The 72,089-nt window shown below is 43.8% G+C and overlaps 1 pseudogene; it reads left to right on the top strand.

Annotated features, from left to right (window-relative positions):
• Nucleotides 1-16,200: 16,200 nt before the first annotated feature.
• On the top strand, nucleotides 16,201-57,667 carry LOC109681452 (cilia- and flagella-associated protein 337-like; annotated as a pseudogene).
• Nucleotides 57,668-72,089: the final 14,422 nt, after the last annotated feature.

Below are 72,089 nucleotides of genomic sequence, written 5' to 3'. Positions count from 1 at the left end.
TATTCTGACAACTTTCCCCTTGTTTCTCAACAGTTTCCTCCTGAAGATATCCATTGACCAGTCACTCTGGTGTGACTTTAATTGTCCCTTGTTGTGGGGGTGAGGGGCCCTGGATATTCTGGAAGTGATCCCCTGTTGGGGGACAAGCATCAGACAGGTTTGAGAGTCAGTGCCAATGAAACCCTTTTTTGTGGCCAATTTTAGCAAACTGAGAGATTTAGAAGAAGTGGCCCTTAGGCTGGACTTATAAGGCACCCCTTTTTAAGTAAGCTTAATTTCTGTAGGTAATGGGGGCATTTTTAAAAATGTTATTTATGTTGCACTTTTGTAAAATATCAACAGAGAAGAGCTAAAGATTTTACAAGGAAAATGCAAAACAAAACCAATGATAACAAATATTTAAATAGACAACTTTGGGGAATAGATACTTGCTAAAGACGTTTTCTGGGAACTTGATTGTAAATGCCTTAGAGAAGTATCCAAACTGTAAATGACAAAACACACAACAGATAGTTATTGTATATAACATTTTAGGATATTAATTATGATGGACAGAATTATTTAAAACTCCTACTTTAGTGTTAGAATGACATAATGTACACCTTACTAATTAAGTTCCCCTTTTAATTTTAGAGTAAATGAATTTTAAATAAATTCCAAAGTGGTTTTTACTACAGATGTACCTTATGAGTGACCAATGTCCACTCCTAATGGCACTGATTTTAATTCTAGAAAACCTATAGAGATGAAACAGACCAAGGTTCTGTCCATAAATAATGCCTGTATTTTAGTTAGACCTGGTTGACATAAATACTTGAAAAACTGGTCTTGCTGAAAAAGGAGTAGCAGAAGAGGTGGGGGAGAAGAGAACAAAAGCAGCAATTCCTTTACATTAACTCTATAAATGTGCATAGATTTAAGAGCTCAAGAACATGCAAAACTTAACTGAGTGGCCACACATATATTGGTCAGTTGTTTCTGGAATTCCAGAAGCAAAAGAAGTTTTTTTGCCCAATGCTTGATAGACTAATGTGCATTTACGTAGACATAGAGTACTCTTAGCTTGTTTACTGGATTACAGTCCTCCTAGGGTGTACCAAGATAGTGCAGCCTATACAACTCTGCAGGAATAGATAACAAGTTTCCCATCTGGAAGAAATGAAGAGAGAGCCAACTGTCATCCAGGCAGGATGTCCCCTCCCAGAGTGACAGCCTTGTGCCTAGGTCAAAGCCTTGAGAATTCCCAGTTTTTTTCATTTGGAGTGTAGACTAGGAAAAGACAAAGTATCTGAGTGCCATTTTCCTGCCACCTGGCTTCCAAATACTTAGATTCTGGAAATGATGCTCATATCTGACTCAGGTCTGCAGGTGAAAGCACCTGCATGTGGCCTCCAGCCTTGTCAGTTCCACTGGGCTCTTTCTTGATCTGTCCCAAGGAATAGTCCTGCTTGACCTATTTCTCATAGCCATGCCATTCTGGATAGCACAAAAGATTGGGGAATACCCTAACAATAAGGAAATGCCTTCATAACGGTTAGAAAAACCATTCTTGGGCCAAAAACACATGAAAAAAATGCTAACCATCTCTAGCAATAAAGGAAATGCAAATTAAAATCACGCTAAGATTCCACCTCACCCGTTAGAATAACCATCATTAGCAACACCACGAACAACAGGTGTTGGCGAGGATGCGGGGAAAAAGGAACCCTCATACACTGTTGGTAGGAATGTAAACTAGTACAACCACTCTGGAAAAAAATTTGGAGGCTACTTAAAACGCTAAACATTGATCTACCATTTGATCCAGCAATACCACTCTTGAGGATATACCCAAAAGACTGTGACACAGGTTACTCCAGAGGCACCTGCACACCCATGTTTATTGCAGCTGTATTTACAATAGCCAAGTTATGGAAACAGCTAAGATGCCCCGCTACTGACGAATGGATCAAGAAAATGTGGTATTTATACACAATGGAATTTTATGCAGCCATGAAGAAGAATGAAATGTTATCATTCGCAGGTAAATGGATGGAATTGGAGAACATCATTCTGAGTGAGGTTAGCCTGGCCCAAAAGACCAAAAATCATATGTTCTCTCTCATATATGGACATTAGATCAAGGGCAAATACAACAATGGGATTGGACTTTGAGCACATGATAAAAGCAAGAGCACACAAGGGAGGGGTGAGGATAGGTAAGACACCTAGAAAATTAGCTAGCATTTGTTGCCCTTAACGCAGAGAAACTAAAGCAGATACCTTAAAAGCACTGAGGCCAATAGGAAAAGGGGACCAGGAACTAGAGAAAAGGTTAGATCAAAAAGAATTAACCTAGAAGGTAACACACACGCACAGGAAATCAATGTGAGTCAATGCCCTGTATAGCTATCCTTATCTCAAGCAGGAACACTTGTTCCTTCGTATTATTGCCTATACTCTCTCTTCAACAAAATTAGAAATAAGGGCAAAATAGTTTCTGCCAGGTATTGAGGGGGTGGGGGGGGAGACGGAGGGGGCGGAGTGGGTGGTAAGGGAGGGGGTGGGGGCAGGGGGGAGAAATGACTCAAGCCTTGTATGCACATATGATAATAAAACAATAAAAAAAAAGAAAATTAAAAAAAAAGAAAAACCATTCTTGGAAAAAGCTTCTCTCAGGTGCTGGGCTAAAAGGAAGAAACCCAGTGCCAAAGAAGGGAAGGGAAAATAAAGCCTGAAGCTCAGGAAAAGTCGGCTAGAGATCAGAGTGAGGACCCAGCAGGAAAAGGAAGCGGCTGGTGTTAGAAAAACGCTCACAAAGAAAGGTCACGAGAAAAGTCTCACGTCCAAGAGCAAGATTTAATGACAGACTGCCAGGCTGGCCAGGGAAAGATGGCGCAGAGCTAAGGCTGGGCCAGCCATGGCTTTTATAGAAGGGGGCGCTTGAGGAAGTTAGCGCATGCGCGGGAGTCTCTGGTAGGGGTGGGGCTGCCATTGGGGAAGGAGCTGCCTGGAGGAGGCTCTATTTCTCAAGAAGTGAAGCCTAAGGATAAAATGGCCACCGGTTCACAAAATGGCGGCATTGTTGCTCTATCAGCCGGCACTTAGTACCCAGGTAGGAAGGCAGAGGCAACACAGAGAGCATGGTCATGTCCTCGACCTGGAGAGCGGGAGGGACAGTTCTTACCTCTTGGCCAGACTGATCTGGTATCTCAGTCACGGCACCAAGTTTGTTACCAGAAAAAATGGTCCTGCAAATTACCCCAGTTCTTGCATCCAGCAAAATTCAAGCAGTACTCAAAGATTTAGTAAAAGTATTAGGAGAGGAACAGCGGGGAGAAAAGAGAGAGAAGCAGTTCCTGTTCCTCACGCAGGAAAGGGGAGCAAAGACTCCGGAGTCAAGATTCTTAAGCTTGTACAGCTATTTGTCTTTTTAAGCAAGTGTATTGAACTTCAATATAAATAAAAGTAATTTTTAAAAAGAAAAGGAAAAAGAAAACAAAGCACAATTTCCTCAAAAGCTTTAGTTTTTGAGTGTTTGAAAATGACTACTAAATATTCTTTTTTCCCAGGTGACAAACATTTCTAGCTTTCTACCATAGCTCATTCAAGCTATGCGTTCCTAATCAATCCAGGGCTCAATCCAGGGCTTTCATTCTTGTGAGATTTCATTTTATTGATTTTTTTTTTGCATCCTTCTCTTATTTGGCTAAAATAACTTAAAATGCTGCTGATGACATCCAGCAGATTAGCTATCTCTCTCAGCATTGTGTCATCAATAAATTATCTGTAGCTGGATAGTGGTGGCTCACACCTGTAATCCCAGCTACTCAGATGGCAGAGATCAGAAGGATCACAGTTTGAAGCCAGCCACACAAATAGTTCAAGAGACCCTATCTCAAAAATACCCAACACAAAAAATGGCTGGTGGAGTGGGTCAAGTGGTAGAGCACCTGCCTAGCAAGCATGAGGCCCTGAGTTCAAACCCCAGTACCATCAATAAATAAATAATCAATCAGTGCTTGCATGTGTTCATCCAAGTCTAGATAAGAATATTGAACAAGGCCCAGCTGAGAACAGAATCCTGTGGCATGTCACTAACCACCACTCTGCATACACCCCTTAGGTTGGGACTCACCTGTTAGCAGTCATTCATTTACTTAAACTATATAATACAAATATATCTGTGAAAAGAAAAGGTACTGGTAATAACAGTTCTGGGAATTGTTGCTCCCTGAAGAGTCACATAAGGGCAATTTACAGTATCTTCAGTTGCATCTGGGTGGAAAAGATGTTAGAGCTTTGCCCTAAAATGACCAGCCCTTTCCCCCAACACACACACACACACACACACACACACACAGAAATAATTGCTCTGTGCATCTACCAGGAGCAGGGTTCTCAAATGGCAGAGACCTTCTCACAGAGCTGGCACACAGAGCACACAGGGTAACTGTGAATGCTCTTCTCACGGGGTTCTGAGCAGGGCCAGGGTCTTAGGCCCAAGTTGCATTAATGGCCTCCTCCAATCTGATTCCTCGGGGATTCATCCTGGTGCTTGGAATATGTTAGATGACAAGCTGAATGGTGAAGTTCAAAGCAAATGATTGGCTGATGACACAAATGTACTCAAATTTACCAGGCTGCATCATGGAGCATGGTTGTCCAGGTCTTACCAAATCAATATCACAGAACTTGAAACACTGGGAGAGGAGAGACTTCTAGTTTTCTCCTGCAGATGCCCTCAAAAGAGAGCAGCTTTTATTCTAAGTGTGGGAGGTCCAGCTGCTTCGTCCTTGCTAGAGGTTAAAAAACAGATGTGGATTATAGACCCAAAACAATGCAGTAATATTATTGGACATGGGTCACACACTAAGGGAAGAAAGCACACGGGAGAAATAGGGAAAGGGAAGGAAACCTAAAACTTGAATGTGGTTGATGTGCTCACTGTAGAGGAGGGAATATTGTAATCTTAAACTGACTGAGGCCACTATGGGAAGGGGACTAAGGAAGTAGTGAAGAGGTCTGGTAGAGATGAACCAATGTGGGTTGCAATACACAAGTGCATGGAAGCAACACTAGGAATCTCTCTATATAGCTATTTTTATCTCAAAGTAGCAAAAACACTATGTCTTTCTCATTATCTCTTATGTTTTCTCTCCAACAAAATTGGAAAACAAGGGGGCAAAACAGGTTCTGCCGGGGAGGAGGACAGTGAAGGGAAAAGAGGAGGTGGCCCAAACAATGTATACACATGTTAGTAAATGTAAAAAACAATAAAATAAACAGATGGTGAAGGGTTGGGGGTGTTGCTGAATGGCACAGCGCGTGCCTAGTATGCCCTCCATGGAGGGAAGGAAGGATGGAGAGAGAGAGAGAGAGAGAGAGAGAGAGAGAGACCAAGACTAGGAAAACAGAGAGATTATGGGTCTTGTCTAAAATTAAGAAAATATTAGTGGATAATGCAGAAACAATGGTTAGAATGAAAAGTTAAAATCAAGTCCTTATTTTAGAGACTTTGTCCCCATCTATTAATTCATGTATAAGAAGGTGAATTTTTGTTTCCAAGAAGTAATTTCAAGGAGGCTAAAGGTGTTTCCTAGAGTTTTCTCTCTTGAAATTTGAACACATTTTTCAAATCAGTTTCTTTTGATTTCACCATCTCCTATGTCCCACTAAAGAGGTAAACTTGGCTGGTTTTTCTCTTCTGCCCTATTGTTTCAGAAGTCTCTTTCCTAGACCTTAAGTGTGTCCAGAGAGAGGCAGCATAGATAGTGAATGGTACTGATGGAGAGGTTAGTTGAAGAGGGCCAGAAAAGTTTTAACTTGCGGGAAATTTAAACAGGAGGAGATCAGTTCATCAAGAAAAGTGATCTGAAAGATTCCCAAAGTACCACCAAACTTCCAACACACTACGTCCAAATCATGGCACCTGGCTTTGTGGGCAGGGAAAGAATGGGAAACGTGTTGGTGGAACCGCAGTGTCCTCCACGCTTAGTCACCCTCATGGTACCCACTGCCTCAGCTGGGGCAGCCTGCCTTAGAGCACTCATGTGGATTACCTGATAATCCCAGGGCTTCTCAGGTTGTGTACTCACCAGGACCACCAGCCACCTCCATGCACGATGCTTGAGTACGCGCCAGTTCTTTGTGGAATGCCTTTCAAGCCCGTATCTTATACAAGGTTGCTCAAGCCTGGCTGGAACACAGCAGGGTGACCCTTGGAGCCCACACCCAGGCTGGATTTGTTGAGTCCTTACTTAACTATGGAGGCTTTTGGGCTCTAAAAGCAGCACCTTGGCCTTCAGGCTGTACACATGAGAGTGTAAGAGCAGCTACATCACCAGGGCAGTTCCACACTTGGTTTTTATGGAGTGCAGAACAGGGGGAGTTCAAATGATCTGACATACTCAGAGAGGTCCCCATGCACCACTTAGTGAGGCCTTGGAGAATGGGGAGGATTTGACAATCGAGGAGAGATGAGGGGTGGGGAATCCTGACGGTAAGATCGACTGAGAAAAGTCTCCTGACTGGAAGGGGCAAGATGCAGGAGGGCCAGTTGTTTTTACCTTTTTTGAGGTTTTTATGTTTTTCTCCTTAGAACTTGGAAGAAGATGCCCAAAGTTGAGAACATGCCAACCATTGCCATTCATAACATTATGACCTCTCCAAATGTAAACTATATCCGTAAGAAAGTATATGGAGACTGGGTTACTCAGATAAAAAAAAATCATAGTAAAAGTAAATTAGAATTTGCTGTCCTCTCTCTTTCCAGGTGTTTTACCTGAGTAACCAAATAAGAATAGTAACAATGGTATATATTCTTTAGTAAGTCATCACAGATTTTTGAGGTAACTTAATTAATCTAGTTGAAAACAAATAAAAATAAATGTTGCACAAAATAAACAGGACAGTACAAAGAATGATAAGTAACTGGCTTCTAGAAGCTAGTGAAACTAATCAGTGTGAACTTCCTGGGGAGACTGGTCCAGGGGTCATCACTCCAGGTTCTCCTTGAGTCTGAAGGTAATAGGTAGGTTTCCCCTCCTTTTATAGGAGTAATGAGATTCAATCCCTGAGATTTCTACTGGTTCTGAGACGCTAAACAGGAATTTCTCAAGTACACAAGAAAGCAAGACATTGTCCTTAATGGTAAGAGAGCCCAGAAACCAGAGGGGACATGCCAGCCCCAGGGACAGGGTGGAAAGCAGAAGTCCTCAGGCTTAACATGATGAATGCATCAGCTCTTCTCTCCTTCTGGACACACCTGGCTTACACCAGACGGCATCTAAATTAAGAAGCTGTATGCAAGAAAAGTTGGTAAGAAATATTATTGAGCGAAAGGGGAAAAAAGCAGGAAAATCATTTGACAAATGAAAAGGAAAATGAACAGAGAAGAAAAATTGGACCAAGAAAGTAGCATTTGTCTAAAAAATAGTTCAACAAAGCTTCAAACTTCAAGTTTCAAATTGAGGAAACAAAATAGCAATCCTGCAGTAGAAGGGAAAAGTAAATTATGAAAACTGAACACAAGCCAGGTATGGTGACACATGCCTGTAATCTTAGCACTCCAGAGGAGGAACGGGAGGATCTCAATTTCAAGACCAGTCTGAGGTACATAGCAAGACCCTATTTAAAAAGCAAAACAAGAAGGGGGGAGAAATGACCCAAACATTGTATGCACATATGAATAAAATAAAAATCTAAAAAACCAAATCAAAACAAAAAAAACAGAGGCTGAGGATGCAGTAGAGTGCTTACCTAGCATGCCCAAGGCCCTGAATTTGAGCTCCATCCCTGAAAAAAATAAAGCAGTTCAACACAAAAAGAAAGCAGTAATAGAACTGAACAAGCATACACAGCACTATGACGTGTTTCTCCAGGGTAGTTGAAATAAAATTCTCTTCTTCTTCACCTTTACTAAGTACAGTTTACATATCCTAAATTCAGTTATCTTAAGTGCACAGTTTATTAATGGTATGCTCACTGAGTGGTGCAGTTATCAACACCATCAAATCTTGGAATACTTCTCTCATCCCATAAGATCCTCCTAGCCCATTCCTACCCCCTAGTTGCAGACCACCACTAATCTACTTTTTAACGAAGAAAGTTGCCTTTGGTGGCCCATTTCATGTAAATGAGACCGGGTAATGTGTGTTCTTTGTGCCTGGCTTCTTCCTCTTAGAATAATGGAGCCATACTTACTAAGGGAGGGGATTTTGATTCCCTAGCCCCAGGATTCCACTCTTGGACAACCTACCACTGACTGGCCACTCTTCAGACCTCTGTGCTCCAGAAGATGGAAGGAACAATTCTGAGGTACAGAACCAGTGCTGTTAAAGGAGTGACTTCCTGTAGAGGGCTGAGGTCGGGGAGTCATGTGGAGAAAGCAAGGCCAAGCAGGCATTGGAGTTGGGGTCCACAGTGTAAAAATAGAGCCTAACAGCAAAGAGCAGCAGGAAAGTTCTCCAGGCCCTGACATTCTTCTGTTCTGTCTCATGTCTCCGTGGGGGGAGGGGTATCAGGTTCGTGACCTTACACTGAGAAGAATGCCTTGGAGTCAAGACAGTTCCAGGGGCTACAGTGCTCTGCTCTGTGGCCTCAAACCACTCAGTCCTATTGTCCTGTGCCCCAAACCACTCAGTCCTATTGTCCTGTGCCCCAGCGTCCAGATACCCTCCTTCCCCTGCACATTTTCCTGCCCTCCTTCAGACCCTTTGGGCCTCTGGCATCTAAACTGGGGTTAGAAGCAAAGGTTATCTTCCTTGCTTTCACTTCTGTGCTTGGCATCCATTGTGCCTGCAATGACGACATGGCATGGCAACCTGAGAGCTCACACATTGCTGTTTCAATACCATTGTGTCTTGGTCCAATTTATGTGCTCAGGTTCCTTTTTATTGTTGTTTTCAAGTGCTGGGGATAGAACCCAGGGCTTTGCACATGCTAGGCAAGTTCTACCCCTGAACTACATCCTCAGCTCATATTCTTAATAAGGCTTCCGCTGGGGAAGAAGGTGGTCTGAGAGAACTCAAATCCCACCAAATCTGCTTTCTGTCTCCATCGGGGCCCTGTCCAAAAAGCTCTGGTTCCCCAAGTCCCCATGTAACTGTTCATGACTCTCCATTTTCAAAAGCAGGAAATCCAGTCTGATACCCAGCATTGCTTTGGATTTCCAGATGATTTCCAGGGAAGCAGAATTGTTTTCTCCAAAAACTGCTCTGCAGGCAGCATTCAGATTTTTCTCAGAATATCTAAATGAGGCAGTAAGAAGCCGCAGCACAGTCTGTCAGACAGGATGCCCAGGAATTGTTCGTTCTGGTGTCAGCCTCTAGCAGTATAAAGGGAAGAGACTGTCACACACTCCACCCTCCACAGGCCACCTACACACGTCTGCCCACAAAGATGGGTGCTCTTAAAAATGTTCCTAACCTCTGAACAAGTGTTTCCCTTCATCCTTATGAAATCTGTTTCAAAAGATTGCTTTAAACATTGTTACAAACTCTTACTTGACCTAGTGGGTGATCTTCATATTAACTAGTGTCTTCTCTCTGTTTTTTTTTTATTTCTAGCTGAACTCTGAAAGCTGTCATTTCCAGCTCCAGCCATGAGCACACAGCCCTGGTACTAGGCACTGTTTCCACGCCTGTTGTGTGGGCGATATTCCCTTTCTGGGTGCAGGATTCTTGGAGGTCTCTCACCTTTACAGTTTCTGCATTGGATCGGCATCCCACATCTTGCTAATAATTACCCAAGCAACTCAAAACGGACCTCCTCCACTGCTAGGTTCGTCTTGAATCTCATAAACTCACACCATGAGGCTGCTGGAGACGCAGAGTGAGAGAAAGAATGCCTAGTCCTGGTTTTGCACATGCTGACAGCTTGATCAGTATGTGTTGAGTTGAAATATGACCAAAATCCACTTAAAGCGATGTCAGGCTCCAGCATTTGAGCACCTCAAGTATACTATATGATTTTTAATTTATAGGAATGTTGATATGAAACCATCAATATAGAAGTGGGATGTGGCGATTTTTAAGAATTCAAAAGACGTGAAGATCCAGCACCTGGAGAAACAGGTGTTTTTGGGATCTGGACTTAGAGCAGGTGAATTCCAAGAAAAGCCAAGGGACAACACAGACCCCAGTTCATCCCTAATCTTCAGGATAGCTGTCAATGTCTTAGCTCATTTTTGTTGGTATAACGGAATACCACAGGTCAGATAACTTAGAAAGACAAGAAGTTTATTTGGTTCATGACTGTGGAAGCTAAAATGCAAGGGCATGGTGACAGCATCTGGAGAGGTGCTGCGTTATCACCTGGTGAAAAAGTGGAAGGGCAGGTAGTGCATTCAGTTCACTTTCATCACAAAGCCACTCCTGTGAGAGCTAGCCTGCTTCCAAGAAAACAGCTTTAATTCATTCAGGAGGGTGACACCTCATGATCCAAATACTTGCCCTTAGTCCCCACCTCCCAACACTGCTATTTTGGGTTAAGGGTTTATTTGGCGGGGGTGTTGTTTGTTTGGCTAGTACTTGGTTGGTTGAACTCAGAGCCTCACACTTGCTAGACAAGTGCTCTACTGCTTAAGCCACACCCCCAGCCCTTTTTCCTTTTGTTATTTTTTGAGTATGGGCTTGTGTTTTTGCCTGGGAGTGGCCTCAGTCCACCATCCTCTTACCTCTCACCACCTGAGAAGCTGGGATTATAGCATGAGCCATCACACCTGGCCTGAGGTTCTAACACGTGAACTTCAGGGAGATACTTTTAAACCGTAGCCCCCAGGGAACAGCTAAGGCTGGGGATGTGTGACTGTGCTATGTATGGGGGAACCGTTTTTGTGTCAACTACACTAAGGACATACATCCTGGTGTTGGATGAACTTTAAGAGGTCAAACTGGTCCAAATTTGAACCAGGAATCAACTCTCTGTATCATAAACCATTTCCTAGGTTCCAGCTCTTAGATTCAGTCCTCTGCCTGGCCCTAGAGCTTCTTAACTGAAATACTTCCTTAAGGTCAGGCTCCATCCTAAGTACCTTACACATATTACCTTATTTAATGTCTATAAAAACTTCATGGCTCACATCCCACTAATCCCACTATTTTCCCATCTTACAGATGAGTCATCTAAAGCACAGAATAATTAGACTCTTTCTTTATTGCTTTGAAAGAAAATCCAACTGAAACTGAGTTAAGCCAAAAGGAAAAGTTGGGGTGGTGATAGTTACCCAGGAAGGGCAGGAAAGCAAAGCAGCTCCACATTGGGAAGTCTTGGGAACAAGGACCCAAATGCTGCTCGGTCTCCAAGTGTCTCACCAGAATTCTCTCTGCTTCCCAGCTCTCTCCTCCCTTCCTCCCTCCCTCCCTTTCTTCCATCCTTTTTCATTTTAGCATAGCTGGGTCTAAGCATTTCTAAGCTTTTGGGGAGCTGAAATCCTAGTTTTCTCTTTCTTTTATCCTTTTAAGTCTAGTTCCATTTGCCACCAAACATCATGGAAAAGCAATAATGACTAGTGCCAACGGCTCATCCTCCTCCGAAATACCATCTTGATTCTTTCTTAATAGAAATCTTCCTGGAGGCCCTTTCCAGCTCCCTGATTCATAGCCTGAGTGCTCACATCATCTTTCAATGAAAGCTTCCTTTATAAATTTTTGATTCACTGACATTTAAATCATCAAAGTGTTAAAAAGAGATGTGTAGTGGTTAAATTGTTTGAGAACTCATTAGACTTTCTTGGAATTAGGAAATTTGGTTTTCTAGAATGCTAATGGATAAAAATTCTAAGAAACTAAAATTTAGCTTTTGGAGGCTGATGCTGCTCAAAATTCAGTATTTTTTAGGTAGAGCAAGAGCAATACTTCCAGAATAAGGAACAGTGAGTCAGTGAGTCTAGCCCTGGCTTAGTTACTAACAAAACTGTGATGTTGGGCCTCAGTTTCCCCTACTGTTCAATAAGTGCTATGGTTTGGGTGTGATTTGACTGTGTCCCCCAAAGGTTCACATGCTAATGAGTCAGTCTCCAATATGGTGGTATTAAAAGATCATGGATCCTTTGAGGTGGGGCCTAATGGAAGATGGTTAGATGATTTGGGGGCATTACCTTTGGAATGGATTAATGCAGTTCTCATGGGAACCTGCTTTGTTCCTGAGAGATTGAGTTATAAAATGAGCAAGATTGGCCTATCACCATTCTCTGGATTCCTGTCTCTCCTTGTGATCTCTCTCTCATATGTGCTCCTGCTGTGATGTCATCCACCATGTTGTAATGCAGCCAAGAGAGCGTCACCGAAGGCCAAGCAGCTGGGTCACCTGATCTTGAACTTTCTGTCTCCAAAACTGTGATCTATATAAACACCTTTACTTTCTAAGTACCCAGACTCAAGTATTTTTCTATAGTAACAGAAAATAGACTAATGCAATAAGAAAGTTGGATACAGGCTCTTAGATCCTCCAACTCAGATTCGTAAAGTCCTCATTCTGCTGAAAGGAGGCCTGTCCATTTTTCTTCCTTCACAGAATAGGAGACCACTAAAATTTCCTACAGCTCTAAACTACTATAATTTCATCAAATAAATATATCTTGAGAGCTAGATACCCCTATTATAGGAAGAATTAGCCTCAATTTCAACATCATTCTTGTGACCCTTTATTAGGTATTTCAGTGTTCCAGGCATGACATTAAGATGAGACTGCTGTAGTTCAGAGAGGCTGGAGTGAAACTTCTAGAAAGAGTTGCCAATATTTGTCCTTTCCAATTCCTCTCTTCCCATTACCTTCAAGAACCACTCCAAGCCAGGTGCTGGTGGCTCATGCCTGTAATCCTAGCTACTTGGGAGGCTGAGATCAGGAGGATTGAGGTTTGAGGCCAGCTCTGGAAAATAGTTTGCAAGATTCCACTTCCAAAATAATCAGAGCAAAATGGACTGAAGACATGACTCAAGCCGTAGAGTGCCTGCTTTGCAAATATGAAGCCCTAAATTCAAATCCCAGTCCCACAAAAAAGAAAAGCACCACTCTAATCTGGCCTTGGTTCCCATCATGACACCAAAGCCACTCTTGTAAGGTCACCAATTCCCCTCATATTGCTAATTCCACTGACCAATCTTCATCTCATTTTTTCACTCTGTATTTGAAGCGACTACTCTGGCTTCTTTGGTATATTTCTATCACAGCTTCAAAATCTCAACCTCTTTTCCTTTGACGTCTGTCCCACGGTTAGGCCTTGTCTGTCTCCTTTGCTTGTTCCTCCACGTCTCTCTAACTTAATGTTGGGGCTCCTGGAGCTTAGTCCTTGGTCATCTTCTCTTCCATATTCAAATCATACCATTGGTCATGCCCTCTAATACCACTGATATGCTGTCCACTCTGAATTTATATCTCTAGCCCAGCCTCTCTGATATTCCCAACTGACTTGGTTTGCCAGTCAACATGTCCATTTAGAATGATAATGGACATCAAAATTAAGCCATGCCTAAATCCAGATCACCATCACACCTCTTCCACAATCTACCCCATCTCAATTGGTGCTAAGTCCATCTTCTAGTTGCTCAGGCCAAAAACCTAGTAGACACCCTTGGTTCTTCTCTCTCACAATCCACATCCAACTTATTGGTTCTATGCTCATAATACACTTAGAATCTGAATGCTTCTCACCAGCCCCACTTCTGTTTGCTGTTATATCTCAAGTACTTAGAATAGTGCATAGCACTGCACAGGCACTCAATATTTGTTGAATGAATGCATTTGTGAAGTCAGAATTCAGACCCACATCCCTCTCTCTCCCACACAGGGCTCTGAAGCATTACACCACATCCAGCAGAACCAGATGACGTAGTAACAAGTATTCCAAATATTTTCCTTCTCTACCCTTCTCCTATGACTCCCTACCTCCCCATCCCCAGCATGCCCTCACAGCTCCCTCTATCTGAATGGCTACTACAGTCAGGTGTGTGTGTCCACTGTGTGTCCCCACCTCAGCCCTCACCCCTAGCAGTTATCAAAGTCATAACTGCACATGAAATGCCGATTCTCCTCATTCCACTTTGGGCAAGATCCTTCCACAGCACCCTAGGGATCCTCCACTGTATACTCCTGGACTTCAAAACTTGGCTTATGGCCAGCCACTGATTCCCAAATAGTCGTTTCTCATTGCAGGGGAAAACTGTAACAGAAGAAATGAATTGCCTACAGAACTCTGCAGTTCAAAGTGTTTTGCAGTGCTTTTGCTCATTTAAGTCAGGAATTTCTGGTTTCATTCTTGTCATAAATGACTATGCAAGGGAGGCATATCTTGGTCAAGGCCACATGGAAAGCAGGGCTGAGCCTTGAATGTGTGCTCCTGTAAACAGGAGCATGGTTTTGTTTTGTAACCACAGATCCATGGGTTATTGCCATCCTGAGGAAACTGATGGAAAAAATGGTAAAATGTAGGAAAGAATGGGCAAAAGAGGCCCCCCTAGTCCAGGTTGAATCAGGGAGAGAGAAGGTCTGGTCTTCAGAGGAACACACTTACCTTGCTGCCCACCCCATGGGATGTTGCGAGCCCAGGACTGTGGAAGTAGTGTTTGGGGCAGCCTGATGCTAAAGGCTCAGTGGATGGTCAGAATTAGCCTTCCCCCAGGACTCCAGACCCTGAAGACTTACCTGCTAGTTAGTGTGCTGGAGATCTGAACCTGCTTTGAATCTGCTCTAGGTTTCCATGGCAATTACTTAAACTTTTCATCATCCTTTCTTCAGACCTTGGAGAAGAGCTATGCTCTCTGGTTTCCATGACAACCACTTAAACGTGTATCTCTGTCTGGTTCTATTGGAAAAGAACCGCTAGAGATCATGTAAATGAACTGGCTGCTCTCCCTTGCTTGAAAGAAGTAAAATAAAAATAAACTAGCACACCTGCTTAGGAGTTTCAGATCTCTGTTCATAATAAGAAGGGTGAACGTGTCAAACTGCTGTTTGAGACGGGAGTGCTGTATCTCTTTGTCACTTAAAAAACTCACCTAGATCCTCTGGTTCACCCTGCCATGTTATGTAATTATCGATGCTTTCTGCTTATTCTCCCTCCTCTGTGCTGGCAGCAGAAGAGCTGCAAGTTCAAAGCTGTTTACCTTCCTACTGCATGTTATAAGGGGAGGGGAAGGACAAGGCCAGAGTGACTAGACAGCTACCCTACCCAATGTAACCTTTCCCCTGGTGGAAAAATGAGCAGGATTGTCACCTAAATTCACTGTCAATACTAGAGGTGGCCCAGACTTGATTGCTACTCCAAATCCTATGGAAATTCAGTCCCCAGTCATTCAAAAATGACTGCAGGCTGTGTAGTGGAACTCATTGGACAGACAGAGGCTGCCCTTCGTTTCAGGCTGTTTGGGAGTCTTACATTTGTAATCCTAGCTACATGGGAGACAGATTGGGAGGATTGTGGTTCCAGTCCAGCCTGGGCAAAAAAGTTTGCAAGACTCCATCTCAAACAAAAAAAGGTAGGTATGGTGGCATGTACCTATCATCCCAGCTACAGGAGGAAGCTTAAAATAGGAGGGTCAAAGTCTAGGCCAGCCTGAACAAAAAGAGAGATCCTGTCACCAAAATAACCTGAGCAAAAAGGGCTTGAAGGCATGGCTCAAGCAGTAGAGTCCCTGCCTTGAAAGCGTGAAGCCCTGAGTTCAAACTCCAGTACCACCAAAATCAAAAACAAAAAATGAAAGAGATCAGAAGTCAAAAGATGAGATTGCCCCTCTCCCTTTCTATTCTCTTAAGTTCCACATAAGTATGTGCCCTTAAACCAGAGACCTCAACAGGCAGCAGTGGGCTAAGGCAGCCACAGACAAGCAGGACATTTAAAACATGTTTGGCAACTGGTACCAACTTGTAAAATTCTGGAAGTTTCCAGTGAAAATAGAGACTGCCTGCTTCTCTTGAAAAATTAGAAGTCTGTAGTAGAGTTGTTCCTGACAGGGGTTTACTGGATGGAGAAGTACCTGTCCTTGCAGAGGAAACATCCACTTACCTTGGTGGAAACTGTCCTGCATTGCAAATTCTTCTCCCTGAGTTTTGGAAGCTAGTTGGAATTTTAACTTATGGTAACAGGCCAACACTCAAACAAAACCTACTACCCTTCAGCTAACAGCTTAAGTCACAAGCAATGAAAGAGAGCACTTATTTGGAGAGTGGGAAGGGGAAGCCAAAGATTATTCTGGTTTCCAAGCCCTTTCAGCCACCTTGGACATGGCTGAGGTCAGTGGTCCTCATAAGCCATGTTTTGGGGATGGAGGAGACTCCAGTGAATGTATCGAGGATTTCCTTCATTGATCTTCTGATGAGACCCATGACTGAAACCTAACAGAGGTTGATTACTTCTCTGTGATCAACCATTTTGATTCTCTTGTTCAGTGGATTGATAAGTCATCAGGCTGAAAATATCTGTCAAAATACTCATAGAACAAGCAACTAACAGGGTAGCTCAAAATACTCAAACAAAACTATCGGTTGTTTGATTGAACTAGTTGATAGGTCAACTCAATGAACTCAATATAGGAATTTGATGCTTGGTTTCACCATTTTCTTGATGACAAATTGATCTGGGGGTGGGCTTCAATAGGATGGGGGCGGAGGAAAAGATATTGAGGGTGAGGAGGATTGAAGTAACATATATACATATACATAAATGAAGAGAGCAGAATGAAACCCCACCAAACACTTTGAAAAAGGGAGAAAGAAGGGGTACTGGGAATATATAACGGAGGTTCTGAATGTAGCTTTTTTTTGGAGAATAAATTTAAATATATTTTATTTAAAGACACAAGCTATCCTCTTTGATGTATAAACAATAGCACAGAGTAGCAGTAATGATGTCAACAGTCAATTGATTTTGGTTTCTTATCCTCTCTCCATAAGTTTTCTCACCTGTAAAATGAAGGTGAATGTGCTTGAATCATTCAGCTTCTGTGAGTCTCGTATGAGAGTGTTGTTGGAGGGGCTGTAGCACTAGGGAGAGATTTAATAAAGGTTAGCTTCCTCCAAATGATCTGGCCTTCTTCACAATACCTCTGTTCCCCGGGCGACTTTTCTTGTGTCTTAGAAAAGGAGGGGGATATCTTACTCTTTTTACCTGGATCGTTTTTATTCTTCAGACTATCTGTAATTTAACCCCTGGAGTGAAAGAAGAAGAAAATACTCGTCATTACTGAAAATAAGTCTTAGATCTTTAAAAACCAGCAACGTGTGGGGAAATTGACTGATCATATTTTTTTTAAAATCATGTTTCTGTGAATATTTTTAGGGTGCACGCTGGGAACAACAAACGTCAAGCAAGAGATGAAAGAGATAAAGAATGTTAGAAAAGATGTTAGGACAAGGAAAGGCCAAGCACTCTATGCTTTGCCCCAAAGGCAAGCAGAATGGGATCAAATAGTGTTTCACATCTATAAAGGAGTCAAGGCATTTTCATTCTGCAAGAGAAAGAACTTGCTGCTGACTGGTGGAATGGATCAAATAATTAGAGTCTGGAATCTTTACCTTCCTGGGTAAGCTGCCCTCCCACCAAGAGTGCCATTGATATAGTAAGGTGATTCAAAGGAGAACTAAGGATTCCCTATTAGAATTTAAGAATCTCTATCCAAAGTTAGTCTCCCATACACACAGCCTGAGAAATTTCTGTTTGTGGACTTTGAAGATTCATTATTTGGGCTTAATTACAACTCATTGAAAAGGCAAATGCCTTTCAAGGACAAAGAGACTATACGGAGCCATCGTTCTGATTTGATTAAATTCCTTTAATCAGATTGCTATTCTCCTTACAATAAACCATGGTCAGCTGCAGAGAGCAGAGAAGGATTTTGATGTGCAGTCAAAATCCAGTCAATGTATATTTAGTGTACCTTTCTCAGGTGGCCCCAAGTGTACACGCAGGGATATTTAGCCCCATAGAAATAATGACACTGTCATTGCTAAAGTATAGCAGAATTGACCTAAAAGGGTGGGTGTAATTAACATAAGAAATTAGGGACTGTTCTGGAAAGCCTGGGATTGGGGTAGCAAGGTAGCAAATAGGTACATTTCCATTGTCCTTGCAATGGGGGATCATCATACTCTTTAGAATCAAGCACGTACCTCTCATGGTGGGTCCACCTGAGCAAATGCACAGGGACCCTTTCTTGATAATAACAATGACTACCATTTATTGCCTGCCTGCCTTATTCACAGCACTGTGCAGTGCATTTATCATCTCTGACCCTGTTCATGTCAAGCCCATTTACAAATGAAGCAGCTAGAGCTCTGGGAAGATTTCTTGGAGGTCAGGGTAGAATCAGGGTTCGAAGACAGGTTTGTTGTTTCCAATGGAACAGGAAGATAGGAGAAAAGTGGGAAATGGGAGTTGATACTCCTGAGTTGATGGTAGGAATTCTGGGAGAAGCACAAGTCACGTAGGATATATCCACCTTCCTGGCTGAGCTGTTCTCTCTGGCACCTGTAGGTTTGCAAAGGTGACCTGGTGCTGCTCAGAAAGCAGGTGGTAGCTGACACAGTGCAGGCCACAGGACAGCACATTGGATCTGAGCACACCTCTGCCACTTCCTGGCCAGGGGATCCTGACCCAGTGCTGCCTCCTCGGTTTTCTCATCTGTAATGGTGACAAGAGAACCCACCTTTTTGAGTAGCAGTGAAGATTAAAAATGAAATAATCCACATAAAACACTTAGCACAATGTCAGGTACATAATAAGAAAGAAAAATTATTTCCTACCCACTTCTATCATCTCAGATTCCCATTTGTCTAGTTACTGAGAAGAATTTGCTTACTTTCTTGGTTATATAAAGGCTGTGCCCTCCTCACTTAACCTCAGCTCTGCCTCTCTTCTTCCTACCTCCTCACCCTCCTGGGGCACCCAGCCCTGAGATCCTGCAAGGACACTGGGATCCTTTAGAAGATCCTTAAAATAAACTTATGTAATAAAACCCAGATTTTTATTGCTGCTCCCTCTGTACAAAGAGACAAATGTGCCACGGACTCCATCCCAGCCCCGCCTAGGTCTCTTCTTCTTATACTGCTATTGTAAGAAACAAAGAAAAACCTGGAGAAACAAAACCCAAGGCTTCATCTCATCCTGAGTTCTGTTGCTATTACTGGGTGTTATTTGCTTCAGTACTTTTATCACACAAGAGATCTACTTGTGTGATTTCAGAGGGAGACATAACCCTCCTCCAGGCTGAATAGAACTGCTAGATCTGGGCCAAGTTTAGTTTTGCATTTTTATTTAGAAATAGCAGACAGACCTGCTTTATGCTCATCTGTTCTTTTATCATTCCAGAAAGCCAACAGGTATGCTGAGGAACCACACGGCTCCAGCGATCTACATCCACATATCTCCTGAGGATGACAAAATGTTTTCCATGTCTGCCGACAGCACTGTCAAGACCTTTTTCCCTTTCTACGTTTGACGCATGCATTCTCTAAGCCGGTTTGGACAGAGAGGTACCCCTTCATGTACGCTTCTCCCCACACACGTCCCTAACAGCGTGAAGGCTCCCTGCTTTAGCAGATCCTCACGTGGTGTTTACATGTGTGCATTTGCTTTGCAAAGGTGGTCTGTAGACCATGCTTCCTAAGCCCTCTGTGGCTGGTGCTTTGTGTGGGAGTGAGCAGACCTTCCGGCATTCAGACCCCTGCTTGTGCAATGTCCAAATGTTCTTTGTGTGTTTGGAGGGTAGAGAAGGGGACCTGGGGGCAGAATGGGAACCTCAGGGAGCCAACAGCTCTTTGTCACCTATGGTCATTATCTCTTACTTTGCCCTACGTGTAGGGTAGGTCAGCCCTCTTTGAGATGTCACCTATAAGACTTAGAATTTAAATATTTCTGACCCTGGTGGGGAAGTAACATCACTGTTTTCATTTTTTTTCCTTCACACCCTTCCTTACACCAAAGGTGCTGTCTACCTTTAAAATTTATAATGTACTATTCTTTGCACAAAAAGAAGTCTCCCTGATTTCCTTGGTTTTTCAGTGACTATGATAACTTTCACCATCTATCTTCTTTGCTGGACCATCTAGGCTCCAGAGGAAGGAGTTCAGAGGAAATCCGTAGGATGCAAGAACCTTAGACCTTAGCCCTTAGACCAGTGTCACTGCTTTGCTGGCTTGCTGACCAATTACAGCATAAATGACCAAGACATGTTATGGGCTGAATTGCACCCCCTCCCCAGATTCATTTGTTGTTGAGGTTCCTAACCCTCAGTGCCTGGAATATAGCTATATTTTAATAGAGAACCTTTGAGGAAATCATAACTCTTAAGTGAGGTCATCAGGGTTGCCCTAACCCAAGAACCTAGGGGTGACTGTGTGAGGTCACAGTAAGAAGAATTGCAAGACAAACATTTTGCTACCTTTAAGCCAAGGAGAGAGGCCTCATAAGAAACCAGTCACACTGACACCTGGATATTAGATTTCCAGCCTTTAGGTCTGTGAGAAAATACATGTCTGTTGGTTAAGCCACCCAATAGAAGTGTTGTTAACAGCAGTTCCAGAAACTAACACAGAGAATTGCCTACTCTATGATCACAAGGAGCAAACCTGGTTCATTTGTTCACTCAACAAATCTACCAAGTGCTTACCATGTGCCAAGCAGTGTTCCAGGTACAGGAGAGACAGTGAAGAGATAGTTGAAATTCCCAGCTCTCATGGAGGTTATGATCTTGATTTAGAAAGCAAGCAGAATATAAAAAATAAAGGAAATATAAGATATGTAAGTGGTGGTAGCTGTTGTGGAGAATGGCAAAGCCAACAGTGGGGAAAGAGAGCCAGGAGAATTTAGTTCCTGCTTCCTACAGGATAGTTTAGGAATGACCACCATAAGGTGACCTTCAAGGAAATATCTGGAAGAAATCAAGGGACAAGCTATGTGTTTACCTGCAAAAAGAGCATTGCGGCAGAGAAAACAAGTGGAAAGGACCTGAGACGGGAGCCAAGTAGGAGATGACAGGGGAGTGGGAAAGGAAAGTATAAGGGAGTTGGAATGCAGAGGGCCATACAAGCCTTGGTAAGGGAATTGGTTTGTTGTCATTTGTTTTTGTTTCTTGGAGTTGTGAGCCATAGGAGCAATACAATAGGACTTCCGTTTTAATAGGGATTTCATGTTGCTGTGTTGTTAATATATCTTAGAGGTTCAGGGAAGAAGCAGGGAGTTAGTCTGGAAGTTTCCGCAATAGTCTGAATAAAGAGGTGACTTGCACAGGATGGCCACCATGAAGCTAAAGAGAAGTGATTTAGATCTGGACACGAAGAGCAACAATCTCTTGTTCACAATTCCAAACTCAAAGAGTCCTGACACCCAGATTTCTTTAAATAAGGCTGGGCCAGATTCAGCTGGCAGCAGAACACAACCTGAACTGACTTGAGTTTATTTAGCAGTGTTTATCCCACTTGGAGTTCATATTCAAATGTTTGCTACAGAAATATAAAATGTGTCTGATTAGGGGGATCTGCCGCAGAGTCCACTGGAGCTGTTCTGTCTTATATGACCCCTTATATGGGTTCACAAGGGACTCAGAATAGCCAAAACAATCTTGAAAAAAGATCACAATTGAAAGACTCATACTTCCCACCTTCAAAACTTATTACAAAGCTACTGTGAATAGTATAGTGTGGTTCTCGCATGATGATAAATACATGGAGTGATGAGAAATAATTTAGAATAAAAAATAAACAGTCACATTTGCAGTCATTTGATTTTTGACAATTCAATGAGGAAACATATTTCTGTCAATAAATTTTGCTGGATCATTTGGCTATCACATGAAAAACAATGAGGACGAGCCCTCTCTCATGCTGCACTCAAGAATTAACTCAAACAGATCATGGGCCTAAGTATAAGTGCTACACTGTAAAACTCTTAGAAGAAGATGTGGGAGTAAATATTCATAACCTTTGATTAGGCAATGGTTCCTTAGACATGACACCAAAAGCACAAGAAATGAAAGAAAAAAAAAGCCAGCTGAGTTAGACTTCATTAAAACTAGACACATCTGTTATTCAAAGGCCCCGTTAATAAAAATTAATAAAGTACTAATGGGAGAAAATATTGCAAATCATCTGATAAAGAACTTAGATCCAAATATAAAGAGCTCTTAATGCTCAGCAATAAAAGTACAAATTGCCAATTTAAAAATGGTCAAAAATAGTAAGCCTATGACATGATGGTCAACACCATTATCCATTGAGAAATGCAACCAAAACCACAGTGATACCACCTTGAACCCATTAGAATGACTAAAATCAAAAGATAAGCAGTAACAAATGTTGACATGGATGAAAAGAAATTCAAACCCTGTACCTTGCTACTAGGAAGTTAAAATGATTCAGTTACTTTGGAAAATACTTTAACAGTTCTCAAAGGTGAAACAGAGTTACCATATAACCCAGTGACTCCATTCCCAGAGATATACCCACGAGAACTGAAAACATGCCTTCCCTCAAAAATACGTATATAAATGCTCATAGCAGCATCATTCATAATGACTAAAAAGTGAAATAACTCAAATGTCCATCAACTGATTAATGGGTAAACAAAATATGGTGCATTGTACAATAGACTGGCATTCAGTAACAAAAAGAAATAAAGTACCAATACATGCTACAACATGGATGAACCTGGAAACATGGTAAATGAAAGCCAATGAGAAAATCACATATCATTTCATTTATAGGAAATATCCAGAAGAGGCCAAGCCATAGAGACAGAGTTTAGTAGTTTCCAGGGGCTAGAACAAGGTAGGAATAGACAGTGAGTATAATGGGTATGGGTTTCCTTTGAGGGAGGATAATGAAAATGCTTTGAAATTAGGTAGTGGAAATGGTACACAACCCTGTGGATATACTCAAGATCATTGAATTGTACATATTAAAATATGAATTTTGTTATATATTAATTGTATCTCAATAAAGCCATTTTTAAGTGATAGTGCAAGAAAAGAATCAAGGATCACACCAAGGTTTGGAATGTGAGGCAGAAAATGAGATAGAGACTATGGCAGGTAAGAGGGGCTTAAGATCAGGATCTCAGTTGCTGATGTATTGGATAGAATCATCCTGCATTTAGGGGAGATGTCAGGGCTAGAGATATAAATTTAGGAGTCATTAGCATTTAAATGGAATATTAAGCCATAGACTTAATACTCTCATGGATGAGATGGCAAAGGGAGACAGGGTGAGCAGAAGAGGAAAAATTCCTTCAAAGACGGAGTGCTGGGGCCCTGTGATATGCTGGGATTGTTTTTTATGTGGGTCCAATATGGCTCCTGTATAGGAGCTTGGAAACCATCTCATGGTGAGGATAGGATACTTTATATAAAACTAGGTGTTGAGATCATAGTCAGTGATACAGCCAGGGCTCAAACTCAATTCAGTCCTCTGAGCAAACTTGATTAAAATGGTGAGATTTATGAATTTTGTGTTTGATTTATTTTGAAAATCAGATTCATCCAAAGGCATCATCCAGAGTCACAAAGCTGGAGAGTTAGTGTGTTTAATGAGCTTGCTTTCCCCCAAATCTTGCAGCCCTGAGATGGTAATCATTCTATGTATGGGGACATATCTTCTCTCCTATTTTCTTTTCTCATTGCCTCTCCATTTTCTTCCAATCTAAACTCATGATTACAAGATTAGTGTCTTGTCTATGATGATTCAGGCATATTGAATAGCTTCCCACTGTGTATTTAAAATATATTGAAATCCTATCTTGGAAATATGGTGTTGTAAGTTATTTCAGAATGTATTATTCCTATCAAATAAAAACTAATCAACTAGGAGCCAAACAGCTAGATTGCTAGCATGCCTGATCAGATAGTCTTCATTCTTTGAATTGATTTTTTTCAGACCAAATATTTTACTCCTTTAAATCATGGGGACACACCAAACAACCACAGGAGTCTGCTGCTTCCTGGCTTTCTCTAGTAGAGAGTGAAGTGACAGTCAGATTTCCTTTTTTACTTGTCATTTTCTGTAAATTTCACATTGCAAGCCACAAAGAAGTTTGCTCTTTGTGAATTAGGATGCAAAGAAAATTGTTTCTTGTAAAGAAGATAGCTTGGTGTAGTAGTTAGCATAAGGCTTGAAAATGTAATATATAAACCCCATATTTTCCATAGGTTAAAACAATAAAAGTTTATTTCTACTATAACAATCCAGTGGCAGTGACCCTGAGAGTGTCATTTTCTTATCCCATTGGGGTCGGGTTCTGTCCAGCAGGGGGTCCCAACCTGCCTTAGGTTCTCAGAATCCTCTTTATCTAAATGCTAGGGGTACAAAAATAGAGAAGTCCTGCTGCCTCTTTAAAATCCCAGCTAGAAATGATAAACTTCACTTTGTCTCCCAGTCTACTGCTGAGTTCAGGACTACCCTGGGTGAATGGAAATCTGGAAAATGCCTTAGTTTGGTGGCCACTTCCCAGCAACAGCTCTGCATATGGACAAAAAAAAAAAAAAGTGGACAGGGAGGGGGTGGGAAGCTTTGGAAACATACAATTGTGAGTGTAAATTCTGAAGCCACCACAAGCTAGGTGGTGAATCTTAGGTGGATTATTCAATCCTTCTGAACTAATTCTTTTGGACATTGGTAGACTCTTCTAACTGAGAGAAAGATCCACCTTGTAAGATAGCTGGGCTCACTAAAGGAAATATATAAAGTGCTTACTACAGAGTGGTTTTATCAGTGAGACCGTATTGAACCTAAGAGACACAAATCTAACTGGAAAGGCTGTTATAAAGGGAGGGCTTGATGGGCATTGAAATCAGACCATCGGACAGATGTCATGCACAGCTGGGTTCAGAGAAAGGACTCTCTGCCTGTGCCTCTCTCTCTGCTCTCAGGTACACATGGGCCTCATCATCTCCTACTGAAGGAAGCTCTTCTCCCTCCAAATGGTAGGGGACATAGATGCCAAAGGGCCAAACTCATATCCCAACTCTGATTTCACTACCAGTGCTAGCCAAAAAAAAAAAAACATCAGAGAAGGAAACAAATTGGCCAGATGTTGAGTTCCATGTCTCTTGCTTACAGTCACAGAGGCAAATTTCTAGACAGAAGAAAAGATTCAGGCAGACAGCAGAGAAGTCAGTTATGCTCAATTTGAAGGATTTGGTGTCAAGTTGATGAATCAACCTCAACTGCAGTATGAAGAGTGTCTCCCTACTTTTCCCTTCTTAAACCTTGGTAGGCATTCCTGTATGGTATCCCACCTGAGGTGCCTCTTCCCAGACTCCAGAATTAGCTGTGAGCTCCTGCCCCTCATCAAAATACTCTCTCTCTCTGTAACCTTATCTGTTAGTCCATTCCTGTTTCTATAACAAAATACATGAGACCAGATAATTTATAAAGAATGGAGGTTTATTTTGCTTATGGTTGTGAGGCTGGGAAGCCCAAGAGCATGGCATTGGCATCTGGTGAGGGCATTCTTGTTGTATCATAATATAGTGAAAGGGTACCACATGGCAAGTGTGCCAACTCAGGTCTCTCTTCCTCTTTTTATAAAGCCACTGGAGTCATCCTGAGGGCTCCATCTCATCATAATCACCTTCTGAAGGCCATACCTTCAAAAGTCATTAAAAAATGAATTTGGGGATTAAGTTTGCAACATGAACTTTGAGGGAACACTTAAACCACAGCACCTATGTCATGAAGTGAGAAGAAATCATATCTGGGGGGAGGGAAGATGCCCTTGAACAAGCTACCCCCAGGGTTGCCTTTTCCATGGGATCATTTTACTTTGCTCACTACTATGACCCGGTGCTGACCTCCCAGGAGGAACAGCTCCACACAGATAAAACCACCAGCTGCAATTCCATAATCAATTTGCTAACTGCTTTAGAGAAATAATAGGAAATAAACACAGAGTATTAAATTCCTTCTTAAGAGGAGAAGGCCTCAAATCTCATCCTAGCTAATTCTCTTCCTGGAGACTCCAGGGAGGAGAAGAGGCCTGTTCAAGCCTGTCCTGCTCACTCTCAGGAGACAGGCCCGAGGTTGACTCCTGGCCTAGCTGTTTACTGGTCTGTAAACTTGAGTGAGTTATTTAACCTTGCTGGGACTCCATGGATAATCCCTGCCTCCCAAAGTTGGTTTAAGACAGCATTAATTTATAGGGCTATGTTATAATGTGATTTATGTGCTGAAGGCTTGGTCCCCAGCATGGTGCTACTGAGAGATGGTAGAACCTTTAAGAGGTGGGGCCTGGGCTTCAGGGTGCATAGCCTTAAAGGTGATAGTGAGATCCTGGCCCCCTCCTTGTTTTCTTTCCCCCTTTGCCACGAGATGAGTAGTTTTCTTTCCTTGCACAGTCATGCCATGAAATGCTGCCTTGCCACAGGCAAGCAAGCAACTAGGAGCCGAAGTAGACCTTTTCTCTTTATAAGCTGAATTGCTCAGAAATCTGTAATAGTGGTGGAAAGTTGACTAACACTGGTGGCCAGATACACTCCCAGCCTGGGTGGCTAAACAATAGGAATGCCTTGTCTCACAACTCTGCATTGGGGACTGGGTGTGAGCAGGGCTGGTTCCTTCTGAGATTGGGGAAGGATGTCCATCCCAGGCCTCTCTCCTAGCTTCTGATAATTTGCTAGCAATCTTGGCATCCTTTGGTTACAGATGTATCACCCTGATCTCTGCCATCATTTTCATGTGACATCTTCCCTCTGTGTGTCTATCTCCATATTTCCCCTTCATACAAAGACACATCATATTGGATTAGGGCCCAGCCTGCTCCAGTATGACCTCGTCTTACCTAATTACATTTGCAATGAACCTATTTCCAAATAGCTTCCATTCTGAAGTACTGGGATTATTCACCATGTGAATTTGTGTGTGTGTGTGTGTTGGGGGGGGGTGGGTACAATTCAACCCATAACAAAGAGTAAATGAAACAATGACTATAAAGCAGTTAACAAAGTCTGGTGCTTGTTAACTCACTGAACAGCCACCGCTTTCATGATAGTCCTGATTGTGCCAGTTTTATGCTTGGCCCATCTGCTCCTCCCTGTCCTTTGCAGCCCTCACCTGGTCACAGTGTGCTAAGGTAACACAGAGCCACAGGGTGATTTGCACACAAGTATAAAGGATGACTAACAGCACTATTGACATTCTAGCCATTACCACATGCTAGCCAATATTCTAAGCACTCTGTTTGCTAATTTCTAAAATTTCTCTAAACAGCCCTGGAAGGCAGGAACTATTACTGCTCTTCTCACTGTATAGATAAGGAAACTGAGGGAAAGAGAGGGTAGGAACTTTCCCAAGGTTGCCCAGCCATTAGGATTACATTGGGGTTGCATCCCAGGCAGGTGGACTCTGGATACCCAGGTCTTCAATCAACAGCCACCCTGAAATCTGTTCTCTGTGCCCTCTAAATATCTGTCCAGTGACTGCTTTGGGGGACCTGCATTAAGAAATGGGAACATGCCTGTAATCCTAGCTACTCAAGAGGCAGAGATGAACAGGATCACGATTCAAAGCCAACCTCGGGCAAATAGTTCGTGAGACCCTATCTCGAAAAACCCTTCACAAAAATAGCGCTGGCAGAGTGGCCCAAGATGAAGACCCTGAGTTCAAGCCCCAGTACTGCACAAAAAAAAAGAAAGAAAGAAGGAGAGAGAGAGAGAGAGAGAGAGAGAGAGAGAGAGAGAGAGAGAAGAAAGAAAGGAAGGAAGGAAGGAAGGAAGGAAGGAAGAAAGAAAGAAAGAAAGAAAGAAAGAAAGAAAGAAAGAAAGAAAGAAAGAAAGAAAGAAAGAAAGAAAGAAAGAAAGAAAGAAAGAAAGGAAGGAAGGAAGGAAGGAAGAGAAAGAAAGAAAGAAGAAAGAAAGAAAGAAAGAAAGGAAAGAAAGGAAAGAAAGAAAGAAAGAAAGAAAGAAAGAAAGAAAGGAAAGAAAGAAAGAAAGAAAGAAAGAAAGAAAGAAAGAAAGAAAGAAAGAAAGAAAGAAAGAAAGAAAAGAAAGAAAGAAAGAAAGGAAAGAAAGAAGGAAAGGAGAACATGTTTGGGGAGAAAGTAGCTCTATACCACAAATCAGACCCAGAATGTCAGTTCCAATGTGGAAGCTGGTTCCATGGAAAGACAGACGACTGGTCATTTCCTTCTTAGGGGCCAGGAGAGCCCCTAAGTGGTCACAGGTATCCTCTCTTTTTGAGCATGGTCAAAGGGACCAGGAATAACAGCCCTTGCCATCTCGTCCTTCACAACAATAAAAGAGAAAGAATCCCTTTCAATACTTTGCCTTTTCCTGGGGTGGATGTGGGGTGGTGTTTGAACTTGGTCAAGCCAAACCAGAGCCCACGACAGATAGCAGCCGGGAAACCAGTGCACAGCAGGCTGTTCAAGACCTTGGATTCCATTCCCTGTTTCCCCTCAGGTCTGGGATCTGGAAACCCACAGATGCTTGTGTACAGCCTCCTCCAAAGCCAGTGGTATTAAGGGGAAGCTCACAGCCTGGCTCTATCTCTCAGAACCCTGAACCCTGTGCGTGGCCTCCAACACTGTGGCACTCCTGCACCTGAAACTGAGGTGTGTGATGGTCTGTCTCCTGGGCTGTACGTGCTCAGTGCTCTACAGCATGCTGGGCCAGCCTTCTACTCAATGCTGTGCAGCTCAGATTTCTGTGAGAACTGCAGACCCTGGGTCTCTAGCTTGCAGTGTGTGTTTGGTGGCATTTTGCATTAGTTGCTGCAGCACTGTTATCTAGAAGTCTGTAATCTACCCTTTAAGCCTATCGCACTCACCAGCCCTACTCTATTTTCCAAAAATATACTATATCGGGGCTGACTGTTCAGTCCAAAGTCATAAACTTGACTGGTCAAAGCCCAACAAAGAGAGCCAGTCTGCCAATTAGTGTTGTTGCCTCTGTCATGCCCATAAAGCAGGGCAGCCATGCAAGGACCACACATGCCCAGGTGCTGAGAGGGACCTTTTTGGAAGCCCCCAATGGGCTTCTCCTGTCTCTGCGTTGTCAGTCCTCTGCCTTCTCCTGGGGCCTTCCCCTCCTGCTACACCCGGAAGCCCTTGAGATGTCAAAAGGGAGAAGGAGCCTTATGTTTAAGAAACCAACCAGACAGCAGGAGGCACTGCCTGGTCTCCTGCAAAGCCTGCCAACAAGGTGTCCTTTCGGATAGCCCAGTGGCCCTTCCCTCAGCACCCCTTCCTTCAGGCTCTGTGTGGGGAACTCTCCCCTGCCTGGAGGGTAGCTTAGCCACACTGTGAGAACCACAAGGCCTCTACTTTCTAAAAACCACACACACCATTACAGCAGGCCCACGGCGCAAGTGCAGCACGCTCATTCCTGCACTTCCCGGGTGCAGCACACTCATTCCTGCACTTCCCGTGCCTTGCTGCACTGACCTGAACACATTCCTCGTGCCCTGACTTTAGAGAAGTTTGCAGGAAAGCTTTCAGAGTGAATATTGTAGTTTCCATATTCCTCAGCCTACGTCTGTCATAATGGCAACTGGATTTCCTGAGCCCCAAACTCTGCCTTATGACCTCACGAATGTTTTTCTCTTGAATTATGAACATAGGCACAGGAGGAGTCCTGAAAAACATTTATTGTATTCAGTGATCAAAGCACATATCAAGAATTAACTTTACAGAAACATGATCACATGCCACAGAATCTCAACTCCTGGAGTGGTCCAGAATACACGGCTCCAGCTCTGTGGCCATCCAGTCCTTCCCTTCACCTACTGAGGCCATGGAGCAGGCTTGTGTGGGTCCAGAGAACCTGGGCAGAGCAACTGCCAAATGATTGTCACTGCTAGATTCGGAAGCAATCTCAGGTCCTTCACTCAAGATGCCAAAGCAAGCAGCTGAAAACGGAAGCTCCCGTCAATCAAACTGCTGTTTGTTCTACATGATGGTGTGTGCAGAACAAATGGCACACTTGATTGATTTCCATTGAAGCAAAGTGACAGAAATTTCACTTCCCAGTAAACACAGCTTCAACCTCTAGTGCCAAGACTCAGGTGCCAGATCACGTCTCCCCACCTCAGCCCACCCTGTCCCTGCCATCACTGGGGAGCTGTGAGACTTGCACAGAGTCAGAGTTACCTAACCCTCATTTGTGAAGTTGGAGCTTTGATGTCTTTTCCCAAGGCTCCCATGGCCCTCCTGCCTCCTCCCACCTGGGGCAGATGCTACCTTCCAGAAGCCCGAGGACCACTCATAGAACATTCTAAACATCCTTATGCCAAGCCCTAATCTTCCTTTCCCCCACCTACTGCTCATACAACATCAGAAGAGCTTCGGTTTTACAGATGAGGACATCATACTGGGTTGCTTAATCCTGCAGGCTGTCTATTTTATGTGCTAATCCCAGAGGTGGTTCAGAGGAAAGGTTCTCATTGCTCAGGTATGTCCTTCACACCTGGGCACCTATGGGAGTCATATCCCAGGGCCTGCCAGGATCTGCCTGACTTTAGCCCTTCTGTGAGCAAGATGTGCTGCCTTCTGGGCACGAGGATTCAGAATGGACTAATCCATTTCTGTTTGTCTGGGGAAAGATCTAAATTACTAGTGAAGATCCTTTCTGTAGTGACACAAAATCATATTCTTCCTGCCCTAAAAAGGAGAAGTGTAGCCAGGCATGGTGGTACACACCCGTGATCCAAGCACTCGAGAGATGGAGGCAGAAGGATCATGAATTTCAGGCAAGCGTGGGCTACAAAGCAAGACCTTGTCTCAAAAACAAAACAAAAAAAAAGAGACGTGTGCCCTCAGCAGCTATTATGTGTTACACAGGGCAAAAAGAAAAGTGATGCTCTATGCTAAGGCCACTATACATTTTCTCATCCTGAAAACAACCTTTTAAAGGAAGAATTACTAGCCCTATGTTACATGTTAGAAAGTTGAGATTTTTGAGTAGTTAGGCGACTTGCCTAGGATCCCAGGTCCATCATCCTTTGACCCCAAAGCCTATCCTCTAAAGGAACAGCAGATGCCCTGTTCCGAATATCAGTGTTATGCAGTCAGCTCAGACTGTCATTGTCTCTTTTTCATGAGCAGGATTAACCCCAGAGCCTGACCTGGCACTTTCCCATCAGGAGCCTGTGGTGTGCTGTGGGTACCGCCCAGCCTTCAGGCACGTGGTCAGCTGCTCCAAAGCATCTGTAAGTATTAACTCCTGCTGACTTAGCAATGACGTACTTGCAAAGGTAGACTTCTCCCTCCTCCACTTAGAGCTCAGCAGTGCCTTCTGGGGATGATCTGTCCTGGAAGTAAACAATGGGAGGTTCAGTTCTGACCTAGTAGCATTTGGGGTTCTTCTGTGAGAGTTGGATGGAAGAGCCTACAGTTTCTCCAGTGGCTTATAGTATGAGTTATGAAGAAGGACTGTCCCAGTCATGTTATTTCATTGAGATTCTCTTGTATGGTGCAAAGAAATTACTATCCCCACTAATATGTTGTAATTCTACTCCATGTTTGAGGGGCAGAGTCCAAGTCCAAGTCCCCTCACACTGGGCTTTGTCTACATCCTTGATGAGTCACAAAGTGTCAGCCCATGGGAAGGAGGGGGACATATAGCCAGTGCCCTTTAAATAAGGAGAACACTCACATCCTGTGATTCAGCTTCTTCTGTCCTGTGCCAATGGCAGGGCACACCCCAACTACACTCAGAGTGTGTTAATGTTCTGAACTCTCCTAATATGGTCAGGTATTGCTTAACAATGGAATATGTCCTGAGGAATGGGTCATGGGTTATTTTGTCATTGTTCCAATGTAATGGAGTGCACTTCACAAACCTAAATGGCATAGCCAGGCCTGGATGGTGTGTGAGTTTGTGTGTCTGTGCCTCCTGCTCCTGGGACTATGATGAGCAAAACAATATGAGATTAAATCAAGCACAGGAGAAAACCATGCAACCGAGAGACATGGGAAACATGAGATATTGAGGCTGCTGCCAGCCAGAAGAACAGAGTGTTTTACTGTAAGCATTTTTATAAGAAGGAGTACATCCATAGTGATGATGAAAGTATACTATAGTAATTACATAAACCAGTTACACAGTCATTTGTCATCATCAAATATCATGTGTTGTACCTAACTGTATTGCTAGATTTTTATATTGGACTGGTTTGTGTGCACCAGCATCACCACAAACCTGTGAGGAATGTGTTGACATCAGTAGGAGACATGGGACCAATGCCATGTATGCAATAGGTGGTGACTGAAATACCACTATGCAGGTCATGACTATATTAGTTCAGTCACTTTCTGAATCACTGGTTTCAGTAGTACTACAGGTGAGTGACCACACTATGTGGCCTCTCCTTCTTCCCTGCTTCCTTCCAAAGCCAGGCCCACCAGTCTTTAGGGGTACGGCCTTGGGGGCATCCCCAGGCCACCTGCACCCACGCACTGCTTCTGCACACACTCATTGCAGCTCACTCCACTGAGACTCCATTGTCCTCACACAGGTCTTGCTCACTTTCTGTTCTAGAGATTAGTGATCACCAAGATTTTATTGAGTATTAAAAATAGATTACCTGGTCTTCTGATCACTGAGATTTTATGATGACTGAGCCTCAATACATCTCAAAGAATGCACTTTCCGGCACATCTGAGATTCGTGCTAGACAAGAGTGTTTATCTTCCATATTTATCAGAATCTCTGGGGACCCCCCCATGAAGGTGACCATTCACTTTCTCAGCGTTCTGCTCATTACTGCCTGGGCTCTGACCAACCTGCTTCCATCTCTATTCTGGACCTTTCCTGCCTCCTCCTCTTTTCCTCCATACCTGAGGATCCTTCATGGTCCAACTCAGGTCCCATCTTCATGAAACTTTTCTTCCTTATTGGACTCCCACAGATCTCACCCTCTTCCTGACCATCTTGGTTCAGTACCCACGTTGCTATGTAGGATCTGTTCACCTGAGCAAGCCTCTCCTTTAACAAAACAGCAGGCACTTGAGGCCAGGATCATAGCATCTGTGATTCCTCTTCTTTCTTCTTTTCTCCTTCTTTCTCTTTTCTTCACACAACCCAGACATCAGCTTCTCTGAGAGACATCCTTACTCTCTCCTGCTTCGGCCCTCACCCAGGCAGAAAGAATGGCCCCATCAGCCATTCTTCTAATTCTATGGAAACACAGTCCGCCTCCTTCGCTAACTTTGCTTTTGATAAGCACATCTCCCCGGGCAGTAGGCAGTAAGTAGATGTCTAATTGAGATATAAATAGTCTCACAGCTATTATTGTAGTAGGCACACGCTGGGAACAAGCTCTCTCACACTGAGTGGATTAAATTAGCGGTCTCAGTATGTGCCTGCCTTTCAGATATGTTGCTGTGTGAAATCTTCGTAGCATCATTGCACCACCCTTACAATCTAAACCATAGCGTCTAAACCACGTTGCACACTTGACGTTTGTGGTGGTGGAGCCCTAAGAACCACCAACTTCCACTGCCTCCTAAAATGCTTCAAAACTGCGTAATGAAAATTCGTAAGTGTTCAATTAAATATTTGCAACATATTACATACCTACTACAACTTAAATTATAGATACAGTTTTACGGAATATGGAATTCTTATTTTATATGAATAACATCTGTAAATTTTATTAGCAGAGCTTAAAACTATAAACATTATTAAAAGTGCCTTCAAATTTCATCTCAAAATTTTATTTATTTTTATTCAAATTTTAAATAAAAATGCTTATTTAATTTGTGATACAGTTGCATTTTTAATATGTTTAATTGGGTGATGTCTCCTAAAGGAAGAGCAAATCAGGCCCATGAGCCCTGCTATGCTATGAAATTCTTGCTACCAAGAGCAAATAAGGTATACCTGAAAAAGCCTAAATAGCACCTTCAGACTTTTCTTGATCCTATGAATAGAAGCTTGAAGTCATTTTGGAAGATATTGCATTATTCAGTTCAATCTTTTCACTTCCAGATGGCTTTCTTTTGGGAACTATTTTTTTTTTCTTAAAGTTGTGCCTATTTAATCACATAGGAGCCCTGAGTCTCAAAAGACAGGTGGAGAGGGAGGATGCCTCTCTTGAGTGTGGGTCCTTGACTCACTGCCCAGCTCACACTCTCTCTTGTTCATTCTTTGAGGCAAGGGCCTCACCACCAGCCCATAGACAATTTATTTCTGGTCCTCGGCCCTATCTAAATTGCTGCAGGTTGTGGAACTCTGGGTTATCTATGAGTGGTTGACACCACTAACATCGATACCAGTTATGCTAAGGGTCTGTGCCAATATTGTGGGGGAAAAATGGATGGTCCAGAGTGGTAGAACCTTGACCTTGCAGGAGTCAAAGGGAAGGAAGCAAAGAGTGCACCATTGAACATCTATTCTCAGGGAGTGAAATCACCACAGTGAGAGATGCCTTCAGGCTTCTGAATTGCAGACCCATAACTTTCTCTCAAGATAAAATAGCAAGGAACATTCAATAGTCCTAAAAAAGGATGCTGCCCCTTGTTATTTCTTTTCCCACGTTGTCACTGCTGGTCAAAGGACTTCGGCCACTGCCTAAATCTCTTTCTTATATCAAACTATAATTTAGCACCCATTGATCAACCTGTGTTCCTTCATCCCTTCCCCTTATCTCACTGGCCTCTGGTAACCACCATTCTACTCTCAGTTTCTAGGAAATCAACTTTTTCAGATTCTACATGTGAATTGAGATCATGTGGTACTTGTCTTTCCATGCCTGACTTATTTCACTTACTACGTGATGGTCTCCATTTTCATCTGTGTTGTCACAAATTACAGGATTTCATTCTTTTTCATTTTATATGCGTGCCACATTTTTTGATCCATTAAGCAGGTGGTGTACACTTGGGTTGTTTCCATATCGGCTATTGTGAATAGTGGGCATGGGAGTGCTGGTATCTCCTCAACGGATTTTGTTTCCTTGGAATATACACGCAGTAGTGGGATTGCTGGATCATATGGTAATTCTAGTTTTAATTTTTTGAGGAACCACCATATTGTTTCCATATGGCTGTACTATTTAAATTCCATTTGACAGTATTCGAGGATTCCCTTTGGAGACAGTCCCTTTAAGGAGGTGATTAAGTTAAAATGAAGCCATTAAGGTAGGTCCTAATGTAGTCTCACTGTTAGCCTCACAATGAGGGGCTTCAGACACAGGGAGACCAGCTATATGTGTGCACTGATGAAAGGTTCCTGGAGGGCACAACAGGAGAGCGGCCGCCACAAACAGGAGAGAGGGGCTTCAGGTGAAACTAACCCTGCCCATACCTTGATCTTGGACTTCTAGCCTCCAGACTGTGAATCAGTAAGTTTCTGCTGTGAAGCCACCAAGGCTGTGGCATCTTGTTATGGCTGTTCTCACATTAAGAGTCGGGTAAGTCAACTTGCACTGGAAGCACAGATACTTTCATTATTAACTTTTATCATTACCTTCTATGATGCCAAACTTCTAAATGCAAATTCCCTTTAATTTGATAGCCAGTATCTCTAGGTCACCTTTTTTCAACCTTTTACACAGATAATGAAAGTGTGGGACTTTGAAACAGGAAGACAGTTGTCAGAATTTATCAAAGCTCATGACACTGCTGGGATCACTTGTCTGACCTTCGACTCTAGCAGGAGAAGGTAGTTCTTTCTCCAGTGTCATCAACCATTTGGCAAGGTGACCTCTGAACGTCATTCTAATGGCACACTCTGTTTCCTAGGCTCGTTACTGGGGGCAGAGATGGATGTCTGAAAATGGAGCTACAATAATGGACACTGCTTATACACCCTGAAACATGGCAAGTGACCCTGGGATACTCCTCTAAGTGGGCCCCAAAAAATGTTGATGCAGGATTGGGCATTTGAGCCAAGCGTTGTCATGCACACCTGTAATTCCAGGACTGGCCAAGGCCAACCTGAGCTACATAGTAACGCTCTGTCTTTAAAAAAAAAAAGACATTTATGAAGCCTCAGTTCAAACCCCAGTCCCACTCCCCACCCCCCAAAAATGGACATTCATGCTTAATGTAAAAGAAATCCAGTGAGATAAAATTTAGGAGTTGTGTTAACAACCACACATCCTTTTTCTCTGGCATTTCATGTCACTTAATGACTCCGAACTTGTGTTTCATAGGGACATAATCACATAAGTCAAAATCTAGATTAACAAACTAAAAGTGAATCTTCTTGTAATGATTCTCTGCCCTCCCACCAAGGTTTCTCACTCCACTCATTCTTTTGCTATGACTGTTTCTGGTAAAAATTTCCTGAGTCTTGTTTGTCAAATTCCTGCAGGAAAGATAAAATGCAAACATTCTTTAGCTGTCAGAGGGGGAGAAATGAAGTTGATGTAAAAGAGACAAAAATGATTAAAGTCATGATGTTAAAAGCACTCATTCAGTGACTGTCGTGTGCTTCGGGGTCCTTTCAGGAGTAGCCCAGCCTCTTCTTGCAGCCCAGCCTCTTCTTGCAGCCCAGCAAAAGCAGAACCAGCGTTGTAGGTGGTAACAGCCAATCTACAGTGCTTTGATGACTCGAAAGACATTTGGCTGTAGTCTGAAAACTAGAAAGTGAATGCTGACGTCTTTCCCCATCATGGGTTAGAATAGATCAACACATGCAAGCTCATTCACGAGTCAATAAGGAAAACTGCTTGATGTAAGATGACAGTCTTTATTGTCTTTCTAGATGAAAACTAAACTGAGGTCTGTGATTGCACCTATATGGAGGTGAATCAAAACAAGCAGGTGACATTCAACTTGAACACAAGAAAGGCTGAATTTAGTGGCATATCTTTTTTTATTCAAAGTTTGTTCTGGAGGAAGACACCAAAACAGTGAAGGGAATTTTCCAGAAGGAAATGTGTCAAAAGTATTCTTGAGGACCCTGGTTGCAACTAGGGTCCTCCAGAATATTGGAGCAATTTTCTGCATATTTTGACAACTGTATAGAAATGGAGGTATAAAGAGCTCTCTCTCCCCACCAAATGCTTATTAAGGAATAAATCAGAGATTAGAGCAATTTAATTCAACCACTGTAAGTCAAAGAACAAAAATTCAGTGAAGGGTGAAGCTGTTCCTGGTGAGTTTCTGTTCAGACCCTTGCACACCTCCATAGTTCAGCCAGGATCAGGTAGTCCTCGGTCAGACAGCTGTTCACGGTGGAGCATCTGTGGACCCGGAAATGATGGAATGTCCTGTGTCTGTGTCCTGATCCTTTAAGCATTGGTTAAAAAATTGAGCCTGATTTGCCAAAGCACATTTGTTGTTGTTCTTCATAAGAAACAGAAGAGCTTACATTCTTGCTCTCTCCATTAATCACATGGACATGGCAAAATTAAACTACAGCATTAGTGTCACAAAAAATGTGAACAGATGAAAAGCTTAAGTGTGGAAATGGAAAATTCTGTTATTGTCCTAGGTGTATCATAGCTGTTGGATGGGACAGGAGAATAAACTTGTATTTTGTAAGTGAAATGTACTAAATAATGATACTTCACAATCCTCCTCCAGATTGACCTTTCAATCAATTCTCTCTCTCTCTCTCTCTCTCTCTCTCATTTTAAAATAGATTTTAGAGTGCATTTGCTATCTGATACAGGTCAAGGTGTGATATGCACAGAAGAGTTTTCTCTCTTTATTCTTCTTTATTTTTCTTCCCTTATTTCCTTTAAAAATAATTTCATTTTGTTTCATATTTTCCCTGTAGTTCTCCAACAGTAGAAGTGTTAGCTAGAAAAGCAGTCAGGGCACTGGGTGCTGGTGGCTCATGCCTATAATACTAGCTACTAGGGAGGTAGAGATGAGGAGGATTGAGGTTCAAAGCCAGCACAGGCAAATAGTTGGTGAGACCCTATCTTGAAAAAACTCATCACAAAAAAAGGGCTGTGGAGTGGCTGAAGTGGTAGAGTGCCTCCCTAGCAAGCTCCAGTACCAAAAACAGAAACAAACTTTCAGGGCCATTGAGGAAACCAGACTGCCTTAAACACCTGTAGTTCCATGCACATTGACTCTCACACCTCATCCAACTTCCCCACCCCACACACTGGCTGGATGTGGTCCCTCCTCCCAGCCTGCAGGGTCTCCCAAGTATATCTCACTCGCTCAGGTTCCCCACTGAAGGTCAAACAGTCTGTCAATTGTCCAGCCTTTACTTCCTTCCTTCTTTCTCCTGCCCTGTCTTTATGCCTCAGTTCCCCTCTACATGGAAAGAGAAGATCAAATGCAGTTCTACAGACAGAATATTCCTTGTTACGGCTTAAAGATGGGGAAGGGGATTAAGAGACAGGAGAAGTTGAAAGCACTGCCTAAAACTAAGTTCTGAATCTACCCCTGGCATTTCATTTCCCTGCTTGCTACACAGGGTGGTCATGGATTTCTGAATGTCTTTAAACGTTTCAAGTTTCTATTCATTTGAAAGTGCACTATATTTCACAGGCTAAGCCTTGCATCTTCAGAATGATATGAGAGATGACTACCTGGGAAATTTTGGCATTGAATTTGTCCTTTGGTATTACAGGTTCCTGGGCTGATCGCTTCGGTTTAGTGCTTGCAACAGCTCCGGGTCTTATTATGAAGGCGAAGCTATGCAGCCCATCTGAGGCGAGCTTGTCAGTTGACATATGATTTGCTGAAATGCAATCACCCAGACGTCAAGAGTGGATTGCTTTTTATTCCCACTGGCACTAGGGGAATTTGCTTTGACATTTCAAAAATCTGCATCAGTGGTAAGGTTATGAAACGTGCCAACACCTCCTCTCTGAAGTTGTGAGTGTGTTGGCAGCTCATTTTATGACTTGTACAATGTCTCCTCTTTGAGTTTAGATACAGGATGCGCCATGTGACTTTCATCACTTCTGAAAGCTGCAGCCTCACTGGCAGGATGACCTGGTGAGCCCTGGTTCACTGTCTGGCTCTCCATCCACACAGTGGTACACGATACAGGTCTCTTTCACTCCAGCTCCTGCCCCCACCCCTGGAATTCCTGGGTCTCATTAAGTGGGGACAGGGTCTTGCTCTGGCAAGATTTGTGATTGGGGCTCAGGTAGAACCAGATGCCCTGAGATCCAGGCAGCTACTTCCTCTCCAAGGAGGGTGATGACCCCATGAGGCCAGAGGGGATGAGTCCAGCTAGGAGTCCTGATGTACCTCTCAGGATGAGGGAGAGGTGATTTTCCTCAAAGAAGCATCCACTTCCCACTTCTGCTTGGTAGGCCAGGCAGTCTACATTTGCTGTGCAATCCTTGGGAAGTCAGAGAGCCTAAGAGATGACATTCCTGCTGTCCTGTGGCTTGTTAGAGGACCAGAGTCAGGGAACTTCTGTGATTCTTATTAGGACTCAGAATGCCCCAACCTTTCTACTGATCTCTGGGACTCAACAGCTTCCCTTAAAATTGTCTGCATACCAAGCCAACAAGACAAGTGTCAAGAAAGCAAGGCTACCATGCCCCACTTCTGCCACCACCTCATCTACCCTAAGTACCCTATAAATATTCCAAAAAGTATAAGTCATTAGAATCCAAGCTCCATGAATATAAACTGCATCTGTCTTCACAGTGATCTTCCCAGGACCTAGCCTCGAGCCTGGCTTGTAATAGTTGCCCAATAAATCTATTTTCATTCAACCAACATCTGTTACGTACCTCTTGTGCAGCAAGTGTGTGCTGTTTACTAAAAAGTTCAGAGATGAGCAAAACCAGGCACAGTCCTGTCTTCATGGAACTTGTAGTTTAGTGAACGTTGAGTGAATAGATGTAGTCATGCACAAATGCCCCAGGGAAACCACGGTCACTATAAGATCAGAAGTTGGGCATGAGTCAGTGAAGTATTCAGTCACTCTTCCATTGACCACGTGCATAGTGTGACCCTCAGCGGACAGGCACAGAAGACAAATGTGAATACAAGGTGATTCCTGAGAATCTCACAGACTGGAGATAAACAACTGAGGAAATAGTAACTATGCAATGAAACAGATGACATAATGACATATCGAATGCTGGAGAAATACAAGTGGGAATTCCTCTAACGTCATAGGGGATACTAAAAGATGACTAAGACTATTCCAGAAGGACGAAGTAGGGAAAGACAATTTAAATGAGGGGCAAGGGGAAAGTGTGAGCAAAGCCTGGAAGCATAGAAGCATATCTTCTGAGCTGTGGAGGGTGTGAGGGGCTAGCACATTGGGTATAGGAGGGAAGCGAGGCCAGAAAATTAAATTAGAGCTTGAAAGGTATGCTAAAGTGTTATCTTGGCCTGCTTGGGCTGCCATAACAAAATGCCACACACTGGGCAGTTCAAGCAACAGAAATTCTGTTCTGGAAGTTAGAAGTCTAAAATCAGGGTGCCAGCACAGCTGGGTTCTGATGAGGGACCCCTTCCTGGTTCTTGGACACAGCCTTCTTTCTGTTTCTCACATGGCAGGGAGAGGGTGAGCTGTATATCTCTTCTTGCTCTTATATGGACACAAATCCCAAATGGTCTCTTGGTCTCATCTAACACTGGTGACCTTCCAAAGGCCCCAACTCCAAATAAGTCACCTTCAACATGTTAGTGCTTCAACATGTGAATTTAGGGGGGACACAAGTATTCAATCCATAATAGGTATGTAAACTTTATTCTTCAGGTGGGGGGCGGGGAGCGTGGGAGTAGCCCAGACCTAAGTACTCACAAAGTATGTGGGGTGGGAGGGGTTCTGGCAGCCCAGGATCATGGGAAGGTGGTAGCCATTGGCCTCTTTTCTAACAGTCTCACAATGTCAGCTATGTTCAAACAGAAGGAGCATGCTAGGCCATCATGAACAAGTCCCCAAGGAACACTCTGTGGCAAGTACAAGGGCAAGGGTGAAAAAATGTCTTCATAGGGCCAAGAGAAGCCAATCCCTCCTCATAGCAACTTCCTTGCAATAAGAAAGGCAAAATACTCATAGCCAGGGGGTCTTTGAACTCTGCAGCACTGGTCTTCACAAACCCATGTCGAGCTCTTATCTATCTTGAGGGTATGTATCCCAAATTCCACCTTTTGAAGGGAGCAGGTGGCTTCAGTTCCTAACAGCACATTTATCCACAGTAGAGGCCAGGTGTGAGCCCCATAGGAACTTAGTCATGGAACACGATGCTTTGGCATGTAGACCTCTGACTGTCGAGAAACTAAACCACCTTGGCCAGGTCTTGGGTTCTGTTGCCCCACGTCCATTAACATTCAGTCCCAGTGAGGGCACCTTGTCAATAACCTGCTTGCCAGAAGCATAGTAAGGTAGGGGAGTTGCCAGAGTAGCACTTCCCTGGTAAAGGTAAGGCATTTGAAGAAGACATTGCACCTCTCTGGCTGACCTTGATAGACACTCACAGGGAGGATGGAGGTTCCAGGTGAGCCCTAGGTATGGGCAACCATAGAGGAAGAACTCTGCTGCCTCCTCTGTCTTCAGGGTAAAATGAAGGACTGTTAGCTATGGGTGACTTGGGATTTGATTTCTCAGCTCTGCCTTTCTCTCTCTCTTCTCAGAACCATGGGCACGAGAAGGATATCCTCTGTGTGGCTCAATGCCCACCTTTTCTTCTGGCCACCTCCGGTTTCGATGGGGAGATTATCATTTGGAATGTCATCTCAGGCCACATATACTGCAAGCTGAACACCCCCAGGCCTTCAGATGGCCCAGACCACAGAAAAATTAGGTAAGGGACAGGCTTCACAGCCTCTCTGCACTGGCCCCTGCTGGCTTGAACCTGGAAGGTGAAGGTCCCAATTCTGGGCTTTGCACTTAGAAGTGGTTGGCCTTATTTTTGGTTTGCTTTATCAGATGGAGATTCCTAAAGCTGGAATGGAGCTAAAGTTCAAGTAGCTCTTCCTACATCCCTGGGTGTCTGTCCATCAAAGCCCATCTCACAGAAATCCCACCACCTTTAGGAGCCCTCTGCTCACCCACTGTCAGCCTGAAGGATGTTCTGCCCCTGCTGAACCCCTCAGCTTTGTTGGCACATGCTTCTTCCCAGGTGGCAAGCCTACTCCCCTAGCCCAGCTCAGGCATCACCCCCTCGATGTCTCATCCAACTGCAAGTCTTCAGGTTTCTATGCCATTCTCATCCTCCACCCCCTCTGGTGACAGTGACCTGTGATAGTCCCACTTGGATCTGATCTTACCGCATGCATGTTGTATTGCAAAACTTTTCCCTATCTTCCCATCCTACACCCCCTATTTTCTTTTTTCTGGTCTGGTTCTATTTCTTTAAGTCCCTGTCACCACTGATGTGATCATGGTTTCATTGATTCATTTATTCATTCAAAACATACTGATGAACTGCTGTGTGTTCTTCAAGTCTCAAACCAGTTAACAAATGCATGTGGGCAACAAATGCAAGATTCATACAGCTATCAGTTTCACTGTTGCATGTACAGGATTGAGAAACTGACTGGAACCCCCAGCCAAATGAGTTTCCTTCCCTGCTCCCAGAGCCTAGGCCTATCCCTTCCAAGCAGCAGTCTGCAGACTCATCTATGTTGGAGCCTAAGAGAGGGGAGACAGGGAGTTGGCCATTTTTGCATAAAATTAAGAAGTCCTTGCATGAGCTGAGGCCCAGCCAACAAATCTTCAGAAAGCCAATGGCCCAGATCATGATTCCCTGCTTTAGGCATTTGGTAACTCAGTAGGCAGAGCAAACAAAAAGCTCTAACAAGTTATTCAGTGATAAAATATCTTTGAGCCTCTCCCAGGGGTGTAACTCTGTGAAAGATGAGCAGAAGAAGACAGAGCGCTACTCTCAAGGGGCTCAAAGTCAAAATGAAGGGACAAGATGGATACAGCCAACAGGTAAAATAATGGCAAAGCCATGCCATCAGTCTCAGTCCTGCTTGAGAGGTGGCACCTAGAGGACAGAGGTTAGGAGCTGAAGCCACTGGAGATGAAGGAATTAGAAAGAAATTCTTACCTGTGGATTTACCATTTAGTCTGTTCCTATGTCCCATTATTCTATACAGTAAAAAAAGATTATTCTATGAAGTTCTCTCTAAGAGTGTCTAAGAGTTTTCAAAACCTTTAGTGGGGAAGGGGAAGCAGTGGCATTTCCTTCTAAAGGTTTCTTTTCTTTGCTATTAAAATGAAAATAAAGTCACTGGCCAAGAATGTGATGCTGACCTTTCAGGCTGCAGTTCTAATGTGAAACCCTGTTTGCGACAGCATTTATTGCTCAAACTTATGAGACTGTTTGGTGGTTTTGAGAAACCTTTCTTCTGCTCCAAAATGCAAAGGCAGCCATCACCCCCAATAATTCACACTTCTGTGTTGAGAAAATGGCAAAAAGGTAAAGGGAATATGTGAAAGTTCTACACCCTTCCAGGAAAAAGCAGCCCTGGCTCTTCTTGAAGGTCAAACTAAAACCTAATGGCCTTTTTTACATAGGAAGGGTGAAGAGATTGACATCTTATTTGGAAAACTATCTGGTCAGGTCTTCTTGGGAAAGAAGGGAGTTAAGATGGCAAGGTAAAGCTGGGTGAGCTGAAAACATTTCTGCCAACTCTCCATCATTTTAGCTTCATTTGTCCTCAATGGAGATTGTTACTTCTTCCCCCACATCAAAGAGAAAGAATTCCAGTGTGAAAAAAAGAAACCAAGGGGCTTCAACCTGGCTAAAGTCCAGGAAATCTGTCGGTTCACTGAGAGGACGGTGTTTTTATCTAAGAGAACAATACAAAATTTTTCATTAGCTACCTCTTAAGTGTCATTTTATCTCATTTATTTTTATCTCATTTATCTCACGTTGACCCTGAGAAATAGGTGATATTTTATCCCATTCTCATAAATGCAGAAAGTGAGGCTACAGAGTTAAGTAACAGTTGGTAAAACAACTGCTGTTGGTTGAGTGACTTTGCGCCAGCCTGAGCAGCACCGATTATGTGTTCACATAGGGTCTCACTTGATCCCTGGGAAGCAAGTCATCTCCATGTCACAGATGAAGACAACTGAGGCATAAGGAAGTGACATACTCCCTCAGTCTTCATGTGGGTAGGTGGTAGCTGGTATGCACATCCATCCTTCATACCCTGCATCCCTCAGGACCAGGGTGGGCAAGTGACAAGAGTTTGTCTTTCTGTACCTTCCCCCTTTCACTTCTTCCCACCTTGTCTCCCAAGCACAATACTCCCTGGTAATGAAGAGTAATTAATGCTTAGCCCAAATTACCAACAGGGTCTTCCAGGAAAGGACCTGGGGCCGAGGAGCCTGGCAGGAGACACAATACCATGTAGGCAAGTAGGTGACCCTCCATCCTGCCTCTGAGGGGACCCATCCCCCTAAGAACAACCACAAAGTATGTTGTCAAGGACACAAGATTTAGAGGCAAACGTGTGAATTTGAATCTCATCTGCTCCATCAGTAGCTGCACACGGTCCCTGGAGGGCCTTCTCTGCCTAGTGCCTGTTCCATCATTCAGAAGTCCACAGCAAGTGTGGCTCCCCAGAGACACCTTCTCTGATCCTTTCTCCTACTGCATGTGCCAGCGGCACTTGGTTCCTTTCTTGGGATAGTCCCTGTTAATTTGTTTGGATCTTGGCTTTGCTTTCTTCCACTACACTCTGTGGCATCCTAGGCTGAGTCCCTGAGTGCCAGCCTGCTTGAGTTTCTCAGATCTCTTTGCCCCTCCCTGTAGCCCATGCCAAGTCCCCATTTCTCATATCTCTTCAGAAGTCTTAGGGTCCTTGGGCAATGTTGGGGTTCGCTGAGCTGCCAGAGCCATTCGTCTTCCTATGGGACTAAGCTGGGAGGATTCTTAGCCTGTGAGACAACACTGTCAGTGAGCAAGTGAGCTGTGAGCTGTGATTTCTTTGGGGGCCCAAAAAACAACCACAAAGCTTTCCTTTAACCCTAGGCCCTGATGGAAGTGTTTCCCGTCTTGCCTTCCTAAAGATCCGGGCAGCCAAGTTGGACTCGGCAACTGCTTCCCTCATCGCCAATGGGCCTGGAGGTGAGACCAGAGGACTCCAACAGTGGGTACTGCCATTCATTTCTAAGACAAGGCCATTCCAAGCCCAAGCTGGGTGAGGAAGACCCTAAGCTTCAGTGCCCACCTCATGCTGCCTCTACTATTTCTTGCTGGACTTTATTCTCTCTTCAGATCCCAGGATTACAGCCCCACCTGTTCCTGCCTCAGCCTGCCCTCCATGAGGAGCAAGGATGCACCCCAATCCCACTTCTTCCAAATCAAGTCTTCCCCCTGTCCCTGGTGCCCCTGCTGCTGGCCCAGGGGGGCTGGCTGGACCCCAGGTCACCTGCAGGGGAGATAGACTTCCAGCCATCCCCAAAACAGCATGGGGCCCAGAGAAGAGCCATTTAATCAGGCTAAATACATACCAAGCACAACCTGTCACAAACAGCCACAGGCAGCTTGACAGATGACCAAAGGAAGAAGGGCAAAGAACCATGTAATGGAGAGTTGGCAGGGCCTCAAATCAGCTACGGAGCCTGCTCATTTTATAGAGGAGGACAAGGGGGCCCACTGAGGCCACTGACTAACTAGCAAGGTGACATTAACCAAGTAACAGGAAATCCAGGCTTCAAATGCAACAAGTGGACCCAAGTCCTGCGCTAAAACTCTGGGACTTTAACTGAAATTGCAAGTTAAAAGCAGCCACTGTCTTGCTCTAGCAGGGGATAGGTATTTGTATTTGGTCTCAGGGTATTTGGTTGTTTATGTTCTCACCGACGAGGAAGGCCACCTCCTAACAGTGCTCTGCCTCATCCCACCCAGTCCTAAATCTGCAGACTCTGTTGGCACCGGGTGCCCTCGGATGTACCACCCCTCCATCTTCCTCTCTGAGGTATCCATCTTTTCTGCTTTACCTGGGTGGGAGCACAGAGTACCCTTTCTCCCCTGGGAGAAAAAGAATTGGATTTCACACCTGTGGTTTAGGGAGCTCCCTAGAACAAGTGATGTGCATGGGGTCCCCATGTCACAACGGCTTGCTGTTGTAAACCCCGGGCCACGTGTAAACCCCAGGCAAGAACTGGGAAACATAGACCAAGTAAAATTCCCAGGGAATCCCTTTGACTAGGCAAGTTTCATAGTGTGTGTGAATAAATGCACACTCTGCATGCTCACATGTGCTCACACACACACAAGCTAAAAGTCAGTAATGACCCAAATCTTCTGTACTTTCCTCCTCAGACAAAGCTGGAGCCATCCTCTGCCAGTTAGACTGCCCTGATTAGTGGAGAAGGTATAAGTCACCGAGTCATTGAAACCAAAACCTGCAAAGAGGGCATACACCCCCTCTTCCCCAGTATATCTTGATTATTCTCTAACTGCTAAAATAAACCGAAAAAATGGAAGAGTAGATGTTGCCCCTGGTGTTGAGGCTGCAGGGGCTTCTCAGCACAGGCCAAGAATCTTGGTCTGGGTGGGCTTGGGACCCCTGGGCAGAGGGCTCTCAACCTCCAGGTTCTGTCACCCTCTGGAGGCTGTTCATTGGGGCTGGCCTCATGGCAAACTTCACTCCTGTAAATTGGGCAGCCAATTGGATAACTTCCCAGCTGTGGGTTTGGTTTTCTGCTTTCTTTTATTTCTTGGCACAAGACTGACTATATAACAGAGTGACTCTGCTTTATTTATCTTCACTGCATTTCTAAACTTACTGGAGGGTTACTCCAGGCAGAATGGCTCATTCTTAGCATCTGTGGGGTACAGCATGTCACTTGCCAGTGTGTGTGTCTTCTTTAATGGGCCCTATGTGTGTGTGTCTCAGTCCAGCAAGAACGCCCAGGTGAGCAGCATCTCTGTGACTGCCGGAGAGGCTCTGGCTTACCTGGCTGACCAACAAGGCTTTGTGCATGTCTACAACATCAGGGAGTATGGCCTGCAGGGACCAGAGTCACAGCCTCCACTACAATGAGCGTAGATTTGGTTTTAGTGCTATTTCCTGGCTGGTAAAATTAAGTTGTACCAGTAAGGAGAGATTCCCTTAAACCCCTTTGAAAGCACATCTATAGAAAAATATTTTGGTGAAAATATTCAATATTGGCAAGAAAGCAGGAAAATGGACACGTGTGTACTCTTGGATAGAAGGTAAGTTGCTATATGCTAACTGAAGGCCAAGTTGATAATATGTATCTAATGCTTTAAATGGCAATTGTCTGCCTAGGGATTGGGAAGAAAGAACTAGTAGGTGTACATAGAGACTTAGTTGAAGACATAGTTTATGAGTGACAGAAAACTAGAGACAACCTATGTGCCCAACATGAAGGGAACTGATGGAATACATTGAAATATTTAGTTGTTAGATAATGATGTTGTATAAGAAAATTTGTTCATAGGAAAAATATTTATGATAAATGGTTAAATGCAGAAAATTGAATCAGAAAATAGTATCACAATATGATCCTTTCTTTGTTAAACCAAAGAAGGAGGGCTGCAGGTGTGGCTCAAGTGGTAGATCACTTGTTCAGCAATCTACCAGCACTGGGTTCAGTCCCCAGCAATGAAAAGCAGGAGAGAGAGAGAGATGGAGAGAGAGAGGGAGAGAAGTCCAGTGTTGGACTGGGGCGGGGTTCAAGCGGGAGAGTGGGAGAGTGCTTGCCTAGCAAATGAAGAAGTGTATGCAAGAGTTAACTTCTAGAAAGATACAGACAAGGTTTTAGGAAATATTATCTCTTTGTAGCTATAGATACTTTTTATTTTCTTCTTTTTGGAAAGCTGTCTTTTAAATTTTTTTTCTGCATACATATTGCTTTGGTAGTAACAAAAATATGTTAAACAACTTTAAAACTCATTTAATTATAAAAGTGCTCATGTTTAGAAAAAAAATAAAATAGTAGGAAGGAAATGAATTAGTTTTCTGATCTCCCTTGGCTCCCTAACCTCCATTTTTCCATGTAAGACTGTAAATGAATTTATATATACACACACATGTAAAAACATACATACATGTATGCAGAGGAATACACACACAAAGCATAAGTTTCATTCAGAACTCAGTTGTTCTTTGCATCTCTTAGACAACTTCCCAAGAACATAGTTAGCTCTACTATATTTTATTTTAAAAAGTTTTTATTAGCATAAATTAATTGTACAAAGAGGTTTCATTGTGATATTTATACACAGATGTAATGTATTTTGATTAAATTCATCTAGATTTCTTTCTTAGCTCCTTACTCCTACCACCTCCTCTTTAACAGTTTTAGTGGTTTTCATTATGCTATTTTCATACATACATACATATATTGTACTTTGATCATATTCATCCCCATCCCCCTCTTCTTTTCCCCTCCCACTAGTCATTTTAAGTGTTCATATTAATAGTCTATTAATGTATTTCTTGAAGACAAATTTAGAGTTTGTGGCTCACACCTGTAATCCTAGCTACTTAGAAGGCAGAGATCAGCAGGATCACAATCTGAGGCCAGTCCAGGCAAGTAGTTTGTGAGACCCTATCTCAAAAACACCCAACACAAAACAGGGCTGGTGGAATGGTTCAAGTGGCAGAGTGCCTGCCTACCAAGTGAGTCCCTAAGTTCAAACACCAGTACCAGAAAAAAAAAAGAAAGAAAACAAACAAACAGAGAAGTAATCACATACTTCTTTGCAGTTACCACTTCCTGTTCTACCATAGGAGAAGTTTAAATGGCAAAAAAAGATCAGAATTTAGAAATAAGAAAGATCTGGTTTTACTCTGAGTACTGGGAGTGCACTGGTCAGCTTTCCATCACTATAACATATGCCTGAGATAACCCACTTATGAAGAGGAAAGGTTGATTTTGGTTCACTATGACCAATTGGGCCAATGGCTGCACATTGTGGTGGGAGCATATGGCAGAGCAAAGCCCTTTGCTCAGGGTCAGTGTTAGAGGTAGAAGAAAAGATTGGGGGGCCCCACACTCCTCTCCCAGGGCATTCCTTTAATGTCCTAAAACCTCCCACTAAACCCCATCTGTTAAAACTTCCACCACCTTCTTTTAATAGTGCTAAGTTGAAAACCATGTCATGAGTCTTGGGAGGACATTCCAGATCCAAACTATAGCAGTAAGTGTAGCTTTACCAGACTATTTTTAAAAATTACCTTTGACACTCTAAGCGTTGAAGAAAGTCACAGTGCATCACGTGTATCTTCCGTAGATCCCATTTCAGATGCTTTTAGACTTGGCATGGGGTCTTACACTTATATTCAGTAATCCCTTATGGCATTAATGCAACAAGCCCAATGACTGCCACATCAGTACCTCTCTGCATGCTGGACACACATTCAGATCTGACCCCATTCTGCAGGAACACTTACAGAGCACTTGGGGTGACAACTCCTGCATCCTACTCAGATGCTGTCTCTCTTTTCACTCAGAAGTGACCTTCTGGAGGGCCCATGTTGGCTTGGTGAGTACCATCTTTTTTAAACTTCAAGAATTTGTAAAAGAGTGAAGATAATTTTCCCAATTTTGGTCAAATCGGCCTTCTCAAAAGCCCTCTGAATTAATGAAAAGAGGAAATTGCATTTCAGTTCCATCGAGGAAAACAAACGTCTGCTGTCCACACAGAACTAAAGAATGAGATTGGAAGTCTTCATTTTTTTTGTAAATGGTTGATTGCTTTCCTTGAATTGACCTGGTGTTTTACTGCAAGCTTATAAGCTTAGTAGCTTAGTCATTTTGAGATTTTTTTTTAAACAGGGGTTAAAAAGGAGCGTGCTAAGAGAGATGGTTCTTTTTAACCTCTTGTTCTTTTGCTTAGACTGATCACCCACAAGGGGGTTTCTGCTGTGAATCATTTGATGTCTTGAGGCTAGAGTTAGAGGGGTGGAGGGTGATGTGATAGGAGATGGGGAAAGAAGGGTTTCCAGAAGAACTCAGATGAACCTGGTCTCTCTATTCCAACTTTGGTTAAAGGAATGAAGAGGTAGTGATCCAATGTCCCTTTCACACTGTAGCAGCTTGGAGGAATCAATTCTCCCTTTTATCTCACTCGTTTGGAGCTCATAGAGGAAGAAAACATTCTGCTATCATGCTCCCTCGACCGCACATATGCCTGTGGAGCACGGATGGGGCGTACATAGGTAGGGAGCATCCATCTAGCCTCTACCTCCGCACCCTCCCGAAAGTCAGCACCAAAGACATTGTCATGAATTCTCTGAGTCAGGCCGCTATAACAAATAGCATAGCCTGGGCAGATTAATGAGCAGAAATTTATTTTTTCTCTGTTCTGGAGCCTGGAAGTCCAAGATGAAGGTCACAACATGGCTGGGTTCTGGTGAGGGGTCTCTTCCTGGCTTTCAAAGAAGCACCTTCTTCTGTCTGCGCATGGTGGAGAGAGACCTCTCTGGTCTCTCTTATTATAAGAGATTATATAATCTCTTATTATAAGAACACTAATCCTATCAGATCAGGGTCCCACTCTTATGACCTTACTTAACCCTAATGGCCCTATCTCCAAATTGTCACATTTTGGGCTAAGGCTTCGGTGTATGAGTTCTGGGGATGCATAATTCAATACATAGCATAAAGTCAGTTTATAGTCTCTAAAACTAGCAAAATCAAAGACATGCAAGCTTAGAGAACTCAGTGGGATAAAGGCAGTTAGTTTGGGAAGGAACTGTCTTATCATGAGCGTCACGTCTTGGTCATGCCTTGGGACAATTCAGAACTGGGAGAGCTATGTGTTTGGCAAGGGCATGGTATGTATGGGCCATGGTAACCACAACAGCTTGACCTATTGCTCAGAGGGACTCTGTGCCCATTTCAGCAGGACAACCTGTCCCACAGCTTGTGTTTCTTGAAGCAGGTCTGGAACTATTTTGAACTTAACCTGCAAGTTCTCAGTACATTATTGAGTAGCTTATGCATCCACCTGGTGCATTTTTTAGGAGAATTTTAGATTTCTGCCTCCAAGGCCAAATGCAATTGTTTCTCCTGGAACTATAGAGACATAACTTATTTTGATTAAGGTGGCCTCAACAGGATTAAGGAGACCTATCTGTGTTAGCAGTAGGTTTTGCTCTGGCTAGAAGACAGATTGCCTTCCATCATATGCATGCTGTTAATTCACTTATCTCTATTCATCCAGGGACCTTTGGGCAGAATAGCCCCTGGGATATTTTTACTCCTGCATCCTGGAGCCACTTAAGAGTCCCCTCTGAGATTATGACAGATCCTCAGCGCATGCCTGCTCACCCAGTGCCGGAAGGAGATGCTTCTGCTGGATGCACAGGAGGACGGGGCGAGCAGGACATTATGGAGGAGAAGGTTCATGCTGAGGTTGGTGCGGGCACACCCAGTTCACCTGTGCTTCCTTTGTGGCTCCCAGGCAGATCAACCACAAGCACAAGTCACAGGCTGAGAGTCGAGGCATGGCCCACAGAGTCAAGTTAATACAGGAGCAAGAGCATCCTCTCCATCCCCATTTCCCAAGCCCATTGTATTGACCAGAACTAGGGGGAGGGTGTCAGCCCATCTGTGAAATGTAGGAACTGATCTCCCAGCATTTTCCTCCTTTTCGCCAACAGAAAAGCAGCTGTCCCTGGCTTTGGGACAAAGGAGATACAGCACTATTCAACCCAAGTGACTCATCTGAAGAAAGCAGACTCTGCACGTTCAGCCCACAGTGCACACTCCCCATTCTGAGATGCAATTTAAAAGCAGGGCCTCCTAATAACTAAGAGGAAGATATGATTGGCTTAATGCCTGAGTCCATGAAAGTCAAAGTCAGAGCAAGAGACTTGGAGAAGGCTGTGGTCGATGGAGTCTTGATTTAGAGCTCTGTGAAATATATGGATTTTCCAAGAAATGCTTGCCCTTTAATAAATTGAAAAGAAGGTCATTTCATGAGCTATTGCTCAGCAGCTATGTTACAGCTCAAAGCAGGACACCTGCTCTGCCAGCAAAATCATATGTCTTCAGTTTTTCCTTGGCAGCTGCGTGGAATACTGATCACACGGTATAACCTAGCTGCTGACTCCAGCTTAGAGCCCCGCACATGTTCAACATAGAAAATAAGGGAACCAGGCAAGCAGAGATCGGGAGAAGATTCTATCATGTCCCAAGCTTTCCACATCTCTGCAATCTTGTTCCCAAGGTCATTAAGAGATGCCACAGGGGGAGATCTTGGGAGATTGTCAACATCATAGGGCACTATTGGCTGATTTAGAAACACAGTAATTTCAGCATGCATTTGACATGGAGAAAACAAATCCTTCATTAATTTTGATAGACTTGCAACTTGGAAAAGGAAAGCTCGGGGGCAGGAAGGAAGAGAGAGAAAAAAATAAAAAGGAGAAGTGTGCTGGTGGGGACAAAAGTCCTGTATGGACTTTATGCCCTGATGCAGGCAGACCTAGGAAGAAATCGATCTGCAAGTTCAAATGCAGTGGCGGGGGAGGGAACTGGATGGAGTAAGGTGAAAAGAAGAAGAGAGAAAGGAGGAAAGGGGAGAAGTGGAGACAAGAAGAGGCACAGAGGAGAAATGAGGAAAGGGATACTCAGTTCAACAAAATCAGGATACTACCATTTACAGAATGCTTGCCCTCCAGGGGTAAAAGAGGTGAGCAAAATCTTCACCAGTGACCTGGATCTTGTGTAAAGAAACCACGCGGTGATTCTATTATTATTTTGCCCAATTTGACTGCAGGTACCTCAGGAAACATTCTAAATTCATTCCAAGAAAAATGTACTGAAAACAAGAACCTGAGCTCTTACGTAGTGCATCTGGACCATTCGATTGGGAACCTAAATTGTAAAATTGCAGACTAAAATGTTTATTGCTGTTTGTGAATTAAGGCTCCCTGAGTTCCACTCTCAAGTTCACCTTAATTAGCCATGGGATTTCCTCCAGTACTCATTCTGCTGATCTATAAAACAAGGAGGAATGGGACCGGAGGATCTTGAAGTTTCATTCCAGCCCTAAAAATTGTATTTTCTGGGATTGTCTGTTTCACAAAAACTGATCGTGTTGACTGGATGTCAGTAGTAATTCTTCTAAAATGTCAGCAGATCACACACCACCACAGATAAAATAAGTTGACTGGATGCAGAAAATATTCACCTAGAAAATACTACATATGAGTTGGTAGTTAGAAATCGAGTAAAATCTCAAGGAAAATACTCTTGTTATCTGACCAATTCAGCCAGACTGAATCTTGTTCTAATACAGAAAAAACATGTAACCAGTAGTTTAGCAGTTGTGATCCTATTCTCACATCTATGCCTTCTTCTTCCAGAATGAAAAGACCTCTAGCCTTCGTTCTCAAAAAGATTCCATTGCTGAAGGTGAGGTAAAAGAAGACATAAACCAACGGTCTGCATTTTGCCAAGGCAGGTCAGTCTGAGAGGGCAGCCAGGTCAAAGAGGGGTCCTCCTGAAATAATGCAGCCTTTCCTGGCTGAAATATCCCAGGCTGCCCTGTCATCTGATTGTGTCACTTGTTCCTAAGCTCTGCCGGCCAGGGAGTATAACTGAGGCCACAACTCAAGTCTCACCAAATGGCCCACCCAAGGAATTCAGGACACTCTAAGGCACCCCCAGTTTTGTCTGGCCCTGAGACATGGTCAAAGGCCACTATCAGTTCTTGGCCTTAAGATCCATTGGCCCATGTTGCTGCCCTCAGTGGGGCACTACAGCACTGCCTTTACCACAGAGTCCTAGGGTTGGGGGGAGGCTCTGGAGTTCCCAAAATTGTAAAAATTTTGGTACTTAAAGGTCCTGTGTGTGCTCCACGTCCCTGTGCACTGGAACATGGCAGATGCTACAGAGAAGCAGGGCAAATGAATGCCTCTCCATCCAAATCTATGAGGCCCCATACTGGCCTTCCAGGATCCCAGTCACCAAGAGGCCCAAAGGAACAGCCCCATCAGTGTCACCTGCTGCTTCTCTCTTCACAGGATTTGGATCTGGGCCATAGAGCATATGAGGCTCAGCACTTTGGTGCGATGACTCCATGGTCCTCCAGAGCCGGGCTCCTTCTCTACATAACTGCACCACTATCTTAGCTCCTCTAAGCCAGGTAGTTACAGGAGCCTCCTGCCTTCCACTGCCCTCCAGGAAGTGCAGACAGGGGCATAGGGAATGGGGCTCCAGCTCAGTTAGCAATCTTCATGGAAATTTCCGGAAACTTCTGTTTACTTCTGTTCACATCTTGTTGACCTGCACTTAGTCACATGGCCACACCTCGTTGAAAGAGAACTTGGGAGTTCTGTGACCAAGGAGGGGAGGGTAAGAAAGGATTTTTGGTAGGCAATTAGCAAGCTCTGTTCCAGTAGATTAAAAAAAAAATCAAAATGCTTTTGATATTGTCAGAATCCAGGGGGTATTTCACATAGAAACACCATCCATCAGCCATGTGTATCACATCAGAAAATGTCTGAGAGCCATACATCTAAAGTTTGGTTGGGGAGAATAATTGGCTTGTTGGAAAATGACAGTTTCGCCTTTGAAAACAATGTGATACTGGGCACATTTAAACTTCCTGTTTATACACCTGGAAATCTCCCAGGTGAGTATGGAATCCACTAGGACTGTGAGCACAACAGTGTGCAGGGGTTGGAGACTGGAGAAGGAGGGGCTCCTTCCTGTCCCCAGACATCACCAGTGTCATCTTCAGTGTTTTTAGCAATGCCAGCAGAAGCAGAATGAGCACCATTCTTTAAACACCTTGCCAGGACCTGTTTTGGTTTTAATTGCCTGTCTCCTCACTGGGCTTACACTGCTTGTAGGGTGCAAGGTGGGAAAAGACTTTCAAACAACGTACATAACAAATGCAGCAGGAGACAACCAGAACAAGATGCTACATGACTCTTGGGTCCACTCCCAATACAGGCAGCATGGAATGGTGTAAAGAAAGTTGGCTCTGAGCTCAGAACTGGTTTCATTTTCTGTGACTGTTAAGAGGCTAGTTGAGTGAAACATAAAGTCAGTGAGAAAAGTGATGGAGGAACGGAAGAGAGGGTTCACTTGGAGGCTGCTAGCCAGGGGACAGCAGAAACCCTCTCATCCAGTTCCATCAACACCAGGTGTGGTTAACTAACTTTAAAATATATATCTTTTAAGACAGGAACTATTAAACATGAATACACACATTCTAAAAACATTTCAATTTGCAACATTAAGGTGTACATTCGTTCGCCAGTCTTCTGATGTTTAATGTAGTCTTTCAAAATGCATTATATATGATTTTCAATTCTCACCTTTTAAAAGTAGAGCAAGAACTTAGACATTTCCAAAGCAATACGAGTGCAGTATCCTTCCAGATTTTTATAATTTCCCTCAAGCTTTAACAGTTATTTTACCTATTGTCAATTCCATACTACCCTCCAGGTAGTCTTTTCAAAGAATCCATCTTAGCATTCACAGAGGGTTTTTTTCATTATTTTCACATTAATTTTATTAATTTTCATTTTGTTTAAACAAATTTAAAATCACAAGAAACTTTACAACTGGCATAAACAGATCTGAGAAGAAACACAGCTGATTCTTGGTAAGTATGCAACTCAACCCCTTAGCTGATGGGGCAGCCACGCACAGGACACGGGCTGCCTGTGGGGTGAGCATTCAGAGGGCTTGGGCGTTGACAGGGTATTGACAGAGTGTCAGTCAAGACATCAATTCCGGTAGGAGGACATCTGCTGCAGTGATCTTTGAGCAACAGGAATTCCCTGGAAATCAAAACAGGTTTCCTCTGGGCAGCTTGGCTGTAAGACCAGGGATAAAGAAAGAAACCACTGGAAGGAGGAAGGAGATGACTGTCATTAGTCTCCCCATGTTTATATTACAGATACTTCCTACATTGTCTTATGGGGGTCCAACCTTCTCAAATAGTACATGCCGTATTTGACACAAAAAGTATGTTGAGAACCTTGGACCTGGGAAGACCTCGGACATTAGGTAGAGAATTACAGAATCACCTTGTTCAGTTTTCACAATATACTTGGAAATGTTCCATTTATTATCTCCACTTTACAGATAAAGAAATGGAGCTTAGTGAGGACAATGATTTTCCCTAAGTAAACCGCTCATAGGTGATAAGGCAGGAATAGGATCCCACTGCTCTTTCTGCTACCCACAGGGAAAACAACATGCCTTGCTTTTATAGGAGCACAGGAAGAAAAGGGTGTGGCTCACACACATGTGCTCCAAACACATAGAAGCTATGGGCAACTGGCAGATTATGGTGGAATCAAGCACCCTGTGCAGAATGCAAGCCAGAGTGACAGCGCTAGTGTGAACTAACTGATATATGTGTTGGCTGGGGTCAGCTTAAACAGGAGTAGAGGTGGCTGGAAGGAGGTACTTACTGGGCTGTGCAGGGTGAGGTGAGGCATGGAAGGTCATCTCTGGATAAATGGTACCAGAAAGGCAAATGACCCAAGATGCACATGCAGCAAAAGGGACTAAAATACCCCCGGTCAGAGGTTGTAGGACAGGCCAGAGAAACTAGAGAACAGGTGGACCATAGGACACCAGAGACAAACCATGCTTCAGAATTAAACACACCTCATACCCCTGAGAGATCTAGAACATTCGGGTTTGGTCTTAAGGTTTGTGTTGGAAATAGTCCATGAATACCTACAGGGAAAATTTACCCAACATTCCCTGTACTTGTTGAGCTCCACTATGTGCTAGGCACTGTGCTATGATTCAATTCTGGGGACACTCACACTTCATTGAGGGGGAGAGGGGTCTCCAAGGCTCCAACATTTCAAAGTTTGGCTCTTAACTGGCAGGAGAGGTGCAAAGCATTATGGGAGCACTTCAAGGGAGGTTGGGAGGGTGGCTTTCTTGAGAGAGGGAATTCATACTGTGACCTAAAAAATGAGTCTGGCATGGCCATTTATAGGGAGCTTCAAAAGAATGTAGAGCTGCTACCACGTGGCTAACTCCCAAGGATGTCACGCTAAATGAAATGAGCTGGCCACAAAAAGATAAACGTTACGTAAGCCTATTTATACGAGGTACCTAGAATGGCCAGGTTCATTGAGACCAAGTAGATGGAATGGGGATTATTGATAGGAGAACAGGGGCTGTTGTTTCAGAGTTTCAGTTTTGCAAAGAGTTGTGGAGGTGGCTGGTGGTGATGGTTGCTCAACATAAATATACTTAGATGATCAATTTATGTAATGTGTATTTTACCATAATTAAAATAAAGAGTGGCTGAAAGAGTGTGAAAGATCAAGGCCCTTGAAAATTCTGGGAACTTTGAGTTGTTCAGTGTGGTTGAAGCAGAATTGGGGTGGGAGGAAGCATCGAGAACAGAACTATCAAAGGAAAGAATTTGCGGGGTAGAAGAAGATGGCTTTTCAGGGTGACCAGGATGACGGGAAGAGTTGGTAACAGAGGACCAAGGGGAAGGGATCCACATAGGCAGTCTGTATTTTTGCTAATGGAAAATACGCAAATGCCCAATATGTTGGCCTCAGTTTGAGCAGGGGCAGCAGTGAGCTCCAGGTGCCCAAAGGATCCCCGTGCTTATTTATTTCTTTTTCACCAGGCTGCTACCACAGAGAACAAGCTTTGCCAGGAAGTGCCAGAGCCCAGCATTTACCAGACCCTCTGGTACAACAAGATCACCTGGGTGTCTGCTGTCCAGGAGAAGCCAGATCTGTCTGTTATTGGCTTCAACTTGTTTGATGTAAATTTCCTTCCACAGGAAAGGGAATCGGTGGCAGGAAGGAGCATAGACCCTAAAGCAGTTTCCTGTCTGAATGCTAAAGGGCCTCAGCTGCTATTTTCTTTTCTTGGCAAATTCTTCTTCCATGTGTAATCAAAAGGCCTGACTGAGATTAAGTTTTGCCTGAGAGGAGCAAAGAAAAACAAAACAAGAGATGATTTCAGTCAACACGAGCTTCTTCCCAAAGCAACTGGAGTTTGAGTTTGAGAACAAAATGAATTTGAGGTTTTTCTTCCTTGGAGGCTATTATTTCTTTTCGTAGAGGAAACACAGAACCATGGCTGCAGCCAGTGACCCCCAGAGCTGCTCCTCCATAACTCAGTACCACTGATGGGGTCTTCCTTCAGGTGGAGTGAGCTGAGGACAGCGTGTGAGAACAGTTGGTAAAACTAGCTGACAGTTTGGTAAGTTGTCTTTGTGCCAGGGAAGCCTTATTTAAGAGTTTAGATGGATTCTTGATTAAGAGTTTAGATGGATTCTTGATTAAGAGTTTAGAGTTTTTCCCAATAACACCCCAATCTTACCAACAAGGAAACTGAGGCTCAGGAAGTCAAGTAATTTACTGACGGCTGACAATTAAATAATGCAGAAGAATCCAGAGTCACTGCTTTTTTTTTTTTTTTCCATTGCTATGGATTGAACCTAGGACCTTGCTAATGCTCTGCCACTGAGCGTTACAAACCCAGTCTCGATCTTTATTTTGGTCCTGAATGTAGACTATAAATCCCTACCTCTAGCTCAATAGCATCATTTTGCAAATGGACATTGAATACAAGACTGAAAAACTAGGCTAGGTGCCCATGGCTCATGCCTGTAATCCTAGCTACTCAGAAGGCAGAGATCAGAAGGATTGTGGTTCGAAGCCAGTCCAGGCAAATAGTTCATGAGACCCTATCATGAAAAAAATCACAAAAAAAGGTCTGGTGGAGTGGCTCAAGATGTAGGCCCTGAGTTCAAACCCTAGCACCACAAAAAAAAAAAAAAAAAAGACCGCAAAACTAAAAAGTCTCTTGGTCTTTCTCCCAGTCCAGAACTTTCCAGTAGTTACTTTCTGTTCTCTGATCAGCCCATAATCGGTATCCACCCTAGACCTGGGCAAGGGACGTCCTGCCCTGGCCAAGCCCCTCCCCACAGGGAGTTCTGAGGACCCAGGTCCATTCAATTTCATGCCCAACTAGAGCACAGTCCAGGTCCTAAAACTTGGAAATCCCATGTGCAGGTGGTCCCAAGTCCATATCCAGAACTATTCCCAGACCCATCCAGCCAAAGAAGGACCACACAGTCCCAAGGGGCAGGCATTTGCTGGGAAGTGGTAAACAGTGGGTACACTGGCTGGGGTGGGGGTCCATGCATGTGTTTACTGAGGTTCCCGTAGTACAGAGGCAGCTAGGGACAAGGAAGAAGGAGAACAAAGTGGAGGCTGTAAACCAGGCCACCCTTTCCTTGCCACATTTGCCAGGGAGCTCTGAGGACTCTAAGATTCACCATCCAAACCAGCCTTCTGGGGCCTTATGGCACGTCTAGGGTGGGAGGTAGAACATTCTGCATCTGTTACATTTTTATTGTGCAATTTGTTTTTGATAATAGGCTTCCATTTGTACTGGATCTCTCTCTGGGCCTCAAAAATCTTAGAGGTGAACCTGCTTTTACTTCCCTTTCACTGCTCAGAGTCTCCTAATTCCTTACTCCAAGGCCCCTGTGACCTCATTTACCTCTTGAAAGACCACCCCTTGCAAAGAATGCTGGATTCTCACTAGGCAAATATTAGAAATCCCTGCCTGTCCTCCCCCATACAATACTACACCAGTGTGACTAATTCTCAACGTGTGTCTGTATTTCCAGTAGTTCACTGCCCTGCTTCCTGATAAAATTGGCTGATTGTCGCCCAGGATTTGTCTGATCCAACCATCTGGGAACCCATCCCCAGGTGCTCATGGAGAGCCTTCACATCAAAGAGGATGCATGGTTACCTGTGAGGAAATTCAAGCTAAACAAGTCCAGGCAAAATGAGAAATTCATTGACTCACAGAACTGTGGGGCGCTATGAGCAAGGACTTGAAAACCCTGTCCAGACTGTTTTCCCATCTCTTGTTCTGCGTTGCTGTCCCTTCCTTTCACTCTGTCTGGGACCAGTTGCCTCCACAATGCAGGAAACATATAGCAATCCTCAAGCGTTATTGGCAGCTTTTGATCTCCAGAAAGACTGACTTGTGCTTCAAGTTCCAAATCCCTAGCAAAAAGACCTGATGGCAGATCTTGAGTCAGTACTTAACTTGGTCCAGAAAACTAAGGGCTGAGGGATGGCTCCTTTAAATATGGCTGCTTGCAAAGAGCCATGGGGTGTGGAGACTCGGACATCATATACGGAAGAGGAGGATGGGGACTCCTAAGGCTAGATAATTGATTTCCGTTGCCACGCAACTATCATATCCTTCCTTCCTTCCTCTTTTTTTCCCTCCCTCCCTCCTTCCTGACTTGACTTTTAATCCTGGCTGTTCTCCTTCCTGCTGTTTCCAGTCCTCCAGAAAGGACCTGGTCCTAGCTCTGCTGCCAGCTTGCTGATGGTCCCTGAGTCTCAATTTTCTCAGATGTTAAAGGGGGAGAATTTGTTCCCACAACAGTGTCAAGTCTTCGAGCTTCTTAAATAATCAACCTAACTTTCCCACCCTGCTTTTCATAGACTTCTAACCTGTGGGTTTCCCTCTACTCAATGAAGTATGTATTCATTTTTAATCCTTGATTTTGGATCACAGCAATTTCAAGTCCCATCTGCAGATCATAGCCTGCCTACTGGGGCTATTTTCAGTTGACAGCTCTTCATGGCACTGTTGCTGTTCTGTTCTGCAGCACTGTTCCCTCTATTAACTAGTTCCTTGAGGAAATAATGCCATTATAGGGAGTCAGTGGTGGTCAAAGCAAAACCATCTTTATAAATCATGCCAAGCACAGTTTTGGGAACCTGCAGACACAACTTCCAATGAATCTGTCCTTAATGGAAGAAAATGGTAAATATCTGACTTTTCCCTCTTTCTGCCCCTCCCCATTCCCTCCTCCTACCCTCCACAGCCAGTATCCTGCTTTCTTACCTGCAATCCTGTGCATCAAAACAGAGGCAGGGACAAAGTCCAACTATTGTCCTTGGTTCCTTGAGTCAAGGTGGGAACTTCTGGGGAAAGGAGTTTGGGAAATGTTCCCCCAACAATATTTCAGTGGGTCTGTGTATCTTGGCACTTCTCTGAGCTCTTAATGTATTCAAATGCCTGGAAAAAAATCACCAGGAAAAGAACTGTTTCCCAAACTTAGTTGACCAGGGAACCCCATCTCAGAGATACATTTTGTGGGATGTGTTTCCATATTTGGGGAAATGCTGCTTGAACTGCAACCCACTGAATTCAGGTACTTCATTCACCCTTTTAAATGTTGCCTTTCCTATCAATCATCAACCTCTTTTGCTTTAATGTTGTTAAGGAGCTTCTGCATCTCTTCTTTCAATTTGTCCTCCCAACAAGACTGTGAGATAAATACTGGCTCTCAAGATATTCAAATGAGTAAAATGGATGAGTCTTAGGCGGGTATACTCATCCCAGGTCTCACCTCTGGGAAGCCTAGACGCTGGCTGGGTAAATCTGATGGGTCCTAGTGAACACACAAGGATACTGAGGCCCAGAGAGATACGTCATTGAAATTCACAAGCAAGATGGTGGCAAAGCCATGTCTGGGGTGGGTATCTCTGGATTACAGGATCTTTCCTCTGCAGCGGGTACCTGCAGGACAACACACGGGGAGAATGTGTATGGGATGTGGTAGAAAGGACAGAACTGGCTGGGATTCAGAATGCTGACACCTGGCATTTGAGCAGAGCTCCCAGGAGAATCTGAATCCGACCCCAGAATCAGACAAGAATCAGTCAACAAAGGAACCAAGGTGCCATTTCACTGGGAGCAGAGACACTTCATGGTCCCTCCAACAGGACCTGGAAACTCACCCTGAAGATTCAGCCTGAGTGAGGTCCTTCTTGCCTTCTGCCCAAATCTTACCACCAGGAGGCTAGAGACTCTGGCGTGAGTGTTCTCACCTATGAGCAACCAAAGTCTCAACAGGATCCTGGTCTCTAGTTGGTGGTATTTGAGGAATGGAGATGTCTGCTCTTGTCCTGTCTGGGACAATGCAAAGTAGCACTGCTTTGGCCACCCCTCGGAGCAGTTTGCCTTTTCAGGATGCTTTAGTAGATCGGAGGGGCCCATCAAGGAAGGGCCATGGTCTTTTCTCTACCCCAATTCCCAGGGAAAGCTAGCTAGAGCTCCTAGAAACTGGGTCAGGTTTCTGCAACCAGGTTGAAAGACAGGATCATTTTTCTAGACCCTGGAGACTCTGTCCTCCCTAATCCTGACCACTCCTGGGCCATCCCCAAGGCCCTCCTTTATTGTCGGCTCCTCATCCCACCCTTTCCTTTTCACATTCAGACTAAATCCAAGCTTGTCTTCCCCTTCCCATTTTGAGACATCAGAATTTATTTTGAGGCTTCGATGCTACTTTGAGCTCATCTGGCTGGTTTGACATATCGTGCTTCCTCACCTCCCATCCCAAAAAGCTTTCACTTTCACTTCTGCCTTTACTGTAGAGACCCCCATGAGAAAAGGCGTCATTTGTGTGCATCTTTAATTATTACCAAACGTATTATGACAGGCTTAAAGTTTTAATCACTTATTTTGTTTTCCTAGAGAACAACCAAGCAAGCACATTTTATATAAGAGATTCCTCTCTGGTGAAATGCAGACAGGAAAACTTTTCAAGAAAGATTAGGCAATTTTCTTTCCCATCCACTTCAGAGCACCATAGACTGTTGTATAATGACCATTCAAAGATGAAAGTTCCATTTTCTGCAGTTGTGGATGTGACCTCATTTGGAAAAAGGTTTTAGATGTGATAAGGCTCAGCATCTTGAGATGGGGATATTACTCTGGATTTTTCAGATGGGGCCCTAAATACCATCACAAGTGTCTTATAAGAGGGACAACATGCCTGGGCATGGTGGTATATACCTTTAATCCCAATTCCCAGCTACTCTGGAGACAGAGATAGGAGGACTGCAGTCCAAGGTCAGCCCAGGCATAAGTGCAAGACCCTATCTGAAAAACAAATTAAAAGCTTAAAGGACTGGGGCATAGCCAAATGGCAGAGTATTTGCCTAGTATTTGTCTCTGGGGGTGGCGGGGAAGACAGAGAAAGACAGAGACAGAGAGGCAGAAGGAGGTAATACATGGGAAAAGGAGTTCGAGGAAGAAACAGAGAGCGATGTGGTCACCAGGCAAGGAGGGCTGAGCAGCCACCAGAATCTGGAAGAGGCAAGGCAGGCTCTCCCTAGAGCCTTCCAAGGGAGCACGGGTCTGGCCATGGCTTGGTTTCAGACTTCAGGCCTCCAGAGCTGTGAGTCAACATGTATTGTTTTAAACTGTCGGTGATTCTTGTGCACCACCAGCAGCCTCAGAAAACAAACTCTCAGCTCTCTAGAAGGGACACTGTTTTCCTTCAGGCATGTGAAAGATGGCAGTGCTGATCTGTTAACTACTTCCCCTGCTCATTCAGTGCACATTTCATACATATATATATATATATATATATGTCTGGCTCTGTGTCGAGCTCTGGCAGGCACATATAGGACCTAAGATCCCACTCTTACCTTCCAGGTGCACACAGTCCAGAAGCACAAAGATGCAAACACATCATCATAAAGAAATTCTGGGGAAACAACAGGGGAGATGGGAAGGGAACTGCAGTGGGGTGTGACTGGGATGCAATCAAGATGTTTGGAGAGAGGGGATTCCTAGGGAGGATGAGTCAGGGAAAGATGAACAGGTAAAGTTTCTGCTCCTTCAATCCTGACCATTCCTGGGCCGCCCCTGAGGCCATCTATCTCCGGTCTCTTTTCCCACTCCATTCCCTGGGGTCAAGTAGTATTTGTGATGCAATGTGCTCAAAAATGTATGTGCATGTGTGTAGTAGGTATGGTACAGTGTGTGTGTGTGTGTGTTTGTGTGGGGGAAGGGACATAGGAGGAAGAGGGAGAATAAAAGAAAGAAGGAAAAAGATCACATGGTGTATGTGCTAGGCGGGAAGGTAAGCAGAGTGCTATGGTCAGGGAAAGAGGATTTGGGATGTGCTGTGTTCCTTGGGATGGGGGGCGGTCATTTCTGCACTGAGGCACCAGCCCTGCTGGAGTGGTCTCTCACCATTTTCAGGACCCTCTTCAGCCAGCCCAGGTTTTCCTCCACCAACTACTCAGACTGAGTAGACACTCTTGGTGGCCCAAACTGGCTGTGACACCCCAACCTCTCCTCTTAGAAACAGGAGGATTACTAACTCTTGTAGGAAATGATGAACATGGTGGAAATGTGACTTCTGTGTTAACTTCCAACCAAGATCGGGCTCAGTGGAGAGGTCTTGGTCCTCAGACCTGCTCTCTCTAGTGAGTGGCAGCCCCAGTCCCATTTGTGCCCTCCCTACCACCATGAAACAAACCAAAGTGCCATCTACCATTCTGATAGTTGGGCCAATATAGACTTCTGTGTCCAGCCCCACTAAGCCCCTGTCGTGCAATTTTATCATTTTGTGGGGAATGGGCTTCATTTTCATTACTGGCTAGAACTCTAGATAGCATGTGAAGGGGCAAAGTAAGTGACTGGCTGTGGTTGTTCCTTCAAGAGGGTCCCAAATAGGAAACAGAGGGCGATGTGCCAGACCTGAGGAGGCCCAGAGGGACAGAAAGAGGATGAAAGATGCTCCAGTGTTCTTTTGTTCTCAGTTTTGTTTCCTCTGATTTCCAGGGCCTGATTGGCTCCTTGGGACAGAAGGCAAATATGTGAAGACCTTGATAAGTGGACCAAGGAGAGATCCATCACCCTTTAGTCAACAGATCATTCATCTCCCAACTCCACTCAGGGTTCTGCAGGACACACAGGGTGTTAGAAACTGTTTACTGCTCCAGGTTACTGCTCATTTCCCAATTTTGCGTGCGAGGCATGTTCTCAAATGCAATGCACACTGGTTCCTTGCACTCATTCTGCTGCAACTGCTCACATAATTTACTAGGGAATTTCTCCTTGCTTGGTTTCTGTGCGCCCTTCACCTGCCCTGTTTTCCTCCCACTCTCCACCTGTCCTATTTCTTCTGATGTCTTCAATGCTGTCTTTCTGAGGGGTTCTGTGTTGAGCTCATTAGGCATTCAACAAATACTGACTAAGCATCTACTATTGAGACCTGTGCTAAATACCTGAGGTATAGAAAATATGAGTAAATGCCAAGTTCCCTGCCCTATGTGACATGGTGCAGCTGGCATTGAGGAGGGTGATACATGTGACTTGGGTGACAGAAGCACACAGGGCAGCCAGTCCTTCTCTCAAGAATCCATCCTTGACACTGCATGTCACCCAGGGCCACTGTCTGCACTCTAACTGGCAGCCTGTGTTTCATCTTGGTCTTCTCTCGAGTTTCACTATGTGTTCATTGGCTGGTTGCTGGTTCTTTGCAGACAAATCAAATTCACTGTGCACCAAGGCAAATGCAGCTCTCCTTCACCTCCTTCTCCTGGTTTGTGTGTGGGTTACCATTTTCCACCATGACACCTAAGTCAGAGAGATCTGGGAGTTGGCCTGGACTCCCTGCTCCCTCTCCCTGTGTTTGCCTTTCATCAGGAGCTCACAGTTCCAGGGTGAGGAGTTGATGGCACTCTACCAACAAGAACAGCAAGGCCTGGGTGGGCCAAGGAGGTGGGGTGGGGCTGGAGAATTGCCAAGATCTCTTGGGATGGCCTCCAGTAGCAAGAAAGCAGCAAGAAATCCCTCCTCACCTCCATGGGATTCAGGAGGTTCTCAGCATCTCGGACTTCCCTCACTGTGCGACTTCAGGGTCTGCATGTGACAAAGGAAGTCCTAATGCTTGTGGACTGAGCATTCTTAAAGAAATCTTCCCAACCAGTCCCACTATGGCAAGTTGGGGGACATGTACACTTTAGGACACAGTGGGGCAAGATTCATGGGTGGTAGACACCTATAGCTTTCCTTCTCCTGGCAGTGCCACCCCTTTGTTTTGAGATATGTGTCTAGGATGACAGTGGCTGTTTTTGCTGAGTTCACTCCTGAATGCAGTTTGGTCTGCAAGAGAGGGTACCCATCACAAGTTTTCCCCAGGACTCCTTGACCCAAGGGGGCACCTATCAGTACAGCCTGCTAGGGGACAGTGGAGAGGGTTCCCAGCGTTCCAGAAGCTTAGTGATCCTGAGAAACCCAAAGACTATTCACCACTTCCTTTAATTATGTGCAATCATTCTTCCTGAAAGTTCTCTGTTTGAACCCAAAGACTTTCAGTTGTGTTTTTTACATTACACAACTGGGAAGGCAATGTCTCCTCCCTTAGGACCAGGGCTAACACCTTCATAGAGGAATTCCACACAGGGAGATACTTGTGGTGAGCAGGACGAGAACACAGCAAGCAGTGGATGTGCAAAATGCATCAGTCCAGGACACAAATGTATGTGTCATCAACACATGACCACCAGAGAAATTGTAGAGGCGAGAGACATTAGTCCAGATTTTATTCTGTGACTGTTATGCAGAGGGAACTACTTACTCCTAGACATGTGTCATCTAGTCAAGGACATTTAGGACTAATCACTAGATCACTCCAGTCGCTTTTATAAAGGTTAGACTGACAAGCACTTTCTGCATAATTTATATCAACCTCTGGTTGACAGGCCACATTTCATTCTGCTTTCTGATACAAATGGATACAAGTACTATTTAACAAAAAATTATTTGACTACCAAAGAAACATCTTCTACTTTCTTTTTTGGGGGGTGTTACTGGGATTTGAACTCAGGGGCTCATGCTTGCTAAGCAAACATTCTACCACTTGAGCCATGCCCCCCAGCCCTTTTTGCTTTAGTCATTTTTCAGGCATGAGCTTTTGCTCCAGACAGCCTTGGACCTCCTCCTACCTCCCACTCCAGAATAGCTGGGATTACAGGCATGTACCCTCATGCCCAGCTCTAATTTCTCTAATAAAGCTACCCTTAGGTAAAATGCTTGAGTTTAGTGGCTATAAAGTGTTCAAATCTCAAACAGAACTTGCATCATTTAAAGTGTTGGGCTGATGAGGATAACCAAACAAAATATGTATTACTTGCTGCTATCCTGGATCCAAAAAATAGTTGTAAATGAGATTTTGTGGAACAATGGGACCTGATGACACCATTGCATCAATGAGATTTCTTGGAAGTGATGATGGCCTGTGTTTCAGGAGAAGGTCCCTGTGCTGAGAAGGCATGTGGCGAAGATGTGGAGCTGAGCCTCGAGGTGACTGACCACATGGACATTGTACCATTCTTTCCACTTGTATAAATAAAAAGTTGGGAGCATTACAAAAATAAGAATGTTGATCTGGTCCTTATTGTTGTTTAAAGGGCAAGGGATATTGTTAAAAGGCATTTTCAGAGAGCTTTTCTTATAATAGTGTGAAAGCTGTCAGAATCCAAATAGAATTGCTTGTGGTGAGCCCTAACCAAAAAAATAAGTAAATAAAGCCAGGAAGCCATGAAGGAGAGATTTCATGTTTGTAAATCCGATTACAAGAACTACCATGAGACTGCCAGAACCACACCCTTATAGAAAAGTCACCGTAAGCTCACACAGAGAATGCTCCTGGCAGGACCGTCCAGCAACTCTTGACAACCTTCGATAGGCACCGCCTTTGGTACTGACCCTGGAAATCTTTGTTATTAATCCTTGTAGCCAAGGATTACTGTTTCAAAATAAATTCTATCCTTCTTATTTTGCCTCGACAAGTTTCTCTTTACACCATTTCTTTTGAATACACCCATAGTTTCTATGCAAGTTTTGTACTGCTGTTCTCTCTGCTTATTCCCAAATAAATACTATTACTCTTCAAAGAATGTCTGTTTCTCAGTTAGGTTCATGTGGGCAAACCAAACAGTTCACAAGTCCTGTCAGTAGTTAACACATCTTTGGCACTGGGATAAATTGCCCATTGCTTCTTGATTTGAAGTTATGATTCTCCACAGACATTTTTGGCACCCGCTGGCTTACAGAATGTTCTCAAACTCAGGAATGGGCAGCAAAGAGGTAACCCTGGACACCCAATCACAAACTTGGTGTTTCTACTAAGCCCACAGCAGCTGGTTGGTTCACAAGTAGGAAGAAAGGCCAGGCTCTGTAAATTTTGAAAAGCCACACTTTCACAGAAATCTCAACAGGGAGGGGAAGAGAATAAAAGATCAGCACTTTGCATGCACGCAGTGGTGGCAGCGAGGGATAAAGTCGAAACGCTGATTCTGAAGAAGCAAGCTAGCGGCAGATGAGGAGCAGGACCTGTGAGCAACTCTCTACTGTAATCAAACCTTCATTGGGTACCCACTCTGTGCCAAGATCATAAATAGTGTGCCCAAATTCCTTTAATCTGCAACAACCACCTATGAAGGCAGAAACTGGTTTTATGAGGAAACCAGCCAGGGAGGTTAATGCCAAGACCATGTACAACACGAAAAGCAGAGCAGCCAGAATGCGAACTCAAGTATGTTTGGCTTAAGTCAGGCAAGCACTTGATTTCCTGTCCAGGCTTCCCTCTGTACTCAGCTGGGGCAGTACTGGGCACATAAGGGGCTGTCTCTCCATTCTCTGTATTTTCCTGCATTTTATTAATCATAAAGAAAAAGTAATTAAAAGGAGCACATTGGTAGGTACAATGGTTGGGATGTGATTTGTTTCTCCAGAGGTCCTATTCTGGTGTCTTGGTCCCCAGCATGGCAAGGTTAAGAGGTGAAGCCTAGTGGGGGGGATGGTCTTCATAGGTGCTGCTCTTAGGAGGGATTAATGTATTTCTCATGGAACCCTAGTTAGTTCTTAAGAGAGAGCTGTTACAAAAAAGCAAGACTGGCTGCTCCATGGTCTTCTAGCTTCCTGTCTCACCACTAATCTCTCCCTTGGTACTCCTCCTGCCTTGAGGTCATCTGCCATGATGTGATATAGCCACAGGAACCATTACCAGAGCTGGCACTGTGCTATTTAGACTTCCAGTCTCCAAAACTGTGAGCTAATTAAACCTCTTTATCAGAGGTTTAAGTCTCAGGTATTTTTTGTTTTTCGGTCCTGGGTTTTGAACTCAGGCTCACACTCTTTGCTAGAAAAGTGTTCTATTACTTAAGCCATACCCTCAGACCTTTTTGTTTGTTATTTTTCTGACAGGGTCTCACGTTTTTGCACAGGCTGGCCTTGAACCTCAATTCCCCAATCTCTACCTCCCAAGTAGCTGGGATTATAGGCCTGAGCCACTGCACCTGGTGTTTATTATGGCAACAGAAAACTGACTAGTATATAGCAAGAAATCTCTGGGTTGCTGTATGTTGGCTATGTAGAGAATGTTGGGGGACATAGATCAGCTTCACATCACTATAACGAAATACCTAAGATAATTACAAAGACAAAAGATTTTGGCTCATGGTTTTGGAGTCTCAATCCAAGATGGGATGGACCACTGCTTTGAACCTCTGATGGGGGGGCGTGCCACATAGCAATGGCAGTGAGTGGGTGACAGAACAAACAGCCACCTCATGAGTAAGAAGCAGAGAGAAAATGGAAGAAGGGGTCCGGCCCCCAAGATCTTATACAAGGCTCCACCTTCTAAAGGGTTCACCGCATCCCAAAAGCATCACCCTAGGAACCACTGCAGGCAATCACTGAAGGAGACACCCCTACAGAGCACCTGTCTAACTGGGAACTACAATGTACTCCAACCAACCACCTCCAATAAATTGGCTGCAGAGGAGTGCCTTCTCAACAGGTCTCAAGGTTTCCATGATGAATATGGAAGCCAATGAAACGAAGCACACAGACCTATAGAAAGATGCAGGGGCCATTTTACATCAATCTCCAAGTTCCTCTAGGGAGAAACCAAAGGAAAGGGAAGTTGGGTTAACTATGAGACTGGAATATCCATAACCCAACGTAAGAAGGCTAATTGTAGAAAAAGTATGAGCAAATGAATATTCCACTCCTTTACTTACAAAATAGATGTCAATGGTCATAAAAGGGAATCTCAAGTTCTTAGAGATGAGGTAGGAGTTACCACACAAAACACCCCACATATCAACAGCCCTGTGGGTCCCAAACTTGCATGTTAGCCAAATGTGGGGGCTGAGCAGCGCTGCACCCCAGCTACTTGGAGACAGGAGGATCACAGTTCGAGGCAGCCTGGGCAAAAGCACAAAACCCCAACAAAAACAAACTGAAGTAAAAATGGCTGCTGGGAACATGGCTCCAGTGGTATAGTTCTTGCCCAGTAGCACGCTCAGGCAATATCTAGTATTGGGGAAGAAAAAGAAAAATGAACCCTGATGCTCAGGTCCCATCCCAGATGAATTGTCAGACTGGATGGGTTTTTTGGGTTTGTTTTGTTTTGTTTTAAATTGGTCTCTGAGAAATTCTAACATGCAGGCAGCATTGAGAAGCAACTTCTCATTCAATGCTCAATGAAAAGAAACATTCTCTGGCTGTTTTTTAAATGAACAACTGTGATGGTCTAAGCCAGTCTCTGAAAGTTTTGGACACGATCTTCTGTAAGCCTAAATGTGTGGCTAGTATACTTATCCCTATAAAATAAAAGCATCAAGAAACAATTCTTACCTTGACTCCTTGTGACGACTGGTATTTGTGTTTTATTCTATTTCTTTTTCTTAAACAAAAATACTGCTCTTGACCAGAATATGTTTCGTAAGTAAGAGTAGCCAGGAGCCAGTGACTCATGCCTGAGAGAGGGAGGCTGAGATCCAAAGGATCATGGTCTGAGGTCAGACCAGACAAAAAAGTTAGCAAGAACCTCATCTCAACAGAAAAAAGCTGGGTGTGGTAGCATGTGCCTGTCATCCCAGCAATAGGAGGATTGAAGTCCAGGACGGCCTGGGCAAAAAGACCCCATCTCCAAAATAACCAGAGGAAAAAAGTGGTAGAGTGCCTGCCTAGCAAGCCTAAAGCTGAGTTAAAACCCTAGTACTGAGGCGGGGGGGGGGGGGGGGGGGGGGGGGGGGGGAAGCAAGCTTGGTGTTTCATATAAGCATGAGTATACAGTTTAAGTTCACATTTTCCCTACTACAATGGCTGTGAAGAGACAGGGGACATTTTTGGTTATTACAACTGCAGGTAGGTATGCTACTGGAATCTGATGGGCAGAGGCCAAGTACATTGTTAAACATCCTAGAGGACAAACTCCAAAAACAATGAATTATCCAGCCCTAAATATCAACAGTGCAGCAGCTGAGAAACTCTGTGACATTGGCCAAGTGGAGGTTATACAGGTTTGGATGAGAATGTAAGGAATCAGAACTTGGCCATCTGCCTAAAAACCAGTGCCTGAGGGACAGCAAATTTGAACTGTTGTACACAAAATTAAAGCTCTTTCTACCCCAAAAGGTCCTCTTTCCACTATATTGCACTGCAGTATAGTGGAACAGAGCTATTAGGAGGTCCACACTATTCAATTCTGCTGTAGAGATCTAAGAGTACACAAACTTATGTACAAATGCATGCTAACATTGACTCAAAAGTGACTCAATTTGATTTTAGGAAAGTAAGCAAGCGAGAAAACCACAGCACACGCACATGTACCAGAGGAATGATTTTCATCACCTGCCCACCAGCAGAACTCAACTATCTAAACTATGTAGTACTTTGAGAAAGTGAACCTCTCTCCAAATATTAAGACCCAGTCACCCCAGAAAAGCATGTAATTGTTTAATGCTTTGATTACACATAATAGGAACTGATATATTTATCCACAGAAATCACATACCACAGGTATAAACTGACAAGTGGTAATGAAGAAAAATATTGGACTGCTGCTGCTTACAAAAGCAAGCCTTTTCAGGAGCTAACTTCTCATAGGCTATTTTTCACACAGGCATGTTATGTCAGCCAAGTTGTTAGTATGACGCTCCAGAACTAGGACAATAAAAATCAAGTAAACAATGGGGATTTTACCGAAGAAAAATGTTAATCATTGCTCAGACATAACTAGCATTCACAATGTGTTAGACTCATCTCAATTCTGTTCACTGTTGGTTACCAATATGACAGGATGTTTTTAGAAATATTGTCACAAACTGACAATCTGAGTCAAAACAATATAAAATTCAATCCTTTGCTAAACAAAGCATTTATCCAAACTGGCACATGTTCAAGGGATTCTAGCTGATTACTAGGTACGTATCACAATTGTTTAGCCAATGATACTTACATGCATTATAATTAACACAAGAAAAGGAATTCACAATTTTTAATTTCCCCCATTCAAAAATGCAGTTTAAGATCTTGACTATAGGGCCTCGTACTTGCAAGGCTGACCTTGGACCAGAATTCTCCTACCTTTGCCTCCTGAGAAGCTAGGATTACAGACAAGCACTAACACAATCAGCTTGTTTTAGAGACAAGATCTTACATTTTTCTTTTTTGCCCTGGCTGGCAAACTGTGATCATCTCCCAAAT

This window comes from Castor canadensis, chromosome 10 (assembly GCF_047511655.1).
Source record: "Castor canadensis chromosome 10, mCasCan1.hap1v2, whole genome shotgun sequence".
Lineage (NCBI taxonomy): Eukaryota > Metazoa > Chordata > Mammalia > Rodentia > Castoridae > Castor > Castor canadensis.
This window is presented reverse-complemented; position numbering and strand designations above follow the sequence as displayed.